General features: G+C 37.5%; 2 protein-coding genes across 7 annotated transcripts; one reads left to right on the forward strand and one right to left on the reverse strand.

Moving 5' to 3' along the window:
• Positions 1-280: 280 nt before the first annotated feature.
• On the forward strand, positions 281-19,207 carry atic (5-aminoimidazole-4-carboxamide ribonucleotide formyltransferase/IMP cyclohydrolase). Of its 3 annotated transcripts, NM_001082796.2 has the most exon segments (15): positions 281-340; positions 1,505-1,631; positions 4,360-4,503; positions 4,886-4,974; positions 7,371-7,522; positions 10,239-10,395; positions 10,465-10,590; positions 12,309-12,416; positions 12,529-12,614; positions 13,477-13,566; positions 14,008-14,133; positions 15,577-15,669; positions 15,750-15,932; positions 17,017-17,172; positions 18,481-18,742. In NM_001082796.2, coding segments are annotated over 15 exon segments (1,773 nt in total). In that variant the 5' UTR covers positions 281-324; the 3' UTR covers positions 18,601-18,742.
• On the reverse strand, positions 19,205-60,328 carry fn1b (fibronectin 1b). 4 transcript variants are annotated; one of them, NM_001013261.2, is given in 45 exon segments: positions 19,205-20,214; positions 21,913-22,002; positions 22,314-22,420; positions 22,506-22,631; positions 24,174-24,335; positions 24,418-24,556; positions 24,644-25,131; positions 26,228-26,317; positions 26,425-26,613; positions 26,725-26,814; positions 27,046-27,228; positions 27,322-27,409; positions 27,516-27,703; positions 27,807-28,106; positions 28,321-28,434; positions 28,547-28,702; positions 28,782-28,955; positions 29,039-29,155; positions 29,232-29,498; positions 30,893-30,982; positions 31,086-31,275; positions 34,904-35,097; positions 35,303-35,389; positions 35,572-35,740; positions 37,159-37,253; positions 37,344-37,607; positions 37,687-37,965; positions 39,847-40,041; positions 40,150-40,239; positions 40,391-40,519; positions 42,252-42,428; positions 42,511-42,679; positions 44,340-44,452; positions 47,482-47,622; positions 49,245-49,373; positions 50,042-50,194; positions 53,602-53,778; positions 53,924-54,106; positions 54,261-54,458; positions 54,939-55,100; positions 55,573-55,710; positions 57,871-58,002; positions 58,082-58,219; positions 59,772-59,897; positions 60,067-60,328. In NM_001013261.2, coding segments are annotated over 45 exon segments (7,227 nt in total). In that variant the 5' UTR covers positions 60,230-60,328; the 3' UTR covers positions 19,205-20,136.
• Positions 60,329-72,089: the final 11,761 nt, after the last annotated feature.

Consider the following 72,089-nt stretch of genomic DNA (forward strand, 5'->3'; position numbering starts at 1 on the left):
TAATGAAAACAAAAATGCTCTTGATCGCATTTTTTATTTTAAATTAGCATTAAACATAATTACAAAAAAAAAAAAAAACACTTCAATGACTGAATTGTAAATCCAGATAAGTCTCTTAATCACTTTTCTATAGCTGGATACTTACGACAAAACTGATTTTAAACAAGTTTCCCTGAAGTGGGAGTGTCGTTTAATTCAAAAACTACAATTCCCATCATGCATCTACGCGGATAAAACTATTGCATCCACGTGTTTTGATTAACTCCGCGCGCTTCACGAGACGCTCCAGCACAAATCTCTGATTTCCTCCGCTTTCTCTGCAGCATGGCATCTGAAATAGGTAATCTTATTGCTTTTTAAACTTTCTGCGTGTTTTGCATATAAATCTAGTATGCTGTGTTTGTTTTGTGGGGTGATGTAGGACGATGATGACATGTTGCTTCGTCACAGACTTTACTAACATTACATAAACTTTATAGATGCATAGAAAAGAGTTTGTGTGCGGTACTTATTTACAAACTGACCTGAAATTACCCTATTACTTTAATAGACAAACGTACCATGGTATAACCATGCATTTGGCTCAAACATAATGCTTTATAGTTACAAAGTTCTACAGTATTACGTTTATTTTGTTTATTTCGTCTTTTGATTATTTTGTCTACATAAACTTTATAGATGTAGAGAAAAGAGTTTGTGTATGATACTTATTCACATGCTGACCTGATATCCCACTATTAATTGTATAGACAAACGTACCATGGTAATACCCTGCATTTGGCTCAAGCATGTTGCATTATAGTCTTAAAATTAGGCTTATTTTTGTAAATAATAAGGTATATCAGTTATCAAATATGTAATTTTTGGTACAAGTTATTAGGGTGTTCTTACAAATAGGTTGGACTATCATTCAAAAACATATTTATGAATTTCGAAATAAGGCCTGTTTGTTTATTTATTTATGCATTTATTTACTTTTCTAAGTTTTTTTTTCTGACTTATTGACTCTCGTACTTATTTTTATTTATACATTTAATTTTCAGAAGAAACCACATGAATGAGTCGGAGTTTATTCCCCTTATATTTTATCATATTTTCTTAAGTGTTATTTTAAAAAGCACAACTTTTACTATATTTTAGATTTTAAGACGCTTTCTATGTATGTAAAGTCACTTTTAGAAATTATATTTCACATGTACATTAAAAAATATGACGTGTTTTTTTTTGGACTTGGACCTTCATATTAACAAAGTAACTTTGCTGTCTAAAACCATCACAGTGTAATTATTAAAACATCATTAACTGACTATTGTATTGTAGCCTGATCCAATCATTGTTTTACTTTGTGCCAAAAAACAAAAATGGATGTGGTTTAGTCATCATCACATGCAATTTGAACTACTCTCCATATTGCTTCATTTGTTGAAATGTCACATGCTTTGTCCTGAGCTTGGACAGTTTCTGGTTGTCTAATTGATTTGACTCATTGATTTTTCTCTTTCAGCATTGCTGAGCGTTTCGGATAAGACTGGACTGGTGGAGTTCGCCAGGCGTCTGGTGTCAGTAGGTCTGTCATTAGTGGCATCAGGAGGAACCGCCAAAACACTCAGAGATGCTGGACTTGCAGTCAGGTCACGCATCTCTTATTACTGCATGCCATTCAAATGTGTTTACAGTGCCATCGTTTGTTAAAAAAAACGAAATACTAAAAAGGCAGTATGTCCAGAAAAAGAAAACTGTGTCTTTTATAGAAATTTACATATTTATAAATTGTGCGAGGTGTCTGAGTGTTCTTAAGTCTAAAAAAGTTTTAAATTTCCAAAAACTAATCTTAAAAAGTCTTACATTTCACTGAAATATTGTGTTGTTTGAAATAATTTAAGACTTGCATGTCTTCGTTTTCCTTTATCTACGTAAAGCTATCCAATTTGGCCAACATTCATCCTATCAACAACAACACTTTTGGTAAATCCTGTTAACAAAAGTTTTATTAAATGACTATTCGGGCTGCTTGATATTGAAATAATCTGACATTGCGATATTTTGTTTTCCTGGTACATATGATATGAATAGTTTCAACTAGGGCTGGTTAGATAAATGGTATTATATTGAATCGCTATAATTTATGTCAATAACAATGATAAGCTCTGGACGTTTTTACTCTATATTGATCTAAGAGCCCGTCACACAGCAGAAATGTGCAACAACGGGAATCTAAAAGTCCGAAAATGTTATGCCATTTAATGGACGCACTGATTTTTATTTTTTTGTGGCTTCAGTCATTGTTGGGGCACCCTTTTTAAATCTGGTAGCATAAACAACTTAAATCGAAATATATATCGTTATCGTTCAATATGGAAAATAAACATCAACATTACATTTTCGCCATATCACCCAGCACTAGTTTCAACATATGGCATGAATGGTGCTATTTGGAAAGAAATCATTTATTTAGATTAATTGGGGTGATTTTGTACGGGTGTAAATCATGTATACATTAAAAAAAAAAGTAACTGCAATACAGCAATGAAAAAAGTAGAATAAACAGTACTTTATGGTCAAACAGTATTAAGATACAGAAACTATTAAATCAGTAAAAGTATTCTTCGTTAAAGTTACAAATGTATTTATTTTGTGCCCAAATGTTTTAAACTCTGTTGAAATGCCTTTAAAACACATGCAAATGATTAAGTTTTACTCTGTTATGGTTATACTTCGCAATGACTCCACAGATTTCATGTATTCTTAATTGTTGATCAACTCTAATCCCAGCTTAACATTTCATATCTTGGGATGTGACTATTGCGGACATTCGCATTGCGATATCGATGCAGAAACAATATATTGTGCAGGACTAGTCTTTTTTTTTATGGTTCAATTATCTTCCTTTAACATTTGTTTAAACCTGATGATGACTATTAAAATATATATTTTTAAAAACCTTCAAAAGTCTGAATTTGTATTCATAATGTCTTGAATTTGACTTGATGAAATCTGCGGAAACACTGTGGTAAATCAGGTTTATTTTTTCACACTTTGGTTCTATTCACATCTTGGGATTTCCTTCCGGTATTTCCACCCACTTTTTACAGCAGTATCCCAAAATGCATTATTGGAAACATAACTGTTATAAGTTATGTAAAAGTTCAGTTTTGAGTATAATGTCACAAACTTTTATAAGTTTATGATAACTATTTGTGTTTAAACATTTCACGGCAGTAAATGTAACCGAAATATGAGTTAATATTGTTAAATAGTATTACTATTTAAGACCATATTAAATACCAATACACAATACCATAAATAGTATTACTTTTTAATAGGGATGTAATGGTATCAAAAATTCACGATACGGCAATACCTCTGTATGAATGGCACAGTACGGTATTTATTGAATCATTTAAAGGCAAAACAAAACTTTTGAAGAGACTCAAAAAAAGTGCTAGAATGTTCAGGTTACCTTAACACTGAACAGATCAATGACATACAAATTATCTATCTGTAAACTTTCAAACAGGAACGTAAATTATTCAATTTTAATAAAAAATATTAAACCATGTAAAAAAAAAACACCACTCGAAAGGACAAGCCATGAGTGAGATAGAGGTCTCTTGGTGGTACAAATCAGTGTCTCCATCAATCTGTGCAGTGTGCTGTGTTCTGTAGTCCCCATGACTAAAAGAATCCCCATCATGTTAGTCGTATTCCCCGACTTGTATTTCAGCACAGTCTGGCAGTGCCTGCATACCCTTTTTTCTGTCACCTTTTCTTCTTGTTTCTTTTCAGAGAGAAACTGAAATGCTTCCACACATCTGATTTAAAACCCGCTTTAGGTTCGACCATTTTTAGCTCTTTTTCTTTGCCGCTACAAGCAGCACCCTCCATTTCTGCATTACTGGATCTGTAGCGACAACAGACCGCAAAGGATGGCGGCCACGCCTGGGCTGATGAAAATTGTAGTTTCCGCTACCTCCCATTCGCTCCATTCGCCTGAGCAAACTTTTCACCAAAAGACCTATGATTTTAGTGTAAATAGATGATTTTAGTGTAAATAGATTTAGATGTAAAGCACTTTGAATTGCCACTGTGTATGAAATGTGCTATATAAATAAACTTGCCTTGCCTTGCTTTTCCTTTATCATAAAAATAGTCACAACCACGGTAATATTGAAAGAAATTGCTTTTTGCGGTATGACGGTATTTACAATATTGTTACATCCCTACTATTTAATATAAGTGTTTTCCATTTCATTATATGTTATGGTACTATTTAATCCTTTGTTGCAAAGCTGAATTTTCAGCATCATTACTCCAGTCTATCACCATTGATTTTAATTAGATATCTGATTTCTGCTACAGGGATGTATCCGAGATCACTGGATTCCCTGAGATGCTCGGAGGCAGAGTTAAAACCCTTCATCCGGCTGTCCACGGTGGTATTTTGGCCAGAAAAACTCCATCTGATAATGCTGATATGGAAAAACTTGGGTTTAGTCTTGTCAGGTAATGCTTTATGCTTTGATTTCTAAATTGAGGTCATGTTATTTCACGAGTGATTGTCTTGTGACGCGATCTAATCAGATTTTGTGGTGCTAACATGCTCTCAATTGGTTTTTTGTTAGAAGTACAGACTCTGCATTGGTAATCTATTCACTGATAATTAAAATAGTGCTGCTGTGCTGTGACCACATCCTCTTTGATCTCACTTTCTCAGCCAATCAGAGTGAAGTTTGGTTTGCTGATAGTCACATGAGCACTGTGAACTATAGTAGTCTTTATGTAGTATTGCAAAGCTTGCAGTATAGATAATTTTATGTAAGTAGTAAGTGTAATTAGTACAGTTGCATCAGTAACAGTTAAGTATTTATTATTTCCGTTCTTCAAGAGTGGCCGTGTGCAACCTTTACCCGTTTGTGAAGACCGTTTCATCCCCTGGTGTGACTGTGGAAGACGCTGTTGAGCAGATTGACATCGGTCTGTATACTGTTAAATCTCCATACGGTTTTGATTAATGGTTCTGTCCTACTTTATATTAGGTGCCCTTAACTACTACGTGCTTGCATAAATATACATTGTATTTTCTGTGTTCAGAAAATGTATTGCAGAACACTTCTGGTGCTCTTGAGATGGTATACTAGTGGGGTTGACTGCGGGTATGGTGGTATGGATAGGTTTAAGGGTGGGTTAAGGTTTAAGGGATGATCAACTGTAATTACCAATGAAGAGTTCAGATGCTTTAGCCTCTATGTGCCATCTTATCTTAAATCTCCATCGTGACTTTAGCATTTTTCCACTCTAAAAGGCCATGAAATAAGCTAATTCTATGCTCTAATAGTGATATTACAAAAACATACACACACGAGCCTGATTAAGAAGTACATTTTAGAAGAGAATTAAGCATTTAGAGGTTTTTGCATCTGAACTCTTAAAATGCAATTAACTAGAGATGTACAGGTATTTAATTAATCGTAAGTACAACATAAAAAACATGGATTTAGACTAAGTACGTTGTAACAAATTATACATTTCAGTGCAAGTATTATATTAGTTTAGGTATTATACATTATAATATAAATGCATTATCGCTGGTTCGAACCTCGGCTCAGTTGGCGTTTCTGTGTGGAGTTTGCATGTTCTCCCTGCCTTCACGTGGGTTTCCTCCGGGTGCTCCGGTTTCCCCCACAGTCCAAAGACATGCGGTACAGGTGAATTGGGTAGGCTAAAACATAATAAAGGGACTAAGCCGACAAGAAAATGAATGAATAAATGCATTAATATTGAATATTATTTAAGACCACCTTTTCTAAAGTGGGACCAATGGTTCAGAAATGACCTGTAATTTAATATTTAACAAGATTAATGTTTAAGAAAAGAGTAATGAATTTCTGTAAACGTTTAAGTAATACCTCGTGTATTACACTTTGTTTTGATGTACATGTTATAGTGTAATTGTGCGTTGAGGTATAAAAATGCAGGAATTTTGCAGTTAAGAATTATTAGGTATAGGTAGGGCCAGACGGAATCTACGTACGTTTTTTGCTATTTCTATTTCTATTTCTGCGGATTTCAGTAGAATTATTTTGGAAGTATTATAACTAAAACCTTAATATGTGAAATAAAAAAATAATGTCTTAACTTTTATTTAATGTTTAAATTGCAAATCCAAATAGATTCACTTTATTTGGTAAACAAAGCAAGTCTCTCTTATAATGTATCTAGTAAAAGACAGAGAATATCACTGCACAAACTGCATTGTACATAAATCAGATGAACATTTTCATATAAGTCAATAACATTACTGAAATTAATAAAAAACACTGAATAAATATAGATTTACACACATTTACTCAACAGAATTAATGATGGGCTAAAAATCTGTAGAAATCTGTGGAATTCTGCGTGTGCAGATTCCGGGTGGGCCTACAGGATTAGAGTTTGGTTTAAGGTTATTCCATTTAATTATTACAATTTTACTGTGACTACTAAATTAATTGCAAGTACACTGTAAAACAAAGCAAATTTCTATTTATGCTCAAAATCAAGACAACAATCCGAGACAAGTCTTGTTATGTACTCAAATGTGCGTTTTTGTGTTTTATCTATAATGCCATCTTTGTAGGTTTTTTTGTATATCATGCTGTTTTTTTACTGCATGTTTCAATCGTAGTTCAACTAATTATTTAATATAATATTCAATAAATGTTAAGCTCGTTTTATTGGGGATTTATTTAGTTAATGATTAAAAAAGTGCAAAAAATCATTAATTGTGTTTCTAAACAGCATCATTTTCATTGGAGAAAGATTTGGTTTTAAATCTAAATAAATTTCCATTTAAAGTCCGCTTGAACTGGAAGCTGTGACTGTTTTTCTTGTGTATTGTGATTCAGTTTCTAGAGAAACCGATTATTAAATGAAGAAAACAGAGGGCGTAGCCTGTTATTTTATTTTTTTGCTGCGAGCTGATTTGATGTAGTAAAGTAGGCATGTCATTCAGAAACATCACGATAAGAGTTTCGGGTTTCGAGTTACAAGCTAACAGATACCTCCTCCTCGACATTTCTGTTTGTTGTCAAAACAGTTGGAGGGGTGTGGTTAAGTTTTTTAGCCACACCCAATACCTCAGACTAACCTATTCTGAAAACAAACAGGAAGTACATTTTCAGATTTTGATTTTAGATTACAAGGGCAAAGTATTTTTTTTTCTCCTTAATGACACGCACAATTGAAATGTTCACCGCAAAACTAGCATTGTGAGCTCACAAAATCATATGGTTAGTTTTAATTTCATCTGTACTTCAAACATGTCTTGACTACCTTTGTGAGGTTCTCCAGTTGACATGTTTCACCATTATTCCCATAATCCTCTTTAGGTGGTGTTACGCTTCTTCGAGCGGCAGCTAAGAATCACGCTAGAGTCACCGTCGTCTGCGATCCATCCGACTACAATGTTGTGGCCAAGGAAATGGAGACCTCTGAAATCCACGACACCACAATGGAAACCCGCAAAACTCTCGCGCTCAAGGTAAACGCGTGGGGATTATTGACCCACTAACCTTTGTGCACATGTGAAACTCTTTGATCCAAAGGCGAGTTTAATAAGTGAGGCAAGCGGCCGCTTGGGGCCAAATTTCTCAAGAAATTTGGAGTTCCCTAATAAATAGCTAGAAGTATAAATTTTATTTTATAAATAAATAAATGAATATGAATAAACCAACATTGTTTCCTCATATTTAGTAAAGTCTGGGGTCTAATAAAATAATTTATCATAATTATTACATCTGTGCAAATTTGTCCCCCACCTCTGAATAATGGAGCAGTTCAGCAGTCAAATTAGATGAAGATTTAGTTTTAAAAACGAAATGATTTATTTGTTGTTTTTAGTTGTTTTCATTTGTATTTTTTTGTAAATGTACGAAAAAGTTATACAAGAAAAAGTCAGCGAAAGAAACTAATAAATACAAAGGGTGTAGATTAGGACTTTCAGGCCATTTGGCTGGAATTGCTTAAGGCCCCAAAATCATCTGATGTGAGCTGAATGCAGTAAATACTTTTATTTTAGGCCTCTTAACATAAAATTCAGGAGACATTCAGAGACTGAGAGAGTTTCTTCAGATGCATAGCCACGCATGAGCATATTCTGCATTACTGAGTTCTGAGTTTTGTGGTAAACCATGTTCAGACTTGCTCAAAGGTTTGCTGTTAGCATTGAGCAATAGGTTCATTCACGTCTGCTTCATGCGTCTGAATGTGATTGCATTCATTGATTCGCATGTTTAACTGTCTTGATAAACTCCTGACTGCGATTTCTGCAAGAATTTCTGCTGTTGCAACGGCATGTCTCAAATATTTGCTGTAGAGAAAGGCGGCTGCAGTCAAAGTTCAGGCTTTGGAGCATTGATTGTTACACAGCTGATGTCCTTCCAGCTGCAACGTAGTACTGGAAAACACTCATACACTCTCATTCACACTTATACACTACGGCCAATTTTAGTTTATTCAATTCACCTATAGCGCAAGAAAACCCAGGCCAACATGAGGAGAACATGCAAACTCCATGCAGAAGTGCCAACTGACCCAACCGGGACTCAAACCAGCGATCTTAGCAAGAAACATTTGAAGATGTTATTAATGCTAACGATTGCGCTTTTAACATTTTATTCAGGATTCATGTCATGAATATAGAGGGCTCTATTTTGACGGTCCATGAGCAAAACGGAAAGCGCAGGGCGCAAATGCTTTTAGGGCGTGACAGAATCTATATTTGCTAACTTAAGGACGGGAAAATATGCTTTGCGCCGTGGCGCATGGTCTAAAAGGGGTGAGTTTATTTTCTTGATGAGTTATAGGTGTGTTTTGAGAATAAACCAATCAGAGTCTCATCTCCCATTCCCTTTAAGAGCCCCCTTTGTTGCGCCATAAGAGCATTTGCTGTTTACAGGACGTAAAGTAAGTCGAAGTGGAAAAACTGAGCATTTCTCTAGCAAACAGTTAACAGTTTTTTTTAAACAAAACAGTTAAACAGAGCATCTACTGCTGAGAATGAGAGATAATCAATCTACTTTCACTTTCGCTCTCTTGGATAAGGAAACCTTTATGCACAGGCATCAATTAGTCTATAAATAATTAATTTAGTTTGTTAAGCGCAAAGATTTGTTTCAAAACTATTTCTTAATTCAGTTCTAATATCCAGCAAACGAATAAATAACCAATAATAGCGAAGTATGTTTAAAAAAAACCGAGTTATATCCTAAAACACATGCAGTGCCCTATATGGTCTAAAACCTGCAGTAGGGCAAATCTAAGCTTGTTTTTAATAAAACAAATATAAATATGCATAAATAATACTGCTAAAAATAATAACATTATACAGATGAAGGCATAAAAGCAATGGTTTTTCATATTTATGTAGGCTAGAAAATAAGGTTTTGTAATATTTTAATCCTTTACATTTATATCCTATATATGTTATTATTATTATTATTATTATTATTATTATTATATCCTATATATATTCTTAATATTTAAATTTTTTCATATGTAAAGATATTTGCTTATTTTGTGTGTAGGCTATTAAGCAGTGTGTAAGCGAGGCGCAACTCTGCGTTGGAGTTTAGACCGGGTTTGTTTTGGTCTAATGAAAAATCCATTATAGTTTCTTAAAATAGCAACGCGCCAGCAGTCCGCCTCAGAACGCCTTTCTTTTTTGACCAGAACGCCTATGGGCGCACATATGAGCGCAAGTGCATTTGCTATTTAAAGAGCGTGGCGCAACGCCTCAAAACGACTTTTGCGCCAAGCTGAAACTAGCAAACAAGTATTGTGCCGCGCGTTGCGCCACACTGCGCCGGATGTATGATGGGGCCCTAAGTGTTTCTCTTCTTTGTATTAGTCACTCGTCTCTCTAGACCAGTGTTTCCCAACCCTGTTCCTGAAGGCACACCAACAGTACACATCTTCAACCTCTTCCTTATCAAACACTCCGGAATCAACTCATCAGAACATTAGAAGAGTCTCCAAAACCTGAAGTTAATGGGTCAGATGAGGATGACATCCAAAATTTGTACTGTTGGTGTGTCTCCAGGAACAGGGTTGGGGAAATACTACTCTAGACATCCACTGTATCGTCATTAGTGAACTCATTAATTGTTTTATTTTTATTTATTTAGAGCTCTAAATTCAGTCCAGTTACTTATAAATAATTTTTTTTAGTGTATGAATTTGTATTTGTAATTCGTCAGGCCTTCACGCACACCGCTCAGTACGACGAGGCCATCTCTGATTACTTCAGACGTGAATACAGTCGAGGAGTTTCCCAGCTTCCTCTGCGTTACGGGATGAACCCACATCAAGCACCAGCTCAGCTCTACACTACACGACCAGCACTTCCGCTCACAGGTAAATATGGCCACACATCAGAGAGCTATTCAACCATGAACGCCATATTAATTTGAATGTTTGTTTTAGTGCTGAATGGATCGCCTGGCTTCATTAATCTGTGCGATGCTCTGAACGCCTGGCAGCTGGTCAGAGAGTTGAAGAAGGCTCTCGGTTTGCCAGCCGCCACTTCATTTAAACACGTCAGTCCTGCAGGTATGAACACAAACATGCTCCAAAGATCATCATAAAGCCGCCTTTCCATTGCACACACATTTGGACACGACTGTCTGAATACGCCCCCTTGTGGCAGCCGCACAGTATTTTCAGTGTTGTCGTGCACCACGGGGGAGAAGCTGATTCTCACGGTGTCCGAAATAAAGGAGGGAAAAAGCAAGAGCCTTTATTCTCTGTGTGTTTACATAGTTTAATGGATGAATGAATGCTAGAAACTCAGACCGCTAAAATATCGGAGGGAATGTGACGACATTAAAAAATATATATTTTTATTACTTTCTTACTTACATTTATGAACAGAAAAGTTTTTTTTTAGTATAGACTTTTTATAATTAAAAAAATAACCAAATAAACTCCTATTTCTCATCTCGCACGCACGGATCTGATTGGACAACACTAGAATACAACATATCCGGTCGGCAGGTCGCATGCCGTCTAGTCGCACGAGTTCAAATATTTCAACGGATCCGCAGCTCAATTCAGATCCGAATTTTCCGCATACGGAGATGATCGGAACTCAACGCAGCTCCCGGACTGCTCTCCATTGAAAATGAATGACTTCTGATCTGTCGCTTGTCGTTTGCCGTGTGAAAAGGAGGCTTTAGTGTTCATCCACATTAAGACTCTTTTTTTTTTTTTTTTTTTTTTGATGTTTTCAATGTTTATCTGTTGATCTTTCTTAAAAACAGCCAGTGTCCGGGTGTCCATCCTAAATTGAAGCAATTCTTTCTCAAAAGTAGGTGAGAATTAAGTGCGTTTCCATCAAGTTGTTAGAGCAGCTTAGTGTAGAATTGGTAACCTAGCAACCAGCAGTAAACAAGGTAAGCATAATAGAAACAGCTGATTAGACATGTGGGTTTAATGTTTAATGTTTAATGTCAGATTATTTTGCAAATACATGTCCAATATGAGGTACAAAGTCCCTTTAAGACAAGTAATTTAACTCGGTGGCCATCTTTGAAACTCGGGCAGTATGCTCAGGCATTCTGTCTGTATGGGAAAACCTCAAATTCTCCAAAACTGTTTGTCAAGCTTTCGATGTCCATGTCATTTTCATACGCTTATCCGGGACCGGGTCGTGGGGGCAGCAGTCTCAGGAGAGATCTCCAGACTTCCCTCTCCCCAGACACTTCCTCCAGCTCCTCCCGGGGGAACCCGAGGTGTTCCCTGGCCAGCTGAGAGACACAGTCCCTCCAGCTTGTACTCATTCTGCCTCATGTTTCATGATACTTTGACGTAAAAATTAAAATTGCAAAAATAGCTTAGATATAGGTAGATGTAGGTACTTTTGCCATGTAGCTTTTAGCTTAGCTTGCTAAATTTCCAATAGGGTAGCTTTTAGTGTAGTTAAGCTACATTTTAAGTAGAGTAGCTAATAGCTTAGCTCACTACAGTTTAAGTAGCTTGCCCAACACTGCCTACAGGTAAGTGTGTTGAAGTAGGTTTGAAACTGAACTGTGCAGAGCTGCGAGCCTAGGAACTGGCTTTGACCTCTGTGGCTTATACAGTGGGTCTGAATTGTCAAAATACATCTCCAAACACTTGCTTTGAAAAACTCAAAATAAAAAGTGTATATTTTTTGACGGACAAACGGTAAATGTGATTGACCAAAGGTGTGATTGCATTAATTTTGGAATGTGCAGGCCTCAATTTATGTCTTGCAGAAAGTAAGACACTTCTGAATTAAATGCTTTCAGGAGCTGCTGTCGGCGTCCCGTTGAGTGAAGACGAGGCCAAAGTGTGTATGGTGAATGACATGCTGCAGGATCTCACTCCTCTCGCCACTGCGTACGCCAGAGCCAGAGGTCAAACATCGCTCCACACTTCATTTTCTGTGATTAGTACTGAGACATCAATCAACAGGCATTACTCTTTAGCATGTTTAGGCTTTAAAAAAAACTGCATAATGTTTTGTAGGATCTGACAGAATGTCCTCTTTTGGAGACTTCATCGCTGTGTCTGATGTCTGTGATGTTCCCACTGCCAAGATCATCTCCAGAGAGGTCAGTTTACATTTAGGTCACATTGAAGAGTTCGTATTCTCATAAAGCAAGTGTCACTAAAATGAACAAATGCTTTAAAATCTGATTATAATGAAGCTTTAATCCAAACACAAAATAACTCTAAGTATCAGTATTAATAAACATTACAATATCAAGAGCAATATGAGACTAATGGGGCTTCAGCGTCATCGCTTGACAGAGGGCGAGTCTGAAGTTAGGGCTGATGTGATCGTCATAGCAGCATCAGCCAATGAAATTAGTCAGCAATAGACCACTGTATGAGCTGGTGTATTTGCATACAGCGATCTGATTGGCTGACGCTTCCGTCGGCGTTTGAAACGTTAAGTCCCAACTTCTGCAGCGAGCAACGTCTCTGAAGCAGTGATCCGACAGATCCACAATGCAGTTCGGCAATGCCTGACGTCACCCATCAAAGTGAAATCAAAAGCTGACGCCTCGTGTGAATGGGGCGTAAGGATTTCTTTGGTCATAATGTAGACCTCAACCCTGTGGTCAGCTCATATTATTTAGATAGTTGAAAAATGTTTGTCATTGGTAATGCCATATGGTATTGTAACATTTTTAGCAAAGTGACACCAAGAACACATTTTAGAATTTTTATTATGTATTGGCACTAAAAATTTTTTTATTTATTTATTTGTATATATATTACTAAAATGTTCATGAAAATTGCCTTGGTTGCTGGGATGGTATTAAATAAATACATTGCATTATGGTATTGCATTTGAAGTTATACATTTACATTGATAATTCTGACATTTACATTTCTTTATAAAAATCTCCTTTTCTGAAGGTCAAAAGTTCAATAATTTTATGCAGCACTTTGCTCCTTTTTCTGTAGGTGTCTGATGGTATTGTTGCTCCTGGTTATGAAGAGGATGCCCTGCGAATTCTGTCCAAAAAGAAGAATGGAAACTATTGTGTCCTTAAGGTAGGCGCATGCTTGTGGATTGATTGAAGAGATGGAGGATTTGATCTTTGTCTGAATGTTTATTTTGATCGCTGAGTTTTCAGTGTCAAATGATTGTTCAGATTTTCTAATTTGCTGATTTGATTTTATAATTGATGTTGCAAACAGCTTTATTTTTGGTGAGTTCACATTTTTAAAATTGTAAAAGATAAAAGATTCTTTTTTTTAAATAAAATGTTCAACAACAGAGTCTGTAATGTCAATTTAATGCAGTCTCTTCAAAATAAGTGTTACTAAATTTTAATGATGAGACTTTGAAACATATAGATTAATATTATTATTATTTTTTCTTTTTTTCCCCTTTAAAGTCTCAGAATTATCCTGAAGTCCATGTCCTTAAACATGACTGTAACCCTTTGTGGTATTTATCCATTTAATTAATTAAGTAATTAATTTTTTTAGATGGATCCTGAATATGAACCTGATGAGGAAGAGGTGAGGGTGCTGTTTGGTTTACATCTCAAACAGAAGAGGAATGGAGCTGTCATTGATAAAGAGCTCTTCAGCAACATTGTGTCAAAGGGAAAGGTAAGAAAAGCAACTACCAATGTTACATTTTCATTATAAAGTTGTCCTATGGTGTCCCCGCAAAAGTGTTTGTAGTTTGAGCTCAAAATACCTTAAAGATCACTTTATACCATGCTATAAATGACACTCTTTAGGTTGAAGATCACAGTTTTTCGTTGTCTCTTTTAATGCAAACGAGCTACTGATCTGATAATATTTTTTCTTCTGGATAAATTCTTTGTTGTTTGATTTCAGTTAGAATAAAAGCAGTTAATTAATTTTTAAACACCATGTTAAAGGCAGAATTATTAGCCCCTTTAAGCTAAATATTTTTCAATAGTCCACAGAACAAACCATCGTTATACAATAACTTGCCTAATTACCCTAATCTGCCTAGTTACCCTAATTAACCTAGTTAAGCCTTTAAATGTCACTTTAAGCTGTATAGAAGTGTCTTGAAAAATATCTAGTCAAATATTATTTACTGTCATCATGGCAAAGATGAAATAAATCAGTTATTAGAGATGAATTATTAAAACTATTATGTTTAGAAATGTGTTGAGAAAATCTGCTTTCCATTAAATTGGGGAAAAATAAACAGGGGGGGTATTAAATCTGACTTCAAATGTAACTGGAAATAAATATATGAACCTATCAGTTTACAATATATTGATGCCCAATTTCTAGGCTTTATTGATGATAACTAAATGAGTTGAGTGGGCAAAATAAAAAAAGTCAGTATTTTTAGTAAGTGTACTATTTTTCTGTTTGTATTCTTGCCATACTAAAAATGTAATTGTAGAGCAACCCAAGATCTGTTGCCATTTAATATTTAACTTTAATGGGTAGAACTGTCTGAGATGTGAACAAAAGCAACTGATGCATCATTTAGATAAAAAAAAAATTATTAAAAATTTTTTAAATGGTTATAAAAATCTTTATAATAAATTATAAAAATAATTAAAAACAATTATCTTAAATGATATTAATGATATGACGTAGTTCCAGAAGCTTTCTACTTCTCTGTTTATCCGTCTGATTTTACTGTCTGTTTCTTATGACCGCCCCCTGTCATTTAAAAGAATCTCCAAGATCTAAATGGCGAATGCGTCAAGTATAAAAGTCTTGTCTGTTTCTTGAGGTGCACAATGTGGCGCCAGGCAAAAGTATAAATCGGCTTTCAGATGTTTTTTTCCTGTAGTTCAATTGTGCATCTAACTTTTAGTCTTTAGTACAGTGCAATTTGAATATTTATTTTACCACTAATTTTGGGATTTTTGCATTTGTCTCTTTGTGTCTTAAATTTATTATTTAATGGTCTTAAAGTCATCAATTTGACATTATGATATCTGCAGAAACCCTGGTTTAGTCTCTGGTATTTGATTGCATTAGACTGTTGAAATACTCTTTTTGTGTTAATGTGAAGGATCTTCTAACACAGTTGATGTGATTTTTGTGTTAAAGCTCTCTGAGAGTGCTCTGCGAGACCTCATCGTCGCCTCCATCGCTGTAAAGTACACCCAGTCTAACTCTGTGTGTTATGCTAAGGATGGGCAGGTAAACAAAAGTTTATACATTTTATATATATAAAGGAAATTCAGTATAAAAATATTTGTTGTCTGGTGTGTGTTTGTTAGGTGATTGGCATCGGAGCTGGGCAGCAGTCTCGTATCCACTGCACCCGGCTGGCAGGAGACAAGGCTGATAACTGGTGGCTCAGGCACCATCCAGGAGTGCTCAGTATGAGGTTCCGCAGCGGAGTGAAGCGTGCAGAGATGGCTAATGCTATTGATCAGTATGTCAGCGGCACAGTTGGAGAGGTAGTCTATTTAAACATTGGTCATTTGTACTAGTCATACAGGGATATATTGAACTATTTAGCTGCTTCAGGATTGTCTGCAACCATGCTTTCATAAGTAGCAACAAAAACTACAATGTCTAGACATGTAGACATTTTGTGAATGTAGTAAATTGTAACAGTTGTGGATCTATCTCTCAGAAACAGACGAGAAATGTGTGGATCATTTTCACCGCAAATGGAAAAAATAAATAAAACAAAAAATAAAAGTAGCAATGAGAATTTGGGTGCAAGATGTGCTTAACCCTTACATCATTTACAAAAAATGTATACCATTTTTGGTTTCCACGCTTATTTGGTCTTGAAGAACAGTTATTTTATAAAACCCAACATTTTCAACTAAATGCTTGGATGCAAATATTAGGTTTTCGAATATTACACTTTTTAAAATTATTATTAAATCCTTGAATAAAATTTATAAGGACCCTTAATTGTGAATTACCATTATTAATGCCATAATTAGCAATTAAATCTTTTTTTGTAACTGTAAATGTCTAAATTTATATAACATGCATTTCTTATTATTAAAAATATATAGGTGTTATTAAGTGTGCTATATGCATACATTTATTAATAAAATATTACTTCACAGATAATTTAATAAAGTATATTTATCAACTAATGTTACTGCATAAAACCCCGGTCCAAAATAATCCAAGCACATTTATTTTTAATCCTCTTTACTGGATAAAATAATATACATTATTAATTATAATAATATATAAGTACTGAGGATCTGAGAGTTTGTGCAAATTATTATAATTTTTTTTTTACTAAAATCACAACTAAAATACATAATGACAGTTAAATATCAAATAGGTTTATTACAAATTAATTTATTAAAATAAAAATAAAATTACAATTTTATTAATGATTTTGATAATTTTTTATTGTGTAAAACTTTGTTAGTCAACTTCTGAGCTTTAGTTATTGATCCCAATTTTTAATTTAAGTTTGCGAGTCCTTTTTTTTTTATTATTATTTAATTTTTTTGCACCACTGTGTCCTTCTGATGATAAGCTAATCTATATTTGTTTGTATGTTAGGGACCAGATAAGGAGGTCTGGAAGGGTCTTTTTGAGGAGGTTCCTGAGCCTCTGTCAGAGGTGGAGAAGAAGAACTGGATCAGTTCTCTGCAGGCTGTGGCCCTCAGCTCTGATGCTTTCTTCCCCTTTAGGGACAATGTTGACCGTGCCAAACAGGTAAAGATGTTTAAAGGGTCACCAAACAGTCATTACTTCCTATTCATGCATCTTTTCCATGGTGCTTTATGCACACTGTTAGCATTCTTTGTAGCATTAAAAAGGTTTGTTGTTCATTCTGTACATGTATTCTTAAAGGGATAGTTCACCTGAACATAAAAAGTACTCTACTTACTCATCCTCAGGTTGTTCCAAAGTTTCTATTGATCACAAAATAAGATATTTTGAAGGATGTTGGTAACTGGTATCCATTGACATCAATAGTTTAGAACAGGGGTTCTCAATCTCTGTCCTGAAGGTCCTTTGTCCTGCAGATTTTAGCTCCAACCCCAATCAGACACACCTGGGCTAGCTAATCAAGCTCTTACTGAGCTTTCTAGAAACATCCTTGCAGGTGTGTTGAGGCAAGATGGAGCTAAAATCTGCAGGACACCGGACCTTCAGGACTGAGTTTGAGAACCACTGGTTTAGAATATAGCTATTTATTCTAGAGGTCCTGGGTTCAAATCCCAGACGAGCCCCCACTTTTTTACGACCCTGGTTAGTTTGTATTATTTTTGATAAACCGAATGTGAAGCTAAATTTAATGATTGCTTTCGCTATGATACTGTGCATCAGGACAGCTTCTGAGATTTAGATTTTGGCATTGGTCCCACAAAATCAATAACTCCCTCCAATATCTCAGGTGTTGAAAAAAAGGTACAGAGGGAGAAATAATTTGGTTTGGTTTATCGGCTAGTTGACAGACATGACTTGACAAGCAGTAGTTAACTACATCAGACTAGGCTAGAAAAAAATATCGCAACTCGCAATTGTATGGTTTTCGAATACCCAGATGGCCAGAAAGTGCATGGTCATGTGCTAGTTTTAGACCAGGGTTCCAACAATATAATACTATCGAAATCAATGGCTACTGCAGGGACTGTCACAGGGTTCTATTCTGAAGGGCTCATCCCTATTCCCTAATCACTTTGAAGGGTTTTTCTGAAGGGATTAAGGAATAGGAAGGAACCTTTGCTAATTTAGAACTGTGTGTGAAACCAAAAGCTTCCCTGCTCCAAGGATCATGGCCTGCAGTGTACATTTATATTTTTCAAATGTTTTCAAATCCGAAGATCTCCTCGAAGGGGCTAGTTTTGAGCACTTTGTTTTAGAGCAACACTTCACTATGGCCATGTGGATGATTTTATTTTGTCACTCAGATGTGTCCTCTGGAGGGCGCTATTTCCTATTAGAATACACATTTTAAGGTGAACTCTCCCTTTAAGATGAAAACACTGACTCTCTTCTGTGTGTGCTTGGTTTTAGAGCGGTGTGGAGTATATCGCTGCTCCGTCTGGCTCTACTGCGGATGACGTGGTTGTCAAGGCCTGCAATGAGCTGGGAATTACCCTGGTACACACCAACATTCGTCTCTTCCATCACTGAAAATCACTACAAAACTTCCAGCTGAATTCAGATATGCTACCACAAGTATACAGCTACTTCAGGCGTCTTTCTCTAGATGTGCATGCCCGCAGTGAGCTAGGAATTACCCTGCTAAACACCAAGATCCGTCCCTTTCATCAGTGAAAAGCATCTTATAGAATACTAATACACAATATATCATACAAATATACAGCTACTGTAGGTGTTTTCTCTGTAGATGTACACTGGAGTTTCAAGTTGCTACCTAGGTTTCATGATTCAACACAGAGTAGTAGTAAATCTCTCTACTTTCCAGTGTTAAGTCTAATGTTTAACTCCGAGTACATGGCACCTAACAGATTTTAAACATAGTTACTGTGGGAATATTATTCATGCATGACTTTTTGATACTGATGCATTCAGAATAATGTAATCCACTCATTTTTCATTTTCATCTTAACATACTTCTTAGCATTATTTCAGCCGTGTGGTCCCTGTTGAAGATGCAACTGGGGTTGGAAAATGGTATCTAATATGAAATGGTTTCCATACACTTCCTGAAACATTCCATTGTGCTGCCTTTAGCGTCTCGTGAGCATTGCAAAATAAAAAAACTCAGCAAATGTAATATTTATTAAGGGTTTATTTCCATTTATTGATGTTTTTGCATGGTGTCATTTAGAACTTTGTTCCAAAACAATTTGATTTGAGCGAGATTTCATAAATACAACGTCATGAGTTTTGCAATATATCAATAATGGATTTAACAGTAGTTGAAAGCGGGTGTCGGCAGTAAAACAAGGACGGTCAAGTGAGACCAATAACATTCTATACAATCCAAACACTTCAGAATGAAGGGGATAAACATTCAAAGAGTTATGCAAATTGAAACACAATCTGAAAACAGTGCTGACTGTCTAAATAACAGAGCCATGTTGGAAAAATGATCACAGACAATTTCAGACGTTTTGGTAACTCCGTGTACCCCAGTGGTGCTCTAACATTCTTCTAAAGCAGTGCTTTTATTCACTTATTTTAAAAGACTCTCTCACATTTGTCCATTCATAAAGGCTGGAATCCTCTGGAAAAACTGCTATGGTAGTTTTTTTTTTTATTTTGGAAGGGTGGAGAGGGGTCTAATTTAGTTAAACTGGAAAGCTTTATATAAAAAAACTGTTTTAGCATGGAATGTGCTTATTCTCATTGTTGCAGTATCAAAAATGGGGGGAAAAACAAGGGAGATTGCTTTAATATTGCAATTATTTGAACCTTTTTCAATTTAAGGTATAACTCACGCTAGCAAACAAAAGTTTAAGACAATCAAACTTCTTAAAATAAAGAACAGCCAATTAAAAACTGTGAGTGAATGCAACTTTAGCATCAACACAGACTGACTGTAAAGCAGCAGCTGGACGGCAGTAGAGATGTGGTAACAAACAGGGCGGCTTTAAGGCAGTATGTGATTAGTAAATTTCCATATTACATCACATCTTTTATTACATGTCCCACATGAAACGACACATGAGGAGGGGCAGAACGTCACTGTCGGATGAAGTTTCACTCTTGGGTTTTGGGATTGACTACAGCATCTGCAAGAAGTTCTGGTCGGAGGCATTCAATGGGGCACTGAATATTCTGGAAGATAAAGCATGATGTTATATGATGAAAGCCTGAAATATAGCTGCATGTGTATAACTGCAATCCAAATGGCACACTATACACTATGTTCTTAGTATATGTATGTAGTGTTGTGTTTTTTTACTAAACGTAAATTTTAATCTTTTCTCAGATGATGTTTGATGGTTATCAAATTAGTGAAATAAATGACCACTGTACCAAATAATACCTGCCATGACTATAACCACATCGGCCATCGGTAGGCGCTATAATCACTCGTAGATTTTTGCTTTTTAACATCTATTTTGTAAAATGCTTCCATAGTATCCTACTATCAACGAGCGTAGAATCACCAAGAGGTGACACTTTAGTGCGATTTGGGAAACAAATTGGCGGCAGCCATTTTGGAATGAAAATTCCAATAGAACAACAGCATATTATAAGTGTAAAATAAACTATTAAAAAATACGGATGATTGTGATAGTAAGTGTTGTATTGTCGTCTTTCAGGTTGTATCTTGGCTTAAATGCACTTTTTAAATAAATAAATAAACAAAGCAGCTGCTTGCCATCGCAACAGCAATAAGATCTAATGGACAGCCGATCGCTTTCACTCCAAAATGAACGGAATCTGGGGCTGTTGCTGTGCGCTGCTGTTGCAATGGAACGTTCTATTGAGTGTCGCCTTTTGGTGATTCTATGCTTTTTGATCCTACTATGGAAGTCTGTTGGTGGCAAATACCTGCGTTATTCAAAATATCATCTTTAGTGTACAACAGAAGAAACCCAAATAGGTTTTGACCAAGTGAAGGGTGAGAAAATGATGGCAGAATTAGCATTTTTAGATAAACTATCCCTTTAAGGACTTGCGAAGCTATTAATAAAGGTTATAGTGTTATAGTTCCCCTTTTAGAAACTATATGCAATAGAGAATGGGACGGTGTCATTACAGCGCAAATCTTTTTGGGTATTTAGGACAAGAGAGGCTGAATCCCATTGAGCTCTATTGATTTATTGTATCACACATACACTAATCAGCAATAAACTGTAAGCAGTTGCGCTACAAATACTGAAGTCAACTCTGAAACAAGAGTTGCAGCCGCTCATTCATACCCTGTCAGTTTGTATAGGTACTTGTTTGACCATTCTTTTTGTCAGTGTTTGTGAGATGTTTTTAAAAGATATTACCCAGCTAACATCTTTTGTGTTTGATAGACGACTAATAGACATCTGAACGTAGGCCGCTTGGTTAAAACAAGGCTAAACTTAGGCTGTGAAAATCTAAGAATCTAAGAATAAGCCTAGACAAATAGACTGTCAAATAGACAGATTATATGGAGTTTACACGTGTAGTCATTCATTTCTGTTTATTTGCTGACTAGTCTAATTTTGGTCTATTCTTAGACGTCTATTAGATTTTCACTGACAGTCCAAATTTAGCCTTCTTTTAGCCAAGATGACTATGTTTAGACGTCTATTAGACATCTTTTTAAAACAGAAACTGCTTGCTGGGTACTATAAAACGGTTGTTTTTTTTCGGTTATTATTTCTATTGGTTTGCATTGTGCACAGCTACATTTGTCCTCAAGTATTGCTGACTGCAACTTAGCATGAAGTAGATTCCTGAGCTCATAGTGAGTGCATAGATGTGTCATGATAACTTTGTATTTGAATGTGTGTGGCCATTTGAAATGCTTGAATGAACACAGATACTCACCACCCTTTGGCCGTTGTTAAGGCGCACAGGCCTAAGCAAGTCAGCATTTATCTCAGCACCTGGCCTTCTGCAGTTCTCACATCGCCAACCCTGAGAAGCAGCACATTTAATTTCAGAGTCATGTTTTAAACACACTCTTTGATTTGTCAATTAAAATATAATCTTTCTGTGTATATCGGGCATATGCAAACTCGGTCCTGGAGGGCCGGTGTTCTGCAAAGTTTAGTTCCATCCCTGATCAGACACACCGGGGCTAGCTGATCAAGCTCTTACTAGGCTTTCTAGAAACATCCTTGCAGGTGTGTTGAGGCAAGTTGGAGTTAAAATCTGCAGGACACCGGCCCTCCAGGACTGAGTTTGGACACCCCTGGTGTATATGGACATAAGTTGCTTGTTTATACCTGTTGTCCTCCATAGCATGTGCAAGTGCAGATGGCCCCCAAGTATTCTTTCTGCCACTGGTTTCCAATCTGGTACATCTTTCCATCATCGTAACATATGGAGTCATCTACACCGAAATGGAAACATTTACATCCAGATCTTGGAAGTGACCAAACCTGACCTTAGAGTGTCTGTTTAGAGGAAGAACTCACGTGGTTCACACTTGAACTCTCCTTTGCCATTGCCCAAGCAAGTGCAACTCATCAAGTGACCGTTTTCTGCCCGACGCTCCCACTTTTCGCCAATGCGGTAGTTATTTCCGCTGTCGTGACACCATTCTGAAAAGATGCAGGAAGCATTATAAAAACTGCCTACAGAGCAAAAAACACTATTGTACCTTTAAAGTACTTGTGAAATCAAACACAACATTTCATACTTTGAAGATTTGAATATCGAAAGCTTGCAGTTTGTAATTTTTCAGGTAAGTAGATCAATGATCAATCACCTCATACTTCAGTTTCTTATAAAATTTTCTGACCAATCAAATGATCTAAACCAGGGGTGCCCAAACTCATTCCTGGGGAGCGGTGTCCTGCAGATTTTAGAGAACTTGAAAAGCTAGCTCAGGTGTGTCTAATTGGGGTTGGAGCTAAACTCACCAGGGGCCTCATGTATCAACGCTGCGTACGCACAAAAACTTTGCGTACGCCAGGTTTCACGCTCAGAATCGCTCACGTTTGGATTTACTAACGATGAACTGAACGTGGGAATGTGCGCAGCTCCACGGCAGCTTTATGGCTGGCGTATGCACATTTTTTGTGCGTGTCTGTTTTATTTCCATTGGCGACTCCTAGAGGCAGTTGTGTTAAAATGCACTCTACAACGTGTCTGAGCCTTGCAGTGGCAGCTGTATGAGACGGGTTCATCTAGCAGGTATATAAGATTTCCATACCGTATAGTTGACCAGCCAAACATTAAAGCGCAATTTGCAGCGGTCGCCTGTTTTCCCATTGTAATGGGAGCGATCTACCGCATGCACATTGCTATAAAGACACTATCTGAAGATGAATTTGCAAGCGTGAATCAGAAACATTTCCATTCAATAAATGTGCCAATAAAATATGATGCACAGACTTATTAATGATTCCTACTTGTCTATCTCGTGATAAATAGTTGGCAAAATCTGATATGTAGCGGGGGAAAAAAACAAGAAAGAGTTCATCAGATGCTGGATTCGCACTTAGATAGTTAAAGTGGATACAACATTTTACACCTATAAATCACACTATTTCTCTTTTAACTCCACAGTGCGATGTTCAGACCCAACTGTGTTAACCGCATCAGCTAAACTCTCCCCACTCTATTTTTTTCTTTTGTTATTAATTCCGGAGGACAAAATTGCAAATAACACCGTTTTTCTCCGGTCTACCTCCGAAAGCAGCACCTTCAATTCACATTCTGTTCAAAGTTTCTCTTATTGCTTGCTTTTGCATTTGCTTTTTCATTGGGCTTTGCCAAAGTAGAGTCATTCATACGGGGGAGGAGGCAGGGAGGGGTTTTATGCTTGTGTATGTTGCGCTTAGTTTCACGTTCATTCAGATGTACAAAGAATATGCGTGGGATTTGGCGTAAGCAGTGTTTCATACATCTGAATTTTTTTCTGCGTACGCACATTTACAGTAAATGTGCGTACGCAAGGTTTTAGTATAATTTCCACGCAAGTCTTCGTACATGAGGCCCCAGGACACTGGGCCTTCAGGACAGAGTTTGGACACCCCTGCTCTAAACACTGGCTTTTTTTTTTTTTTTTTTTTAAAGGGGAGGAGCTCCTTTGAAATGTACATTTCAATGAGCTTCACGGGACCTTTAAAATAACTTACTGGAAGAGTCACATCTGAAATGTCCACTTCCCAATCCAAGACATCTACACCAGAGTTTAAAGCCTGTATCAGACATGCGCTCCCATTCCGCTCCGACATCGTGGTGAGTGGCCGTGAAAGTGTCATAACACGAGTCCTTGCTGGACGTAGCATCTCCTGGAACTGTTGGGTTGAAGGGAACAATGTCGGCATCAGAAATGTATGCATATTAAGCTTTCATCAAAGCTTGAATTTCCTTTTTTACCTGTATTTCCAGCAGTGACGACTTCCTCTAGGATTTTGTGCTTGAGGGCTCCTTTCAAGGCCTCCACAATGACATTATAGGAAGCACCAGAGGTGAGACCAATCAGAGTGGCAGTTGTGGATGTTCCTGGGACACGCATCTGCAAAACAAGCAATTGTGAGTTTTAAAAGCAAGGGTAAGATGATTAAGAAATTCTGGAACCTTTATATACTTCCTAGTTCTTTACCTGGAACATCTTCTCATCTGGATGGGTGATTGGCTGACATGATACCAGGTAGGCAGAACTCTGCTGGAAGGGCTGCCATGAGATGGTAGTCTGGGTCTGAGCTTCCTGCGGCCTTCCTGTCCTGTCCTCTGGAAAACCAAAAGGATGGCCATCGCCAGGCCTCTCACTAACCTGAATAATCTGAGGCACACGACCCCCATCGGGTCCCACCTGGGGGACATAGACTAGGGTCTCCCCAACTTGAGGCACATAAGGCTGTGGTCGAGGTTGGTTAGGCTGAGAGATTGGCTGACGATTTTGAGGCTGGTAACCTATGTTGGGTTGTTTGGGCTGATTATTGTATTCGGTGTACTCCACGTGCTGCCCGTGCGCATCCGTTGAATCATGACCAGTAGGACCCACTGTATTAATTCTGTTGTCAGGCTCTGGCACATCCAGCTTGTCTCGGCCACCATGACTGGGCAGGCTAGGTAGACCGGATATCAGCTCTAGGCAGGAAAAAGCATTAAAAGCAAAGCAGCAGGTTAGGAAGCAGTCCTAGTTGCAAAGCAGTAAGGTACTGAAGATTCAGTCAAATAAAAAAGGGGAGTAGATCCAAGAATTTTCTTAAAATTGCAAAGCTTTGCAATTAAAATAAGTAAATGCATTATTTGGTTTTGCCAAACAAGAGTCTGAATTTTAAACACTGTATAAAGTTTAAGGCAAAGATGACTAGTTAAAATTATACTTTTAATCATTAAAAGTCATACAGTAATCAGGATGGACCAGCCCCTTAAACACTGATCAAATCTTTTGATGAGGGAACACTTTAGTTTAAAAAAGGTAGTGGTAAGATAGCAGTTCTGCCAGCTTGGTGCAAAAATATGCAGCTAACTTCGGTTTACATTAGATTCTTTTTGCATTTAGTTCTAAAAAGCTAAGCAGCTTTAAAAATATGTGGCTTTGCAAGGTGTACAATTGAAATGCAAGCCAGCGCAATATCAAAGCTTTCACAAAATCCAAGATTTCCAAGAATCCAAGCTGCTGTGCTGTTTATACTGCAGTAGCCATCATGCTTGCAAACCCCAAACCCTTGTTCCTTGGCTTGTATCATTCAACAGTATTCCTTGTATCTCGATGTATGCTATAACGTTTTACATAATGCAGACATTTTTATAGAATATGGCTTACAACAAGGAATTCTTTACATTCCTCCACCACGGTGACTAAAGCTCTGCACAAGACTTTTGGCCAGCGGAGAAATTAAAATGGTCGTGCCCAACTGAGTCTGGTTCTCTCAAGGTTTTTTTTCTTCACTCCCATCAGGTGAAGTTTTTTTTCCCTCTCCGCTGTCGCCACTGGCTCGCATGGTTCAGGATTGGTAGAGCTACGCATCGATGAATTTGCTCTTCAGGGTTTGAACTCTCAGTAATGATTAAATCACACTGAACTGAGCTAAACTGAACTTAAACACTAAAAACTGAACTACACTGTTCCAGTTACTATGACCATTTATGTGAAGCTGCTTTGACACAATCTACATTGTAAAAGCGCTATACAAATAAAGCTGAATTGAAATTGAATTGAATATTAGTAAATACTTACGAGTTGTGGCTGTGCCAACTAGTGGTGCGCTTCTCTGGTTATTCAGAAGGGCAATGATCTTAATAATGTATTCTGTGCCTGGTTTTAGACCTGAATTTAAAAATCACAAATATATTCACAAGACAAATTAAGATATTTATTTATTTACTGCTGTCTATTACACATCTGGTTGCAATGTGAAGCAATGTTTGTCTTACCGGCTATAGTGGCATAGTTCTGGCCAACATTATTGCGTGGAAAAAGCTCACGAGGTGAGCCACCTGATTCTTCATAAGTGATGTAATATCCTGTGATGTGTGTTGGAGGGGCTTGCCAAGTGAAGGAGATGGAATTAGGGGTTAGGGAGGTGAATTGGAGGTTGGTTGGAGACTGAACAGCTGGACGGGCTGTAATTGCATAGAGTGAAATAAAGTTTAAGGTCATACCGAGCAATGTCAATCAATTAAATTTGAGAATTCACCTCAAATCAGCACTATTTAGGTAAAGCTACTTTGTACCTGTGTTTACAGTCATTGTGAAAGGAGGACTCCTCATGTTTCCATTTACTGTGTACATGTTGACCACATACATGACACCTGGATGCAAACCTGATGTATGGAATACAGTTATTTCAATTAATGGCAATACCCCAACATCATAAAAAAAACTAAAGTTCGTAATAAATTGAAGAAACTTCATACATTTTAGACACTAAAACAATAATAACCACAGTATACCTTAAATGAAGTGTCTTTGCATCCAATATTTTAAGTTTATAATCCCTGGGTTAGTTTATCCAGTGGTTGACAATTTTTTGGGCATTATGTATAGTTGCTTACCAGTGACAACATAGGTACGTCTGTCAGAAGGAATAGTTTGTCTAAAGGTGGGGTAACCTCCATTTTTGGGCGTGGCTTCAATAAGGAATCCTGTCATTGGCTCATTATTGACAGCACGCCATGCAAGAGTGAATGAGGTGTCTTTTACATCACTGATACGGACTCGGCGAGGAGGGGTAATATCTGTGTAGCCAAAGAGATTCGTTTCATTTAAATACAGGATAATGATTTCAAAAATCATTCAACTATAATCCAGATTACTGAAAACATACTTACTGTCGGCGGTGGTAATTTCTCCAGTAAGAGGGGGACTGCTGTCTGAACCCCTCAGTGCATAGACATGTACATTGTAAGGGGTTGCCACCTGTTAATAAACACAGATGTTTAGCCCTAATATTTTCACTTTGTTACTTTTAATTGTGCCCAAAATGATTATTGGATCAGTTATTTGCAAAATTTAGACATATTACCACGAGCCCAGGCACTAAGACTTGCGTAGAGTCTGGTGAAACGGTCATTTCTTTGGATGTGGCAAGCTGATTCCTTGGGGTGACCACCACACGATAGCCAGAAAGTCTGGAATTGGGTGCTTGCCATGACACAATAAAGGAAGACGGACTGATGTCGAAGAACTGAATATCGGTGGGAGCAGGAACAGCTTGAAAAAGTAAAAGGATTAGAATCAGGACAGATCTCCAACAACACTCAACTCTATTACCTGACTAACTGAAAAAGCTAATTTGAATTGAGAGATGCCATACCAATGCGCTGAGTGTCTTCTTGGATAGTTTGCTGTATGCCCTCAAGGGTTTGAAGTGGGTTGCGTCCTTTCATTGGAATAACTTTAATGATGTACATGGTTCCGGGGTTCAGACCTTGAAGAAGCACACTGTTGTCACGTCCACTTAAGGCAGGTTGGTACTCTCTTTCGCCTTCCTCCGGACTAGAATACAGAACCCTGTAGGAGGTCACTCCTGGAACCCGTGGAACATTCCATTTCACAAGCATGGAGGTAGAGTCCACATCAGTGAAGGTCAGGTCTTTTGGTTTCTGTTCATTAGCTAGAAAGAAGGACAAAGTATTGGAGTATATGTAGAGGGGTTTGGAATAGTAACTAAAGCTTTGCACTGTTCACCGGACGATTGATAATTTGGTCCTTACAAGAAACAGTCCTTGAACCCATTGAGATGCACACTTAACTCCAGTTGTTCAACTTAAACCAGAACTATGATTTTTTTTAGGTTAGGTGCATTAAAATATAACAAAACCACTAACTTGTTGTAGCTTTTTGGACCACTGGTGTGCTTTCTCCTTCTTGGCTGAGAGCAACCACATTGATTGTATACTCCACCGTGGGCACCAAGCCATGGATGGTCATTTCTGTACGCTCTAAGAAAAGGGGAAACAGATTTTTTGTTACGTCTATATGCTGAGCAGTTCTTCCAAACCACCATCATAGCTGTAAGAATAAAAAAATTGTAAAAAGTGAGCAGTCTCTCACCAGGGCCAACTAGTTCAGAGAATGTAGGACCTTGCCCACCCTTGGGTGTCCCTGTTACCCTGTACCCTGTAATGGGACCTCTAGCTGGGGTCCAGCGTACAGTCAAGGTATTGTCTTGAATATCTGTAACATCTAAATCTGATGGCGACGCAATGCCTGAAAGTGAAGAAAAGCCATAAAAAGACATTAATAGTCAGAAAGTCCTGATACAAATGCCTTTAGCATGTGTGCTTACTTCCACCCGCAGTCCTGTGTGTGATGATAACTGGTGTGCTGGATGCTGGGCTGTCCCCTCTTCCTGTCACAGCATACAGCGTAATGGTGTAATCTGTGTCAGGCCGCAGACCCTGGATGGTGGCAGAAGACTGTGTTCCTGGAACAGTGAACTCTCTCGGTGCATCTCTTTCACCTGGGAGTCAGTAAAGTCTATTAACTTCAACTGAACTTGCAATAACTGAATACAAGACGACATCCATTGACCATTTCTCATACCAGTTTCGCCATGTGTGATCTTGTAATAGCGTACGGTAACTGCCGGGGCATCCCAGGAGATGGTAATGCTGGTGGGTGTGGAGGATGTCACAGCCAGGTCAGTGGGAGCATCAGAAACTAAAGGAAGAAACAAGAGTCATATTGTTCTACTACAAAAGATTAGGAAGATGTATTTCAATTCCTGACTTCTCACCAGTTGCTTGTGTTCCAGTAAGTGGTAGACTTTCTATATTGCTGCTGACGGCATAAATATGAACGGTATACTCTGTCTCAGGGGCCAGGTTCACCAGCGTGAAGTAGTTTCTTGTTGGTGGAAGTCTCTCATCTTTAGCACGCCCACCACTTGTTGGTTGATAACGTAGGCGGTAACCGGTAATGACTGCACGTGGGGCCATCCAGTGCACGGTGAATGAATTGGTGGAGACGTCAGAGAAGTCCAGATTTGTTGGGGAGTCCAGTTCTGTGTGGATGAGGGGAATGAATTCAATTGGGGAAACTTACAGATAGTGATAAGGGAAAGAAAAGGGGGTTTTCACACTAGCACCTTTGGTCTGCACCCAGGTTTGTTTGATGTCAGAATACGGTTCGTTTAGTTAGTGTGAATGTGTCTTCTGAGCTCAGGTGCACACCCACTATCAAGTACCCAAGACTGCCTGAAAGAGATGGTCTGGCGTACAGTTCGTGCAAACTGTGGTATGGTTCACTTCTGGTAAGAATGCAATCGTACCAAATAACGGAAGTGAACTACCAAGAGTACATCAAACTATCAATTTCATAATGTTCATTTGTGTGTGTGTCTGTGTATCACGTACTGTACCGTGGTGACAAGCGGGGCTGAGCCAGGGCAATCACATTGATAGCTTGTCTCCTCCAAAACAGATTCTGCAGACATCGGGCTATGTTCTAAACCGGGGGTCACCAACCCTGTTCCTGGAGAGCTACCTTCCTGCAGAATTCAGTCTCAACCCTGATCAAACACACCTGAACCAATTAATAGTACCTAAAGCAGCACTTTATAATTACAAACAGGTGAGTTTGGTCAGGATTGCAACTGAAATGTGCAGTAAGGTAGCTCTCCAGGAACAGGGTTGGTGACCCCTGTTCTAAACAGTTATAATATTTTGCGGCAGATAGATGCGAGTCGGTTTTTGTTTGTCGAAAACCAAAAGATTGAGTAAAAGCAAAACAACCGCGATGTGCGGTATCTTTCCATTTTGGCGCTTTGCTTTTGTGTCTGTCACCTAAAGTAGCAACACTCATACACACAACAGCAGTTCGATGATGCAAGCGTACCGGCATTCAGAAGGAAAAAAGTCAGTGTGAACTCAAACCAACCGAGAAGGTGGCAACACTGCAAAAAATGCTTTTCTTGCTTAGATTTTTGTCTTGTTTTTAGTCTAAATATCTAAAATTTCTTATATTAAGAGGCATTTTCTAGACAAGCAAAACATATTGTCTTGTTTTGAGAAATAATATGCCAATGTAATGTGAGTTTTTCCTTAAAACAAGCTAAATAATCTGCCAATGGGGTCAGCAAAATAATCGTATTTTTTCTTTTGACGTAAGATTATTTTGCTTACCCCATTGGCAGATTATTTTGCTTGTTTTAAGGAAAAACTCACTTAATATTGGCATATTATCTCTCAAAATGAGACAATATGTTTTGCTTGTCTAGAAAATTCGTCTTGATTTAGGAATTTTTATATATTTGGACTAGAAACTAGACACAAAAATCTAAGTAAGAAAAGCCTTTTTTGCAGTGAAGGGGGGGACAATTGAACTTTGGTACGATCCAGGCAATCGATCCAAGTGTGAAAGCACCCTTAAAACTGTTTCTTAAATTCGAATACGTACTTGTTTTCTGGATACCAGTTACAGGTTCACTCTCTCTGTCATCATAGACGCACACCACTTTCACCAGATACTCTGTATTTGGCAGCAAGTCTAAATTGAGGAAAACGAGAAACAGCAGGTGAAGTTTAAGATGTACCATCAATATTCCTTAAATAAAATATAGAAGCTTTAATTGAGTAATTAGTAAACTTACTCTGAAGGACGAAGCTAGTGGTGCCACCTCCTACGTTGACTTCCTGAGTGTCATCGTCATTATTTGTTGGATGGTAGCGGATGACAAATCGACTAATTTCAGAGGGCTGAACAGAAGGTGCGGTCCATGACACATGCATGCTGTCTGCGCCCACCTCAGAAATGTACAGGTTTGTTGGGGCTGGAACAGCTAAACAAGAAGACGTCAAAATTTGTTGAAAAATTTGTCAGCAAAGATTGGATTTAGTTCAAACATACAATTACAATGAATATTTGATGAGAAAAGCTATTTAACCTTTACATTTTTTACTAATACAAAAGTAAAATACAAACAATATGATACCCCTCCTAGTGGAAGTTATCATAGTGCATTCCTCAAGAATGCAAATACAAAGACACCGCTAGAAATTCATCAATGTTCTGATGTAGGAAAGTGGTCTGAGCGAAGGATTGGTTTGGGGGATGAGGGTTCTATCCTTCAAAATGTAATAAGAAACCTATTTGGAATAAATCACCAGTTTGGGTCTGCTGTGTGATCACTGAGGGTACGCTCTCCGCCTCGTCTGTAATGGTGGATACACTGATGTCATAATTGATGCCTGGCTCCAGTCCACGAATGGTATAATAGTTGACGGAGGAGTTCACCACATCCTCCAAGATGGGAAAATTCTGGCCGGACGTAACAACTGTAATATGGTATCCAGTAACTGCTTGGTAATTTAGTGGGGTCCATCTAATTCCGATCGTGGTGTCCGTAAAATCAACAAAGCTGAGATCACCCACCTTGGGCACATCTTTAATTGGGTTTACAAAGTTGCATTCATGGGTAAGGGAGAAAAGACAAGACACACAGAAGCAGTAGCAGTGACTAAATATGACAAGCAGCAATTAAAGTTCTCATGCCATCAATGCTAATAGATAACTGATCATCAGAAAACATGCACAAAGCTCAAACTTTTTTAGAAAATCAAATGCAATTGATATTTTCTAACAATTAACATCATAAATGAAGCAGCCATGCTTGTTGAGAATTACACAATTATTTCCATGATGCGTGAAATGATTAAACAACAGCAAAAACCAAAGTGTGTGATTAGATTGATAGTGTCTAACCAGAGCAGAAGCAGTAATATGTGGTATTGTGGGTACAGCGTAGGCCATAGGTCTCAAACTCAATTCCTGGGGGCCGCAGCTCTCCACAGTTTTGCTCTGACCCTATCAAACACAGCTAATTCAAATAACCGAGGTGTTCAAGAACACCTTCATCAGCTGTGTATGATCAGGGTTGGAGAAAAACTGTGCAGAGCTGCAGCCCTCCAGTACTTTGACACCTATGGCATAGGCTGTGATGAGTGGCACAAACTGTTGGACTGAGTATGTTGGCCACATTAAGTCTTGTAGAAACAGCACAATGCCTGGTGAGAGGTGTTTTGTGTTTCAATTCATTGCTTGTTTGGTCTTTGTGCCCTTTTATTTGACATTAGCCAAGTTATTATCTCTATCACAGGAAGTAATTTCCGGGTTAGGCTTAATACTTGATACTATATATAACCTTTATTGTAGTTTTACTAGCCTGTTGCCATTTACGCCGCGTTTACACTAATGCATTTTAGTTTGAAAGCAAGGCTGCAGACGTTCGAATCTCTGATTTAGGCTTTTTCCTCAACATTAAGTAGAATACACACATTTCAGTCCTGCATCCCCAGTTTGATATGATAAACAGACTCCAGAGGACATGTCGGTGAATCTTCAAAGGGAACAGTGCACTTTATAACCTTATTCACATCCCCCTGGCTGTGTTGTTTCACTATCTTAACAATAAAATGAAAACATGATATAAGCAACTGCTATTTTCATTTTGATATTAACAACTTAACAGACAGCGGAAATGTTGAGGCTTTGCGCTGCATTATATGACAGTCATCTTCACAGTATGCATATTTGTAACAAAACGGAGCGGATAACATCACTGCCTTCTTTCATTTTCATTGACAATATGAAACATACCCTCTCTTTTGCTGAATATCAGTTTTAATAATCAATAATGGGCATTATAAAAGTATACCGTACAGTACGTTTATACATTATAGGAAATAAAAGCAAACAATCAGTCAATATACAGAATGTACATGGTTACATTAATTATTAACTCATTATTAATTAATGTTTGCGCTCAGCCAAAACACGTTACCTGAGAACAAGTATATATTCAATAGACCAAAGTCAAGGAATATGTTGTAAGATATAGACAACAAGATGAATTGAATATCACGTTTAACAAATACAGTGAGATTAGATCCAGCGGTAGATCCTTGTACTCTTCGATGAGCACAGCTCTCGTCTGGCTAGATAGGCTGCAGCGCATGCCAGTGTGTTTGTGTGTGTGGTCACGTGATGTGCGTTTTCAGTGGTTTGGTGTAGAGTTGTTCAGAAACACTGGGTGAAACGCCAGTGTGGACGCGGATCGTTATCATTCTAAAACGCCGATTTAAAACTAAAACACACTGGTGTAAACAGGGCCTTAATTGTCCATTCTTTGTGAAATTCCTGAGTCTACCCATAGGCACTGAACCATAAACAGAATGCAAAAGATTTACCATGACAATTTTGACAACTCTGATACCAGGTGGCTTTATTCTTGATCTGAAGTTACTATAACCATTTATGTGAATCTGCTTTGACACAATCTACATTGTAAAAGCGCTATACAAATAAAGCTGAATTGAATTGAATGTACATGGTAACATTAATTATTAACTAATCTTTGCGCTCAGCCAAAACACGTTACCTGAGAACAAGTAATAGATTCAAAAGACCAAATCAGGAAATATGTCGTTAGATATAGACAACAAGATGAATTAAATATCATGTTTAACAAATATAGTAAGATTAGATCCAGCGGTAGATCCTTGAACACTTCGAGCACAGCTCTCGTCTGGCTAGATAGGCTGCAGCGCATGCCAGTGTGTTTGTGTGTGTGGTCACGTGATGTGCGTTTTCAGTGGTTTGGTGTAGAGTTGTTCAGAAACACTGGGTGAAACGCCAGTGTGGATGCGGATCGTTTTCATTCTAAAACGCTGTTTAAAAACTAAAACACACTGGTGTAAACAGGGCCTTAATTGTCCATTCTTTGTGAAATTCCTGAGTCTACTCATAGGCACTGAACCATAAACAGAATGCAAAAGATTTACCATGACAATTCTGACAACTCTGATACCAGGTGGCTTTATTCTTGATCTGAAGTTACTATAACCATTTATGTGAAGCTGGTTTGACACAATCTACATTGTAAAAGCGCTATACAAATAAAGCTGAATTGAATTGAATTGAAGCACATTTGTTATAGTAGTCTATTAGGTCAAAAAAAAAACAATTGCCAAATTGCTGTCCACGTGAACATTTTTTTTTTTTTTTTACAAAAGGCATCTTTCTTGTATGGATGTCTTGAGAGGTTGAATTAAGTGGTAACACTTTATTTTGATGGTCCATTTGAGTATTAGTAGACTGTCTGCTTAATATATGTTGATACTGCTTCTTCAACACATTTAACTGACTATAAGAAACTTTGCAAGTACTTGCACTGAACCCAACCTAACCCTCTACTTATAATCTAAAGAGAACTAGTTGGCATGTAGATACAATCACTTCAATTCAACAAATGAACCATCAAAATAAAGAGTGACCAATTAAATCTGTGAATCCATGATAATCAGGTGATTCTCTGGATCATTTATGATGGTTTCGATCCTGCAGAGCATGGCTCAAGCTTACCTTTTTATGTCTGTTGTTACTTTACATGTTGACCATTAATGGGATCTTACCTTGCGTGACAGAAGTCGAGATTGGCTCACTCTCCAGGTGGTTTTTTACAGTGTAGACACTGATATTGTAATCAACACCAGGACTCAGGTTCTCCAGAATGCATGAGGTTTCATCCCCTCGTACAGACTCCTCTAGACTAACTCCACGCTGCCCATTGATCGGTGTGCCTGTCACTCTGTAGCCAGTGATATCTGAGGGGAGAAAGGGAATATTGCATAGAAGTATTGCAAGGAAAAATTGCTGAAGAAATTAATAATCCTAATGAAAAGCCGAGATAAAATTTTGTATTATCAAACGGTCACATATACACAGCCTACACATATGGCCAAGGTCCACCACATTGCTTCGAATCAAGGGTGAACGAGGATAAGAAGTGGGTGTACAGTCAATATTTACCTGGACTTTTGGTGCCTCTCCATCTGACATTGAGTTCACCGTTGACTGAGTTAGGCTCCACATTTAGATCAGTTGGTGGGGATAAGGCTAACGTGAAAAAGCAAAGAGGAATGAAGTCTAGTATTATTCTTGAACAGCATTTCATTTCATATCTTGTAATAGAGCTTATCCCTGGATCTACTAGACCTCAGTCTTTGTAGCAAAAAATAAACTACCTTTAGATTCAGGCAAAAGTAGGACTGGTTTAAATTAGTCTCATAGTAGCTTACATGTGACAACTTTGTTTGTGATAGGGCTGCCATGTTTTCGGCCACTGAACAAGGGTTGCAAGCTGTAGATGTACTCCAGTCCTGGAGTCAGTCCAGAAATGTAAATCCGGCCTGAGCCAGAAGTCTCTTCTCTGGGAGTTTCACCACTTTGGCTAGGCTTCACAGACATCTGAGAAAAGGACATATATTCTTTAGACAGGTAGTCAAATTGGAATCATAACCAGATAATGTCTATTATGATATATAATGTTTACAATGTAGTTGCATGCTTTTCACCTCCCTTACATGAAACCCAGAAGCTTTATTTAATGCAATCATGCTAAAATTAACCTGAAACTAGACCCCAGCACTAGGACTTAGGCCCAATCACAATTCTAGCCCTTCCCCTAACCCCTTCCCCTGGTTTTGTGCGTTCCCGTGAAGGGGTAGTGGTGTCCTAATTCTCTTTAGCTTGAAGGCGTAGGGCTAAAGCCTGGTTTATACTTCTGCGTCAAGTGACCGGCGTAACCCACGGCGCATGCAACGCGCGTAGCTGTGCATTTATACTTCTGTGCGCTGTCTCTGTTGGTCTGCATTAACACTTCGGAAACGCTAGTTGGCAGTGAGGTGTTAATGTTCCTCTGTGTCAAGTTTCTTCGCTGTTGTTTTGCTTTTCCTGAACACTTCCGGGATGTACAAGTGGCTCAAACTCGCTCATTTTGAGCCAGGAACCGGCGGACGTGCAACAACTTTAACTATCAGGTAAACACAGATCAAAACTTTCCATCCAGAGCTCCTTCACGGGACTCCACACTTGTAAACAATCGCTCCGTCAGGCTTGCACCATGCACGCGGCTCTCGGTCCCACCCAGACTCGTCAGCGCTACCAAGCCGACCAATCACAGAGCTTACGCTACGCGTCATTGCGAGGTGTAGTTACATTTTTTGTGAGGTGCACGTCAGCGCCGTAGCATACGTCGACGTTTGACGCAGAAGTATAAATCAGCCTTAAGGGCAAGGGGTATACACTCCTTTAAATGAAGATTTTTCAAGACCACACTCGAAACCAAAGGGTAAGAAAATTTGCCAGAATACACCAGCCACAGCTGCACCCGGAAGTAAGATCCACAAACTAGTATTTTTTTGTCATTATTATGAATTTTTACACAAACAAACACAAGTTTTAATATATTCATAACTGCGTTCATTTTTTACCGTCGTGTAAAAAAAAAAAAAAAGCTAAATGTTAAATTTCGACTCCTTCGAAAAAACTACAGCAGTCGTGATCATCTGATCTCATATCAAGCAAGAGATCATGATGACGTATGATGACGTGTGCAGGTGCTGTAGTGCTGTCCCAATTCTTAGGGGTAAATTTTGAAGCCCTTCCCCTTAACCCTTGGTTTTAAGGGCCAAGGGGAAGGGCTAGGGGTACAAAAATAGAATTGGGATTGGGCCTTACACTTGCACCAACAGAATCTATATAATATGGTTGCACCTGCTACAGGCATGGTACAGCAGCAAAGTTCCTTGCGTATTACACCACAGAGAGTATAGTTCCTAGCCATAGATGTGTCAACTAACGAATTGTTCATAAAGCTTTTATACCCTGTAACTGAATTTTGCAACAGGGATCCAGGTGACGATGATAGCAGTGTCAGTGACTTCAGTGTTGAATCGAGGAGCATTACCCGTGGGCTGAGCTGAAAAACAAGCAAATTAGAGTATACTTCTCTAAGGGCACAGAAGAACATTACTGCACTTGTTTCGCCTCAGAAGAAAAGGTTACGCACTTGTTCTGAAAGTATCAGTAATTCCTTCGCTAAGAGTGTTTCCTTGCTCTGAGTGCAGGGTGACTCTATACTCGGTGTCAGGCTGAAGGTTGGGGAGCTTGTATTGAGACTTGTGGCCAGGAATTCTCAGCTGTTTGGGACTGGAGCTGCCGATGCTGATGAAGAGACGATAACCTGTGACCTGAGCTCTGGGGAAAGACCAGATGACCAGAGCGCTGTCATCGGTGATATCAGTGAAGCGCAAGTCAGTAGGGGCATCAGGCTCTGAGGAAGGAGAATGTTGTGATGATATAGACATAATAATAACGAAATGTAAGATCTTTTGGAAAACTCAAACACTCACTTGTAGATTTCTCCCCGATCAGAGGTTCACTCTCCACTCCTCCGCTGACTGCATAAATATGGAAACGGTAGAGTGTGCCAGGCTGAAGGCGCATGAGCTCCGCATAAGCATTGTGTGTCACAGGAAGCTGAAGGGGTCTCTGGGCCTGGCCATCTGTGCTTACGGGTGCAAAAGTCACACGGTATCCTGAGACCTCATTAGGAGGACCAGTCCAGGTGATAGTGATCTTGACATCGGTAACCTCATAAAACTGCAGGTCTGTGGGAGCTTGGATTTCCTCTGTTGATAAGATGGAAAACAAAATAGCAATCTTTTAGCACTCTACTACAAAGGAAAGTAGAAGAATAACTTTTCCAAATAAGAGAGGACATCCTGGAAATGTCATTTTTCCAAATTTGATGAATTCCAGAATCATGAATGTTCGCCAACCCTTTAAAGGAAACTCTCATGATCATTACATTCTGGAAACTTTACTAGGTGTTGTCCTCAGAATGTTCTGGGAACAAAATTTGTAGCAGTGTTTGGTAGGAATGCAATGGTTCTCTGTAAAAAAAATCTAATCATCCTATTGTCCTCCCACAGTTCAGTTCGCCCTGTGATCCGCAGTTCAGAATATGCATTATTAATGTTTAGTTTGTTCATAAAAACAGCTGCAACAAAGCAAAAACGTGCCCCCTTTGTACACTTCTGGTTACCTTTCACATGTATTGCACGTGCGAAGACCTTACAATCAAATCTTCGTATGTAAATCTGTTGTTGACATCATGGTTCCTAACATGTCAATGTGTATTTGGAGTTTCTGAGAGTTCAGCACAACACATGGAGCTAAAGTGCAGCTGAGACCACAGCACATTGCCATCAGTGTTTCAACAGACACTTAATGTAAATTCAGACACACAAAAAAAAAAGAATGCCAAAGATACCCTAGATCAGGGGTCGGTGTCCAGACCCAGAAGTGTCCCATGCGGACCCAGACATGGAGCAGGTCTCTTACTTCAGTCACGCCCCCGCTGGGTTATTCCACACAGATTGCTCCTAATATTTATTTACTCTGTTTTCCCGCTGTCTGCTTAGAAAAGTTTTTTCTCTCGACTAACTGTTCCCGCCGAATTAAGTGAGAAGAGCCGAATGCTCTCTTTTTGCTTAAGTTTCATTCACTATGATGGTGCTGATAAGCGATAATAGAGCTCTCTGTAATCATTATTGATAAAAATGCATTGTTACCTTGGTAATGTGGCCATAATGTAAACGGAAGTAATCAATACTCTAAAAGTGCTTAATTATTAAGATGTGTTGACACTGTTATTATCTGCATATTGGTTGAGACTGAGGGGAAATTTAAGCATTTTTTTTAAAGATAAAATTTCCAAAATTTAATCCCTACTTTTATTTAATTGAGATTTGCTGTAGAATCCTGCTGCATTATCAGGTGTTTGTTACCCAAGAAATATGTACATTTTTCTTTGAATTTTTCTGTAGCCATTTTTTTCCTAAACATAGCAGATACCATACCATATCAAACCAGGACCCTAAAACTGTGATACATATCGAAGTTGATTGAACCATTGCACCACTAGTGTTTGAACTTGTATACCTTGGGTTAAGGGTCTGTTGAAAATCCCTAACCATAGCAAGAGAAATAGTGATGCTTATTTCATCCAACAAAATATTAATTGAATCTGGAACATCTAAATCTTCACCGTATGCTTTTGCGCTGTTTAAAAATAGTAGAGTATGAGCTTTAAGATGGAAAACAAGATCATTCACGGAAGAAACCACTTCACAGTTCCCATAAAGTAGCATGTGTTTGGTTAAAAAGACATCAACTGGACATTTGAGCCCCCAAAGACACACTTAAAACTTGGTTATCCTTATAAGGTTGTTTTGGCCCTGAGTAAGCTCTAAATCTCCCAGCTCAGACATTTGCTAGTGCCAGCTCTCACTGTGACGAGACATCTTTACACATGAGTGAGAAACTTGGGCATTTTTACCAGCTTTGAGAAAAGTTAGTAAAATTCTCTTAATAATAGCTCTTTGAACTTAATGCAGAGATAAAATACTAGGAACGTGTGAGTGGAGAATATTTTGACAAACAGGCTAACTGAAACAGCAGAAAGCTATAAAAGTGAAAAATCTCTTCTCCATAAAAGGAGCTCTTACCGGGCTGTTGCTCTCCAGCTGTGCTTGCCTGCAGGACCAAAGGTTCGCTCTCCAAGTTGTCTTCCACTGAGTAAATACTGATATTGTATGAAAGGCCAGGTCGTAGGTCACCCAGTGTCACCGATGTCTGAGTCTCAGGGAGGATGAGCTCAGTGCTGCTGCCCTCGACTGAGGGTGTGTACACCACACGATAGCCTGAAAAAGAGTTCATTCCACATTCCAATACACCATCTGCAGACATGCTCAAAAGACAACTTTATAAGACATTCTTAAATCCCAAATGTTGGTTTGCATATCTTATACCAGTAATGGGTGCTTTGGGTTTGGACCATCTGATCACAATGGAGGTCTCCTGGACATTTGAGACCTCATGATTGGTTGGAGCATCAGGTGCTGTGAATAGATATGAGATTCATTTGAAGGCACATTCTGACGGCTGGTTAAAATGTGAATCTTTAAAAAGTGTAGTACATTTCCTTTTGAACAATCAAAAAGGTTTTGCTGTTGTAAGCAGGAACTAAGACACTTCATACAGTGATCTTACCAGTGGTTTGAGTTGTAGTCAGGATGAGTTTTGTATCTCCTTCTGGATTGACTTCATAAACATCAACGTTGTACCTACGGCCAGGCAGAAGATCCTGAATGTTCACTGATGTAGTTGTTCTTGGGAGGTCTGCACAATGGGGACAAATTGAGAAATTATACAATATATTGAATGCCATAAGTTTCGTAAGAAAAGGATGTAACCTTTTTATTTAACATACCAGAGCAAATCAAACTAAATTGAATTGATTCTAATCTGACAAAAATGACATCACAAATGGATTCTTTAGCCAAAATTATCATTGGACGAGCTAGTCATAATAGGCTTTCTAAAGCAAAGAATGTCTCACAGTCATCTTGTTGATTAATAATATTAATATTTTGTTGCAGTTATAAAGCACTTTTCAGGGGACTCAAAGCACTTTACAGATTTTTTTTTTTTTGGAGATATCCACAACTATCATCAGTGTGCAGCATCCACCTGGAAGACACAACAGCAGCCAGTCAGTGCATTCTGAACTTACTGATGGAGTGGAGTCATGAAGTCAGTTAGATAATATGTGGATAGTTAAGAGGCCATGATGGACAGAGGCCACTGGGCAAATTTGGCCAAGATACCAGGGACACACTCCTATTTATTTCAGAGGACATCTTAGAAATTTTAATGACCAAAGAGAGTCAGGACCTAGTACACTGACAATCTAGTCTCTCGGCTCTATACTGGGGCAATAGGATCCACACAGAGTAAGCACCCCCTACTAGCCTCACAAGCACCTCTTCTGGCTGTAATCTAGTTTTCCCATGTAGTATCCCATCGAGGTACTATCCGGACACAACCCTACTTGGCTGTAATGGGTGACCATGTGAGAGCTGCAGACAGCTACTGCCATCTTCATTCATAGATATATACATTAGATGTCGCCTGGCCTACTGTTGTCTATTGGACGGAATGCGTCAATAACGCCGCCATCTTGCTACAGGGTAGCGCTTCTTTGAAATGAATGCGAGGCCAAGGTACAGTGGAGGACTGTGGCCATCCAAAGCCAGAGATATACACATATACACATATATCTATGATCGGGAGTTTTCCTGGATGTTAGTATGTAATTTTCTTTTCTAATTACGAAAATGATAATTTTACATCACTTTTCTACATTGATGGATCAGTGATCGCATGGGCATTCCTGACAAAAAGCTTGTGTTTGTGTGTACAGAAATGTACTATTCACCCTCCCTGTTAAATTTAATCTAATCCGTGTCCTGAAACACTCATCCTCTCCTGCTTTCACTTCCCATACTGACAAAGGGAGCGACTCGTTTGTGAATGAATACCCCGAACGACTCTTTCACTAACGTTAGCCGACAAGTTTCTGGCAGCGCAGCATCTCGTTGACAAATTTCTTTTGCATTGTTTGCTGATTTTATTAAACAAAACTAGCATAAGCCGAGTGTTTAGTGCGAGTTGGAGCTGCTTTGCCTTATGGTGAATGCAGTAAGTGACTGTTATCATCAATAACGTGACCTGATTAGCACAAAAGTTCAGAACAAACAAAAACAGAAAAAAATTCATATTACCAATGAAATGTTCTGCCTTTGTGCTTTGTTTTCTTTGTTTGCTCGTTACTACAGCCGTAGACAACCCTAAAGTCCCGCATCTTCACGTAATAACACTGTCTTGACTAGTGCGGTTGAATGACACTTCTCCTGGGAGCACTGTACCAATGTGACGTCGCTATTGACGCATGCTCAGGGTTCCTATGCGATATCTAGTGTATATATCTATGATCTTCATTGTGGTTGTAGAGTATTGATATTTCTCCTATTCATTTTGTTATCAATGGAATATATTCAACTGTACTCACCAATCACACGTTTCTGAGCTCCTTCTTCTGAGAGTTCATATTCAACTCTAAATCCAGACACTGTGTCAGATGCAGATACCCAGGAGATGACAAAGCTGTTGGAGGTAATTTCAGTAACAGACTCTGAGGTGTCCACTACTTGTCGAGGCTGGGTGGTCTCACCCTCTGCTTTGGCCACTGGAGAACAAGAAGTTGTTTTTCTTTTTGGAAATTACTGAAGAAAAGGGAGTAAAGATAATACATATGTAAAGCTACATACGAGAGCCATATGTGGTGGTGAAGTCAAACCGAGTAACCTCTCTTGGTCCGTAGCGCAGAATGCTGATCAACTGGCCTTCATACGTCAAACCTGCTTTGAGGCCTGAAATGGTGTAGGAGTTGATGTGGCCAGGAATGGTGACCTCCTTCCATGGTGTGCGTGTATTTTTCTGTCAAATGGAAGAAGTTACATACTTAAAAAAAAAAAAAATAGGGCTCAAGTGTTCACATTAGTAGTTAGGTTACCTTGGTTTGTTTAATCTAGACCAGGGGTGCCCAAACTTGGTCCTGGAGGGTCGGTGTCCTGCAGAGTTTAGCTCCAACTTGCCTCAACATAGCTTTTTGAAAGCTTCTAGTATACCTAGATAGAGCTTGATCCAGGTGTGTTTACTGTGCTTGAAGCTAAAATCTGCAAGACACCGGCCCTCCAGGACTGAGTTTGGGCACCCCTGATCTAGACCAAATAAAGAAACTGATACAGTTAGTTCTGATTCTTTTAGCATTCACATGGTTATTTTAGAGACCGGCTGTCTATAAAACAGTTCAACAAAGACTGAGGAAACTTAGATCGCTTCGGGTTTTTACCTCTATGATGACACTGTTTTATAAACTATTTATTGAACCTGTCTGATTTTTTTGCATTGTAGCTTGGCACAGTAAAGAGTTTGTCAAGTAAGAACAGGTTGGTTAGCCTTGTGAAGGTGGCAGGCAAGATTATCGGTTTTAACCAAACTGGTCCAATGGTAATTCAAAGAGATTTAAAACATTTTTTAAAGAGAGCCCAGGGTGTCCTATGCACCCCGGATGACCCGTTGTACTCGGTGTTTCAGCTGCTGCCATCTGGACATCGCTTTAGAGTTCCTATTTGCAGGACAAGTACAATTAGATTCTTTTGGTGGCCATCAAGTCATTAAATGAGTCCAGCAGGGAGGGAGATGCACCTAAAAATGATGCATGTTGTGTGGTAATATTATGTTCATGTGTACATGGAACTTCGCCTGTGTTACGGCACCTTGCTGGAATTTTAGTTTCCCTAAACAGAATAATAAAGTTGAGTCTGAGTCTGAGAGACGAGACACTGCATGTAAATTAACTTAAAATGTAACTTAAAACTTTGCAAATATATTATTATATATATTATTATTATAAAGTATAGTAATATAGTATATAATATTATATAATATAATATTATTTCTACTTGCAAAGCTTCTTATAGTCAGTTAAAGTGTGTGTCTCAACAGATAATAAACAGACAGTCTACTAATACTCAAATGGACCATTAAAATAAAGTGTTACCAAAGTTAGATACGCAAATGAGCTAACATCTAATTAAATCAGGGTAACAAGTTTGGATAACTATTTTTCAAAAAATACCAATATTTAAAAAAATATAAATACTATGAAAATGTGAAAATACCGATTATTGCTATGTTTTAATGCAAAATAGTATGTAAATAACCCTAAAAAAAATACCAAAAACTTTCAATAACTGCAGTTTAAATTTCTTACACACTACGCCTATATAAAAATAAATCAATATTAATAATAATAATTGCACAATTTAGCAACTTTCCACTGAAGTCTGTTTCATGGTGTCAGAGTAAAGAGCAAATGTGTGTTTTTAAGTTCAAGGACTGTGGCTTGTTTGTGTGTGATGAAATCTCATCCTGTGCTTTTAGCAGAAGCGATCATCTCTTTTCGAGGGAGGAACACAAACATGCTCTGAATGGACAAAATGTCTCTCGTTCCAGGAATCTGGATAAAAATCGATGCTTCTGTACTCTTACTGACATAAAATATCTCCTGAAAACACAAAACAAAAAGACTTACGACTCTCCACTTCAGGATGTATTGCGTAATGTGGGCAGACGGAGGAGCGTTCCATTGAATTGGATGGGAATTGGGCTGATTTCCAGCTTCAGTGATGATCACCCGAACAGGAGCTTTGAGAAGGAGGATCAGAATGAATACAGATTGTTAACTGACTGATTGGCTAACTTCATATTTACTCTACAACTTTATTAAATATGACATTTGACACCAAAAAGGTGACTTAGTCACTGTGAAGCAAAGGAAAAGAATGAAGGTCTGTTTCACATTATTTTGGATAAGACATTCAAATCTGATGTCTGGCCAGATGTCTGATAATGTAGTAAAATTACCCCGTTTCTCAAGCTAGCGGTGTTAAACTGTATGCAGGATGATTGCATGGGTGCGGTGTTAGAAATCACACTCCACCATAACATTCTGCACCCACTTTCCCCTTTATTATCCCCAGGCCTTCAGAGGTTTTGGTTAACATCTGCATGCAATTCAAAACGCTGAGGTCATTTTGAACAATCCCTGCGTCCCACTCACCTCTGGCAGAAAATGCACCAACCAAACGCTGTCAAACCAAAATTATACAAAGCAAGAAGATGATAACCCAAATACAAATTCACAGTGACCCTTCAGAAGCATGACCTTCCAATTTACAGTGCTAAAGACAATCATCTGCATATGGCCTGAGCACAGTAGTGTGGCTGTTCCTCTAGCGGCTCTGTGAAGGTCATAAAAATACCGCTCACACTTTCCACAAAAAAGGCCAACAGCTAACAAATGGCAACCTGTATTACAGTACTAATAGCTACTCCTACATGCCATTTGGTTGCAAAGATTTGCAACTGAATGGCATTAAAAGCTGTAAACGCTGTTTGACAAACGCATTTGGTATTTTGCAAGTTTGCATAGTCTACAGTAAAACTTTCCAAAGGCTCTACAATTGTTCAAAGGCAGTATTTTTATATACAGTTGAAGTCAGAAATATTAGCCCCCTTAGATATTTTTTCGTTTTTTTTAAATATTTTCCAAAGGATGTTTAAAAGAGCAAAGAAATGTTCACAGTATGTCTGATAATATTTTTTCTTCTGGAAAAAAGTCGTATTTGTTTTATTTCGGCTAGAAAAAAAAGCAGTTTTAATTTTTTAAACACCATTTTAGGGACAAAATTATTAGCCTCTTTAATCTATGTTTTTTCTCGATAATCTGCAGAACAAACAATCATTATACAATACCTTGCCTAATTACCCTAACCTGCATAGGTAACCTAATAAACCCAGTTAAGCTTTTAAATGTCACTTTAAGCTGTAAAGAAGTGTCTTGAAAAGGATCTAGTAAAATATTTTTTACTGTCATCATGGCAAAGATAAAATAAATCAGTTATTAAAAATAAGTTATTAAAACTATTATGTTTAGAAATGTGCTGAAAAAATCTTCTCTTCGTTAAACAGAAATTGGGGAAAAATAAACAAGCGGTCTAATAATTCAGGGGGGCTAATAATTCTGACTTCAACTGTATATATTACTAAATATTTCTCAAGACACTTCTTTACAGCTTAAAGTGACATTAAAAGGCTTAACTAGGGTAACTAGGCAGGTTAGGGTAATTAGGCAAGTTATTGTATAACGATGGTTTGTTCTGTAGACTATTGAAAAAAAATTGAGCTTAAAGGGGCTAATAATTTTGTCCTTAAAAATGATGTTTAAAAAAATTAAAACTGCTTTTATTGTAGCCAAAATAAAACAAATAAGACTTTTTCTGGAAGAAAAAATATTATCAGGCATACTGTGAAAATTTCCTTGCTCTGTTCAACATCATTTGGCAAATATTTAAAAAAGAAAAAAAATCTAAGGGGGTCTAATCTGTCCCAGATCACCAGTTAACTACATATAAATGGGGAGTTAATCACATATTAAAGCAATGTTATTGTAAAAATGTGATAATTTAAGCATATTAAAATGTTAAAATAACTAAGCAAATAAAAGCATGTAAGAACATACTGTGTGTGATAATGAAAGAATACTCACGCTCACATGTTTAATGTTAGGCCAATTAATAATCTGTTCAAAGAAAATTTAAAAGCAAAAGCAGCTACTGCTGCTGTTTACAAAAGGATGTGTGTGTGTGTGTGTGTGTATATATATATATATATATATATATATATATATATATATATATATTTAAATCTTGAGCTCTTGAAAGCAGCAGGACTATGGGTGCACGATCATCACTTTTTGTCCAGTCTATTTCAAAGAGATCCAATCGCACCAGTTGCGTTTCCTCTAGGCACTGTTGCTTCGCGCAAGTAAATGGAAGTCCACATCAAATCACCTATGTGTGCAAGTGATCATCCTCTCATTTAGTATTCACCTGCTTTCTTTTGCTTGCATGATCAATTATTTATGTCAGTAGTGACTCTAAGATCACATTTGCACAAATATTGGGCCATCTCTATAGTCGAACCCTGCTTTTAAGAAAATTACAATTAAAAAAAAAATTCAACCAGCCAAAGTGGCTAGTGGGAGTGTCTGTCTAACCAGCCACAGCTGACATCTACCCACTTATATGCAACATAACATGTATTTTAAATTATTAATACTTACGTATATATTTTTTTTCAACCATTGGAATTACAAATTTGTACATATGTTCAAATATATAAGATACAATTCTGTGTTTGTGTTAATGTATGGCCATATATTGTAAATGACATTTTAGCTAATATATTTCAACACATATGTATGTATTTTTATTGTCAGATGTAATTGCCATGTATCAGATTTCTGTGTGGGCCAAGTATTGTGACAAAAACAGCAGCCTAGTCATTATGCTATACATCTTCTACTAAAAACAAAAATGGCATTAACACACGTCCTATTTGCATAACCTCAAATGGTTGATGTTCCCCCTGTAGAGAGGGTAGATGGAGGCTAATCTACATTTGCTAGAATTCAAAGCGTTTGTCAATTGGTAAACATTGAGACTGCTCTTTTAGAGGGACCATTTGAGACTTTTTAAAAGGAAAACAAGCATGCCTAATCAGGTGAAGTTAGAGAAGGCTAACTGGAGGAGTAGAAGTGTTGGCATCAACAGATGGCCCTTGTTTTACTTTTTAATGTAATTTTATTTTATTTTTTTTGTGAGATTTCTTACCAGTAGACTGCAGAGGCTCACAGGCCATTTCTCCAATGCCATTACCATAGCAGGAACATCTGTATGGGGTGCCTTGGATGACTTTATTCCATGTTTGGCCGATCTGGTAGAACACCTTGGTCTCAGGCTCCTGGCACTGGTCTAAAGAGAAAGCATAAATGGCGTGAGTAGACGAAATAAAAATAATCTTTCTTTCATTAGAACTCTGACGTGTTTACAAAAAGCTATTGTCTAAATCAAGCCGCTTTCATTTGAATTGAAGGAAATATGGACCATTCATACCGTTACATGCGTGGAATTTATAAAGGGAAGTTCTAACCTTTTGAGAGAAAGGTTAGAAAAAGAAAACCGAACAAAAGACTGAACATGGCAACAACATTAGGCCGAGTCCAGACTGCATGATTTTAGCACCGATTTTGAGAAATCGCAGACAAAAGCCTGAAATCACAGGAAAATCGGTGCTCGTTCATGTAACAATCACACAGTGTGAACTAGGGTGGGGCAATGTTGACCAATTTAGCATCATACGATGTCTAATGTGAAACATCGCGATGGACAATGGCATCATTGTCATAGGCAGGGGTGAATTAATTATTTTTGAATAATTAATTAATTCATAACAAATTAAGTATTTGTAGCCCACCATTTAAACTACCTGACCCACAAGTTCTTTGTAAAAAAAAAAGTTCACAACCAACAGCAACCAACCAACTGTACCTGAGGTTTTCACTAGAATTACTAAATACAAGCGTGAAAGCGAAAGACTGAAGCAATGTACTGATGCTGTGATACGTTACCTGATAGACTCAAAAGACCGAAGAGTCGATAAATAGAGACAAGATGAATGAAATATCATGTTTTAAAACTATAGTGAGATGCGGTCCAGCAGTACATCCTTGATAAACTGTCCGACGTGCACTACTCTCTGGGGTTTTTTGCTCAAAGCACCCGCTGACTGCTGGAGCTCTGACGTGCGCGTATGCTGCACTAAGATGTCTTAGTGTAAACGGGGTCTAAGTGTGTATTTTGCTCGAGCAGGTTGCTGCTGCTGGGGGCGGGGCTGAGGATCGTGATGTCTATCGGCCAACCCTGGTATTCAAAGATGTCATCTGAGAGAATCACCAATGAGTCGCTGACACCCGTCAGATATTTGGCATGCTAAATCATGCTATGTGAAATGTGTTCTGATTGAAAATAACATTGGGGATCACCTACAGCCAATGAGAGAGCAGCATCCACTAGTATGGGTATTTGCAGGCCAGCGGGAGGTTGAGGGTGAAGTTAAAAGCGCTTATTTTCTGTCTATATGGACCCAAGAAATGAAGAAAAAAATTGTGAAAATTAGGAGCACCCATGTCTGTTTTGACATGTCATCTGAGCAATACCACAACCAGGTCGAGAGAAATTGCGAATTCCCTTCCCCAGGTGAGCAAAATCAGTACATTTTCTACCCCACTAAAGGCTTCTTTCTTATCGTGTAGTTAATAGCAAAAGATATAATACATGATCTCATGTTGTTTTCATGTCCCTTCTCACATGTGTTTGGTTGTGAGACGTAGTTTGCGGACAGAGACAAAGTTGTCGGCTATTCTTCCTATTGTAAAGTCATGCAGTGTGAAACCCCGTTGCCGATCCATCTTGCAGTGTAAACACAGCACAGACAAAAAGCTGCCCCAATTAGTCAAGCAGTCTGAAAACGTCTGTGACACGACTACTTTGACAATCCTGCAGTGTGAACTCGGTACTAGAGAGCAATTGCTTACCAATGGCATCACATTTCCAGCGACCACGGCCTTGGCCAAAGCACGTGCAGTTCATCATGTAGCCCTGGTCATGGCGCTTATCAAACGTCTCGTTCACATCATACGTCTGTCCATTCACAACACACTGGTCTGAAATGGGCAAAAATTGTTTGAGCAACTTTACGATGTCAAAAAAGAATAGAAGCATTAGGAGATTCATTCATTCATTTTACTTCGGCTTAGTGCCTTATTTATCAGGGGTCGCCACAGTGGAATGAACCACCAACTATTCCAGCACATATTTTACGCAGCGGATGCCCCTCCAGCCGCAACCCAATACTGGGAAACATTAAGAGAGATGTTGTTATTGTATTATTTTTTAGAAGAGGCAGTAAAATTTCATTCAGTATAACAATAGTTTAAATATCAAAGGAGATCTATTAAATATTACTTACAATCATGGTTTGATATCATATTTAACAAGTTAAAGGGATAGTTCACCCGCCAAAAATACATTACAGTTTACTCCAAGTGGTTCCAAACCTTCATGAGATTCATACCAAAAGAAGATATTTAGAAAAATGGTAGTTACTGGTAGCAATTTGCATTCTTTAGTAGGAAATAAATACTATCAAAACCAATGGATACATTCTTCGAAATATCTTCTTTTGTGTTCAATAAAAGAAAGAAACTCCAACAGGTTTGGAGCAAGTGGATGGTGAGTAAATTGCTTTCACTTTAAGACTCTTTTTGTAAATTATATTTAACACAAACACCAAAAACTCTTTATAGAAAGTGTATTTTATAACATGGATGACCTTTGAGCTGTGTGTGAGAAATGCAGTTCCACTCTCCACGTCCATTTCCCTGGCACGTACAGCGCATCATGTGACCGAGAGTATCATGGCGCTTGTCCCACTCGTCACCGACTCGGTACATGACATCATTAACAGTGCAGACTTCCTCGTGAGCTGTATAAAGATGAAGGAATATCATTTATGATTATAAATATTTAAAACAAGGATGCCAATCTTCAATGCATGTTCTGCTCGTTTCGTTCTCTCTGGAACTAAGCCAAAAACAATGTCAGGTCTGGACGAGAGCCAGGCCTAAAACCCTGACAAGGGCGGACCCTATAGATCCAGTCACAAATCAGCAGCACATTACATGAGCTTAAAAACTCCAGCTTCCTTAATGGCTCTTAAATACAGCTTGAGAGCTCATTTGCAGGTCACGGACCAAGCACATAAATGACCACTTAAGGCCAAAACAGCTATTAATGTCTATAAAACCAGACTTCAGCCGAATGCATTAAAGAGAAACAGTAAATTCAAAAGATAATAACCCACCATTACAGCACCACTGGCAGATTAGGCACATGAATACCATACAAATGTGTTTTGAATGAGATGAAGTGATTGTATATAGGTTAGGGCTGTAATCTTTTAGTTTTTACAGTATAATAACAGTATAATGTCCATTATTAATTGTTTTCTCCATTAACTGTTAAAGGTTCAAGATACCCTCGAGTACTTTTTAAAAAAAATTAACAGATGTGTGTGTGCCGAGTCAGCTAAATTCATCTTCTGGGTTTAAAATCATTATTGGGGCGGGATTAAAATCGGTGACGTAGTGCGAATCTGGTAATGAAGCGATGACACGTCGGTTTCTTATTATTATTCATGGACTGAGTTTTCTTATCCTATGAGAAGACCCTGCTTTTTAATTATTCATGACTGCACTAATGCGATGACAGACTGATATGGACTGACCACAGACCCGCCATGCTGCGAGACAGGGCACGACACGCAGTTTTAAGCCATTCATGAAGGCTTGTATGTGTTTGCTTTCGTGATCCACAGAGTTTGTTGCATGGCTTTCTCCGCGATGCTGTCAGAGCCACCGATGCAGTCAAACTGTTTGTGTGCAGCAGGCATTTTTGTCAGGAGAGCTGTAGGAGAATTGGAGAATGGTGGACTTTAGCCACTTTCACACAGTGACACCATAAATATTCGGAAAATTTCCGGAACGACTTCACTGGTAAATAAAAAAAAAGCGTTGTTCACACAGGCAAAGACGTTCCGGAATTTTTTGGGAAAAGATTATTCACACATCCATTCCAAAATACGGGTAAATTCTGACATCTTTAACCAGAAATGAGCTTTAAACGGCTGCGATTGTATTTGTAATAGGCATCCGGTTTGATAGTTTCACTTTTATTTAAAGCTTTAGCAATCATGCAGCTTATCCTAGAGACATCCAAAGGCAGATACGAACCGCAACTAAATGTTTACACATTTGACTACATTAAAAATTCTGTGGATGGATCAGTATTGCGAACAACTTCCATTAAAACATATGGAGAAACCCTTTTGTATGTCGAGATGTATATAATGTGTGAGTGTGCTGGCGCTTACCGGAGCACTCCTGCACTTCACGTGCCCACTCGTCAAGCAGAGCTTGGAGGTAAACAAAGCAATAATGTCTGGATGCAGCCTTTATGATGCAAGCTGAGATTGCATCACTCAGCAATGCAATCTCAGGCCCCGTTTACACTAATGCGTTTTAGTTTGAAAACGCATGTTTTGCTACGGTTACGCCAACCGTCCACACTACGCCGGAGTTCTCGAGCGCCGAAAACAGAGCATTTTGAAAACGCTGAAGAGGCCGTTTTCATTCTGAAACGCTGCTGCTCTGTCTCAGTGTGGATGAGCAAAAACGGAGACATCTGAAAACGGAGGCGGGGCTGCAGACATTCGCCTCTCTGATTGGGGCTTTTCCTCAATATTAAGTAGCCTAACACACACAGTTCAGTCGTGCATCCTCTCCTTGTAAGTTTAGACTTCGCAAGTTTGATCAAGGCTGTGGTCTCTTCTTCTCAGTTTGATATGGAAAACAGACTATACCGAGGACACGGGTAAATCTTTAAAGGGAACAGTTTACTGTATAACTTCACACACATCACCCTGGCTACGTTGTTTCACTTTCTCAACAATAAAGTGTAAACATGATTGAAGGAACTGCCTATTTTCATTTTAATATTAGCAACTTAGACAGCAGAAATGTTGAGGCGTCGTGCTGCATGAGCGTCATCTTCACTGTGTGGATATTTATAACAAAACGGAGCCGATAACAACTGTCTCCTTTCAATTTCAGTGAAAATACGAAACACAGCCTCTCTTTTGCTGAATATGAGTTTTAATAATCGATAATGGCCATTATAAAAGTATAACATACAATAAGTTTATACATTATAGGAAATAAAGGCAAGCGGTCAGTCAATATACAGAATAGGCTATACGTGGTAACATTAATCATTAACTTATCTTTGCGCTTAGCCAAAACACGTTACCCGAGAACAAGTAATAGATTCCAATGACCAAAGTCAGGGAATATGTTGTTAGATAAAGACAACAAGATAAATGAAATATCCTGTTTAATAAATATAGTGAGATTAGATCCAGCGGGAGATGCTTGATGAGAAGTCCGACTAGCACAGCTCTCATCTGGGTAAATGGGCTGCAGCGCTTGCCCGAGAGTGTCTGTGTGGTCACGTGATGTGCGTTTTCAGCGTTTTGGTGTGGACGGATAGCTGTTCAGAAACGCTGGGTAAAACGCGAGTGTGGACGCGGATCGTTTTCATTCTAAAACGCCGTTTTAAAACTAAAACGCACTAGTGTAAACGGGGCCTCAGACACAATGCACTCAATGCAGTGAGTGACGTCACTGTTACAGGTAGGGGATGGGGTTAGATGAGCTCATTAAAAAGCATTGGATGTAGCTCAGATTGCACTGCACCAGGTCTGCATCCAGACCCCTCTCAAACAAACGGCGGTTTATCAATAGATAATTTTTTACACAGTTGGCATTAGGAGGGAACATAGAAACGTAATCTGATCAACGACTAGCAGCTACAGTAAATGTGTCTGGAAAAGTAGCCAAGGGCTTTTATTTTCATAAACAGCGCGGATGTGAATGTATCTGAATGTTCTCATTGGCTGGGGTAGACGTCTCACATCAGCATGTTCTAGGCAAGAACGCGCTCTTTCTTGCAATCTTCCTTCTATATTCACACAGTGCAGCATTCCGACAAATAACTGGTAATCTTACAATTTCTCTTTCCGGAAAATTGACGGAACTATTTAGATGTCTTTTAGATTTTCTCTGACAGCTCAAATTTAGCCTTGTTTTAGCCAAGATGACTATGTTTAGATGTCTATTAGATATCTTTTAAAGAGCAACAATGCTTGCTGGGTAATCTTAACATTTTAAAACCACATGAGTACTGAATAAATAGTGAGGTAATTTTCATATTTGGGCTAACTTGCTGCTCTAGAGGAACTGCCTAGCAGAAAAGCTGATCTATAATCATGCTTACCAGCCATGGGACAGAAACCGTATTTCTGCTCTCTGTCATAGTCAGCAGTGGTACCGCACCACTTCATACCATCACGACGCCCCTCAGCTGTGCAATCGGTGTAGTTGCGTCCATTATACTTGAAGGGGAATTGGCAGAGAGCACCGTTCGAGTTTCCTCCACGGGTCGTCACAAGCACTGAAAATCAAATCAGTCAAAAAAACAAATGGTGAACACTTGATCCACTAATTTACACCCTATCGAAAAGACCAAGAAATTGATTTATTTTGGTATACCGTTACGATTATTTTCTTGGTCAAAAGAGGCTCTGAGATGCACTTACGATTCTTCTGGGTACAGAATGAGTACAAGCCATCGCTGTCATAATCAGAGGTGGTACTGCACCATAGCTGCCCATCAGATCGACCCTCGGAGATGCAGGAGTAGTGGGTGTTTCCACTAAAAACAAAGGGGAACACACATGGCTGCCCACCAGAGTTACCACCATATACCTGGGACTGTCCGTCTGTGAAAATGTAAAGAGATTAATGACACCACAGTGTTTTAATCATCGAAAATGGAGGGGTTTCATGACCTGCCACCTGCTTAAACGGTAGAGCATAACAATTATTAAATGAAGGTCATGGGTTTGACTCCCAAGGAATAAGTAATAATGTCACCTTGCTCCTCGCAGCTGATTCCTCCTCCAACACAAGTGCACAGCATCTCCTTGGTGCCCTGAGTTCTGATCCAGCTCATGTTATTGTAATAGGACACCCCAGAATCGGTCTTGCAGTTGCCCTCTTCGATAAGTTCATTCAGGACGTTGACTTGGTTCATCACTGGTGTAACTCTGTGAGTCACTGTAGATCCAGTACCTAGTCACAAAGACAACGGACATACATTGTCTGAAGATATGGCAAATAACCCACGTGAGCATGGGGAGAACGTGTAAACTCCACACAGAATTGTCGGCTGGCTTGGTAAGGACTAGAACCAGTAACATTCTTGCTGTGAGGCAATAGTTTGGGCCACTGTGCCACCCATCTAAGAAAAAATGAGGAGTAGGGGTGGAAGGGGGGATTCTTTAAAACGAAGATGACTGTTATATGAAACTTGGAGTATTTATAGTGGCTTAGGAATCGTCTGATTGGAGAATCATAAATTGCAAGCCGCAAGTGATCATAAATGGGATGCTCTCGAAATTAGTTTATTAATAAACTTCCCAAATATAATTTTTTTGTATTGAATTGAGCCAAATAACCAAATAAAAACAGAAGAATTTAAATGAAGTAATGCAATGCCGTTCTAAGTTTTTTCCATCCATTGCTATCTGACAGCTGATTTAATACACTTACCTATGGCAGGAATTACATGGGAAGCAGCATGTCTGTCACACTTCCACTCCCCACGACCATTCCCTGTGCAAAGACACTGCAGAGTGTGTCCACTGGAGTCAATTTTGCTCCAGGTTTCACCAATACGGTATGAGGTTCTGGTGTCTTGGTCATTGCAGCGGTCTGGAGAAGACAAATGAAACGCGTCAAGCATGTAGTCAAGACTTTTTATTAAAGCACTTCACATTCATTCACCCCACCCCAAATTCACTGGTCACACTTGTTTGGGAAACGCTTCCAAACATCACACTTCAGTAGGGTGTCTTTATTTATGACCATAATGAGGTGTTTGCCAACACTTTGAAGGCAGAACAGTTAAAGGAAGCCGAGATCCTGATGGTGTTTGTTAACACACTTGACTTCCTCTCACTCAAGACGTTAACTTCAATAGCCCTGGAAAGTGCATGCTGTAATTTTCCATGTGCATACTCCCATCCAGCCATAGGAAGCTTGCAGCTTTGTTTTAATAAGGGTGTGCTGTGCAAATAGCTACAAAGTCATGAAAGAGGAATGGGAAAATGCAGTGCTTGGGGAAAAAAATCTTCCTTAGCAACAAAGAAGTCACAAATAATGTTGTAAAAAGACATGCACTTACTTCTGGAGGTGCAGGTGATGCGTCCGTTTCCCTCTCCCAAACATGTGCAGTCCACGATCATCCAACCTTGATATGGTTTCTGCCATGTCTGACCAACCACATATGAAGATCCCAGTGAGTCATCATAGCAACGCTCCGCTGTGAAGATACAGCCACTTTAGCATCTTGTTCTTTCCACTTGGGTGTGGTGTGCCAAATTTCCAAAAACAGAGTCACATGCGTGCAGCTTCATGGTTAGTGGGCATAACCAATCTCAACAAATAAACCAACCAACCAACCAAGCAACAAATAGGACTAATTTACCAGGTCAAACCTTAAATACTGTTGAACCTTAATAACTTATTTGCCCCCCAGTGAAATTTGAATGGGGTATATGCCGAAGCATGCTAATAGGAGTTTTAATTTGCCAGTAACCTGGGTTAAGCGCTTCCGGCGAATTGAATGCCAATGCAAAATCCGGTGCGTTTAAGGTCTGTTTTCTTTAAAAATCAGCGATCTCCACTAGCTGAGTGATATCTGATTTGAGGTGGGTCTCAGATTGTACAAGAAGCACTGCATTAAATTACATTTCCTTTATATGAGCATTTATTTTACCCCAGTATATTCAATGGAACTTCTGCGTTAACCTGCCGATTCTGACGGGCGCGTGCGAGTGAACAGCTTTTTGTCTCGCTTTACGCTTGAGCAACTAAATAAATGCTAAAGTTTATTTAACTGAATGTATTTTAATGACATTACAACATCGATGCGGTATATGGAACTGTTTAAAATGGAAAAAAGTTCACAATAACAGGTCACCGGAAGTGTATCAGCAAGGGAACAGCCCTAGCTCGGCATATACCCTATTCTTTTAAAAATATCGAAGTCATGCTTAACAGATCGAGGAAATTTCCACAGAGTTTCGTATAATATTTCTCCTTCTGGAGAAAGTCTTATTTGTTTTATTTTGGCTAGAATAAAAGCACCTTTTAATTTTCTTAAAACCATTTTAAGGTCAATATCATTAACCCCCTTGAGCAGTATTTTTTCAATTCTCTACAGCAGTGTTTCCCAACCCTGTTCCTGAAGGCACACCAACAGTACTCATTTTGTAGGGATGGCTGACATGAAACTGACATTTCGACACAGTATCGAGATCCCGAAGTGCAAGTGTTTCGAAACACTGCACTGAAGCATGATCCCAAACACCCAAGTCATGTGACTAAGGTGATTGGAAAACACACAGGTTACGTGACTAAAGTGATTCAAAGCCTCGGACATTTCAGAAGTGTTTCGAGACCTGGCGAAGCTGTTTGAGTGGCAGGGTCAGAAAAATACCCTCTATCTCATGTAGCCCAGTGGACCACTCATGTGCTGAAAGTTACTGTGCTGCAAATAGCCCAGGTTCAAATACCGACTTCTACAAATATTCTGAAATTATAACTTAATGTATTTTTATAATGTTACTGTTTTATGACCAAAACAAGACATAGTTATTCACAAAGTGTTCATTCGGATGTCAGACCAATGTTCAAAGTAAACATGTTACAAGAACAGAGCATTTAAAAACATCTGCATCTCCCTGGATTCGAACCCATCATCTCTGTATGCTAGTCTGGAGCTCTCTCCCCTCCACTAATTCACTTGAAACTTCAGCTCTACAAAGTGGGGTTTAATACCTCAATTTTTCGCAATTTTCTTTGCTGAAGCTGTACCAGAGCAACACATAAATAATGACCACTAGGTTTTACTGTAGAGTGGGGTTTCAAAATGTTTCGAAGCTTTGACACATTTGCTTCGACTGTTTCAGTGTTTCATGAAGCCTCGCTTTGCCCACCTCTAACATTTTCAACCTCATCCCAATCAAACACACCTGGATCAACTCATCAGAACATAAAAAGACTCTTAATCCTGAAGTTAATGGTTCAAATAAGAGAGACATCCAAAATACCTGTATGTACTGTTGGTGTACCTACAGAACAAAGCAATGTTATCCACTAATGTCTAATTATTAATGTCTAATTACTAATGTCTAATTGTCTAATTATCCTAACATATCTTAACACAATAACCCAGTTAAGCCTTTTAATTACACTTCAGGCCAATTTTAGTATCGAATTATCATCTTGCAAAATAGGTAGAACAATATTATACACTGTCATCAAGGCAAAGACAAAAGAAACTAGTTATTAAAACAAACAAAAAAAAAAAAAATGAAAAAAAATAAATCTCACCATTTAACTAGACACAAATTATTTTTAAGAGAATTCAACATTCACATTAGGCTAAAGGCAAATGTACAGATAAACATTGACTCACCGACAGGTTTACAAGTCCACTCTCCCTTTCCATTGCCAAGGCAAACACATTCAAGCATGTAGTCTCCAGTGTCGTGTGGTCGTGTCCAGGTGTCCCCAATTCTGTATGAATTCCCCCCTTCATGGCAGCGATCTGTACACAGGCAAAAATAGATCAGTTTAGTAATGGGAAAAACCTTCATGTGCTATTAATTTTTTGGTCTTTTACTTACTTGCAATGGTGCAGCTAATTTTGCCCTTGCCTGACCCAATACATGTACAGTCCCATATCATGTTATCCTTTGGTCGCTCGTAGGTCTCTCCGACTCGGTAGGAACGTGCGTTGAATTTGTCATAGCATGACTCCTCAGCTGTAAAAAAAAAAAGAACATTATATTTATAAATGAATTGCCTAAATTTTATAATGCATTTGGATCTTTTTGACCCAGATGAAACATAAAAATATAATAAACAAAATCTTTGAGGTGATACAACTTTTTAAATACTTTAAGACCCTCAAAATACCTTTTTATTTGTAAATTTTACATTTATTATTATTATTATTTTTATTATTAATGTTCTTATTATATTTTTTAAGAGATATAACCAGTTATACATTTTGTGTACTGGTAATTTTTAAGCTATTTGTTTATTTTGTTTGACTACTGTAGTTGTATTGCCTTCATTTGGCAAAAAATAGATAAAAAAGTTAATTTTATGAATGAACATTTAAACTATAAATTAACTGTTTTAACTTTAGAATGCATTTGGATCTTTTTGACACAGATAAGTTGCATAAAATTTTCATTTTAAAAAATTGTCAGGGAATAAAACTTTTTAAATGCTTTAAGACCATCGAAAGACATTATTATTATTATAATTATAAAAAATATATATAATCAAAGTTATACAATTTGTGTACTGGCCATTTTCAATTTATTCATTTATTATGGTTGGATTTTTTTTCTTTATATATAGTAGTACTTTTTTATATCAAAATCTTTCATCAAAGTTGTCCTAAAACTATTAAAGAACATTCATTTTTCACCCACCCTTGCCTTTTTTGATATACTTCAAATGTTGACTATTGTAGTTGCATTGCCTTCATTTGGCTTGTTTTTTTAGCAATCAAAAAGTCATCATTTAACTATGAATTCTCATAATTCTTACATTGTTCTTATACATTACATAAATGATAAAATATTTGAGCCAAAATTGCAGCTTAAAATTCTGGTGTGGTTTATTTTTTCTACATGCAATAATTTTATAAAAAAGCTGTTCAGATACAATATAAATGGTTTTAGTTAACGAGTATTAATTATAATTTTTTATAAGATAAGAATGTTGAAATGCGAAAATAATATGCAAAGCTTAAATATGTTTTTTTTATTTTTTGTTCTGAAAAATATACAAATGAAACAAAGGAGAATTTAAAAAATGAAATAAATGAACGTTTATTTTATACAATATGAACATTCAAAGGATTGTGAATATGCTATACTAGAGTACAAAATTTGACGTATAATGTAGCTTTATAATTTAACAAAGTACTATAATAGCAAGTTCATTAATAAACTGCAAAAAAATAAAAATAAATTACATTTATGAAAGAATTTAGCACAGCATAAAAGATTATTAACCAGGTAAAGCTATGTACATCCTTCAATTACACCAAATGTAACTTGTTTAAAGCCAAATGGTTTACATGGATATTGACATAAGACATTTTGTCATGTACAAAAAATTATATATGTTATAACCAAAGGCTTTATATTGCTGACAGAATTTGACCAGATAACTTTTTAATGACTATATAGGTACTTAATACGCATAGCAGGAAAGCATTTATTAAACGTTGTCATAATGAATACAATCTCAAAATAATAATAAACGAGCACGAATTATAAACGCATAAGCGCTCACCTGCAGGTTTGGATCTACACTTGACCCCTGAAGCTCCCTCACAAGTGCACTTGAGAGTGCTGTCCATGTAGGGCCGCTCCCACTCATCGTTCATCCTGTAAACACGACCGTTGTCATTACAGCCACCTGAAGGGACGTAAAAAAACGACATTAAATACTAAAACAATAATTATATGACACTATATCTCACTTAAACCGCGAACTGTCCTCTTGTGCTCACATAAAGACATTCAATTTCAGATGTGCTATGAAATGTTTGTATTTTTTCTGCATATAAAAAAGTCGATGAACTTACTTTCGTGGATGGCTAAACTCCTGGCCTCTTCGTAAACTGTGTCCAGGTGGATTTGCTGCTGCTGGGCTTGTCTTTTACTTTTCCCTGCGGATTGTGGCATGCAGTGGACAGATCCGCCGATGCACAGCAGCAGCAGGAGTCTCTTTACTGACTCACGGGTCATTTTCACCCGCGTTATGGAGAGCAGCTTCTGGCTTTGACTGTATTTCGGCTGCTTCCCCTGACTGTACAGTACTGCAGCTCCGCCGTCCAGCTGATGTGGGACGAGTGCTCTTTTAAAGGGGGGTTTTTATCCAGGAGAGAGAGAGAGAGAGAGAGAGAGAGAGAGAGAGAGAGAGAGAGAGAGAGAGAGAGAGAGAGAGTGTGTGTGTGTGTGTGTTTGGGGGCTTGATGAGGTTCTCTCACCCTCTCCCGTCTCTGCGTCACTGTCGGGAAATCTGGCAAAACTCAAGCATCTCCTGCGCAGTCATGAACCCGCAGGTAACTGTCATCTACACTGTTAAAAATTGTCCTGTTAAAAAACAGTAAAATACTGGCAGCTGCAGTTGCCAGCAATGTACTGTTATTTTACAGTATGTTGCTGTAAAAATACATGGACTACATTGATTTACACAATACTCAAGTGAACCCATTTTGCTCACTGAAAGCAACTGCCTCAACTTGGTCAACTGCTGAATGAGTTTATGAAGTAATGTGCTATATATGCTTAGAAGCATACTTATAATGATGACTTATTTTAGTTAATTAGAAAAGTTCTTTTTAATTCTAATGTCTTATTTTTCACAACAGCACACATACATGTAAATCTGGAATCACCAGAGAGATTCTGACTGCATCAGCAACTAAACAGCCGCTGTCTTTAAATAAAGAAACATGCAGAATAACATCAGCAGTTCACTGTTCATCTTTAACTCATACACTGGCTCTACTCTCCTCCACAACGGTGACACACAGAAGAAATTAGCTTCAGGTTTTACAGTAAAATACTGTTTTTTCCTTGATTTAACGGTAATCTACTGGCAGCTGTGGTTGCCAGCAATCTACTGTTTTTTTACAGTCTATTTCCGTAGTGTAAATTAACAGTATATTACTGTTAAAATACATTTTTACACTGTGTTTTTACCTCTCACACCTTTAACCCTTTAAACCCCAGAGCATATACTTCAGTTTTTATTGAAGTGTCCACACTACTGAGTGTTCAAGAAACATGGAGCAAAGCTGAAGTAAATTCATTAATTAACTGACTAATTAAATGATAATTGAGGATTAACAATGAACAAATGAAGAAATACTGAAGGGAAAAAACAAGAACAGAACATACAAAACTTTAGTCACAGCTTTATAATGAAATAACCTGAAGAACAACAAATGATTAAATCATTTAAATGATCAGCGGATGATTAAACAACTCTACAAACATCATCACCAGCTACACTTATTACTTAATACATGTATTTTTGTATAACATCTACTAAAGTTCTTCTTGAGAAAAAGTTAAAGTTTTACGTCACCATCATGGAGAACAGAGTTTGCTTTAGTTGGGCTTTTAGCCCTGATGGTTTTATCATTTATATATTTTGGCTGCTGCAATTGTTAAGAACTTTGTTTAAAAAGCTCTTTTGATGTGGCAAGCCAGCCAAAAACCTAAATAAGATCTGGTGATGTTCATGTTGCTATTAAATGGCAGAGTCTGTTCTCATTTAGTATAATAAAATTTACTGCTCCTATTCAATGTTAAATCTATTGTTTTACATTATATGTCTATATATGGCAATGATTTCTGGAAGTTTTTAAGAATATCTTGGACAATAACACTGCTCTATGGAGTAAATAGCACTCAAAGAGACATCAATAATCAGCATATGAACCTCAATAATGGTGACAACTAACAAAATTAACAGTTTAACTCACAAACAGGCAACTGGAAGTCTAAACATAAACAACAGCAGAATCAAACACAAATAAAGAAAACTGTGAGACCATTATACAACATTTATTTATACCGCAATGCATGCTGGGATATTGGTACAGTGCCACTCCCAGCATGCATTGCAGCATGAAACATTTGAGATGTTACCATTGTTGAGATACAAGGTCAGATTCATGAGGTCTGAGTGTGTATTTGTCGTAACTGAACAGTTTTTGTAAGTAATTTCTTAACTGTTAAGTAATTACGGAGGTATGTTTTCGGTTTACACTTCTCATTAATTAAATTAATACCTGCAACTAAGCATAAAATCTATTGCATGAGGCCCTTCTTCCAGATTTATACCAAAACATTTAGCAGAGCTAATTTCAGACAAATAGATTTCTCTATTTATTGACTTCCCAACTTTATTGCTATAGGACAAACGTTTTGTAAACTCTGTATTACAGCAGTTGGAAAATCTTCTTAATTAGTTCAAGGGTGAAGAGCCCAACTAAATCAGCCCCTCACTCCATTACGGTGACACAAAAAACACCTTAATTTCTGTTGGATCTCAATGAGAATAGTATGGAAGTCAAATCAGTCAATAATAAGTGTGTGTCTGCTGTTGTTTGTGGAGTTGTTTAATGATCCTCTGCTGAGACTGAAGCTGTTTTATTTTATTTTATTTAATGTTGTAACTCAAGTCACTGTTTGTGTTTCTTGTTTATTTTCTTCAGTAATTGTGATTATTAACAGCAGGTGTTCATCAGTGTCTGAATTCACTCATTAGTGTTCATTAACTCTGTCAGGTGAACTATATTGGTGAACTAGTGTATGAAATAGTGAACAAGGACACAAAGCGTGATTTCAAACACAGACTTCAAAACATCGAATCTGAACTCTGTTAGCTCACAGTTTTCTGCAGTTGGTTACTTTCTCGAAAACAAAAATGTTACCCAGAAAGCACTGTTTTTAACAGAATATTACTGTTTTAGTGAAAAAACATTATTTTACCATAGAATCTGACCGTTTTTTAACAGCAATTTTTTACAGTGTAGAGTTCACATTTATTCAGAGCTGAAAAAGTTTTGTTTGTGTATATATATATATATATATATATATATATATATATATATATATATATATATATATATATATATATATATATATATATATATATATATATATATAGTGCTCAGCATAAATGAGTACACCCCATGTAGAAAATGAATATTTGTACCCATTTCTCAGTGAAAGTGCATTTAAACAAAACAAATTTATTAAACCGATATATTTATTAAAATAATATTTTAGTCACAGAACATCTTTATAAATGGAAAGAAAATGTATTTATGTTCAAAATTACAAACTACAATATTTCAACAAAATTCTATTCTATCTATTTTTTGTTTCTCTTGATTTTTGCTATTATTAATTATTTAATATTTTTTCTTAACATATAAATTTGAGCTAACAATCTTTGAACCGTTATTGTAAATTATTTTGCTAGATGAGCTCCAGATTTGGCTTCATTACTCACTAATTTAATGTTTATGCACAAATATAATATTGTAAAGCGTCCTGTAGAAAATATTAATTTAAATGAGAAATTTGTGATGGGTGTATATAAACACAGACACACACACACACAAAGAATTAAAAAAATATTTTAATACAATTTATAAAATAATATTTAATTTAGACAATGGTAACTTTTTAAAAAAATCTGTGAAAAGTGTCAAAATTCACAAAAATATTCCATTTGCAAAACTAAAATTAAATACTTATGGTATATACACACACACACACACACACACACACACACACACACACACACACACACAAACACTTATGAAATATAAATATTTATGGAATTTAGATAACATTATTTTTAAAGGTAAAAAATACAAAATTTGATTTTAATAATATTACCTAAAGTAAATTGTTATTTAGTTGTTGCTGTGTTTCTTTGTTTGCATTTTGTTTGTTTGTTTGTGCAAAAAAAAAAAAAAAAACTAACAAAAAAAAACCCTTAGATAAATTTTTAGTTAGTTACCGGGGACCTTTAACTACCCAGTGCAAAGCTTATAAAAAGGACATTATTTAATATACAGTAGAATATTCAACAATAAATAATTCATTTTAATGACTAATTTTAAAATATTTTTGCAATTGTTTTTATTTTTAGTAAATTAATTATCAATTCATCTCAATCCATTATTCAATTTGTGAAACTTAATATAATTAATATATTTCAATAATAATTACACGCACACACACGCACACACACACACACACACACACACACACACACACACACACACACACACACACACACACACACACACACACACACACACACACACACACACAACAGTTCTGTTTGAATCTTGAATCTGATTGGCTGATAGCTAAGTGCTGTTATATTCTGCAAATAACAGCACTCCTCCAGCCTCTTTACCTTCACCATTGTATATTACCCACATACAGCGACAAGCAGAGAATACACTACAGTTTGACAAATATTGCATCTGTTGAACAACATGATGTACTTTTGGGGTTTTTTTTTAACCGAGAATGTTGTTGTTTAGATTGCAACTATGCAGTTTGTTTATAAGGATAGTGCTTATTTTAAATATTCATAATTTCTGACATCACGTCGGCGGCCATTAGCATCCACAAGATGGCGACAAAGACAACATAATAAGCCTTTAGGGGAGAAAAAACCCTAGCATAATTTTAAACTACAGCTTATCAAATCATTATAAAACTCAATGGTTTCTGCTGTTCTGAAGCAGAAACTATATATATATATATATATATATATATATATATATATATATATATATATATATATATATATATATATATATATATATATAACAATTGCTACTAATATTTATTTATTTTATTTTGCAATACGTTTTTTTCAACTTAAATGGCAGTAACCTAACTAATGTTCTGTGGGCATTTCTGTTTCATGTTGTCTTTGGTGCACTCCTGAAAATACTCTACTGTGCTTTCTCTGGGACCTAATGTTTTTAAATTTGCTTAAACTTAAGATTTATCCTCCACGCTGAATAAAATGGAAAGTGAGCAGAGAGATTCTGGGCACACAGCGTACCCATCATGACTTGTGCTTTTTTATGGGTGGAAAGTATGCAATGTTGCCGGTGCACGTTTGTGTCGAGTCTATGATGATCCTGGAAGTCACGACGAAGAAAGGGAAATAGCTGCTGGCTACGATAAAACGTTGACTTACTGGAACTGATGTCCACTAGCAAGTGTCCATGTCTAGGCATGTGACTCAATTGCACACATTGGCAATGGTCTACTGCTACAAGTTTGTTCAGTTTTGTCATCCAACTCACATCTGTGAAAGACATCAGAAGAGTTTTTAGTTATAATCAATCCTTATAATCGGAGAAAATCATAAAAGCTTAAGTGTTGTCATCATTAAAGCATAAAGAGACGAGTGCTGAGACATTACATGGCTAGAATTTTTCACTAAATCTGAAAAATAATTACCCTGCAGACTCATGGGCTGCATTCAAAATCACAAACTCTCTTTGGTAGGAGACATATTTAATGGCTTTATGACTTCATGGCCATATCGACCAAATAAATGAAGTATTTCACAGAGCAGAGATTCTAAAACAATATTAATAAAGATGATTTTGAAAAATAATCCTTTAATTAGTTAAACAAAGAAAGTCACCTGTGAAAAAGTATTTTACTTCAGCCACCTCTAGTCTTAAACAAGAAATCAAAATTGCTACTTGATTAAATTACAAATGCGTTTCATAATATGACACTATACCTTTATAGGTTTAACCCTTGTGTGCTGTTGGGGATGTTTTCATCCAGTCTGAGTTGATTTTGAGGCTTAATTTAGCCATAATTTTCTTTGTGCTTCAGCAACTGGAAGTTTTTTTTGGTGACATCATATTTAAACATATAGTGTAAAATCAAAATTATTAGCCCCCTTTTGATTTTATTTTTTTTTAAATATTTCCCAAATATGTTTAACAGAGCAAGGAAATTTTCACAGTATGTCTGATAATATTTTTTCTTCTGGAGAAAGTCTTTTTTGTTTTATTTTGGCTAGAATAAAGGCAGTTTTAATTTTTTTTAAAAAACATTTTTGGGACAAAAATATTAGCCCCTTTAAGCTATTTTTTTTCAATAGTATACAGAACAAATCATCGTTATACAATAACTTGCCTAATTACCCTAACCTGCCTAGTTAACCTAATTAACCTAGTTAAGCCTTTAAATGTCACTTTAAGCTGTATAGAAGTGTCTTGAAAAATATCTAGTCAAATATTATTTACTGTCATCATGGCAAAGATAAAATAAATCCGTGAGTTATTAAAACTATTATGTTTAGAAATGTGTTGAAGAAATCTTCCCTCCATTAAACAGAAATGGGTGAAAAAAATAAACAGGGGCGCTAATAATTCAGGGGGGGTAATAATTCTGACTTCAACTGTATTTTGGGAAAATGCTTTGAAAAACTCAACAATACACTCTGGGCAAATTGACTACCATTTTGTTATGTTGGGGGCTGTTTTTGCCCCACTGACTTTCATTATAATGACATATTTTAATTGCAAATAAGCATGTAATCTTGATTTTTGCTAGTTTTCCTTGTTGGGAAGAGGTCAAATTTTTACTGTTGAACATGTTGGTGGCTAAACCAGCTTCTAACACAACGATAGTGTAGTAAATTTAAACAATACACAAGAGTTGACAAAATCAGCATTTTTGTTATGGATAGAAACCATACTTGATTAAAGTTAACTTCAACACCATTACAAATACATATGTATTTACACAGAAATTAACTGAATTATAAAAAAATTTAATTAATACCTTCTGAGTAAATAATTTCTTTAACACATACAGGGGCCAAAATGAGAATGATGGTTGGTGTATGTTATTTTTGAGAAGTCGTTGGGGGTGGTGGGGAGGGGGGGGGGGGGTTCACTTGATGTACTCAAATACACAAAAGTACGAGTAAATTAATTAATAAATTTGATATTTGAATGAACTGCCAACTTATCCAGCATATGTTTTACGCACCACATGCTCTTCCAGCTGCAACCCATCACTGGGAAACATCCATACACACTCATTCACATACATACACTACGGCATATTTAGCTTACCCAATTCACATGTAAAGTACATGACTTTGGACTGTGGGGGAACCCGAAGCACCAGGAGGAAACCCATGCAAACACAGGGAGAACATGCAAACTCCACACAGAAATGCCAACTGGCCTAGCCTCGAGGCTCGAACCAGCGACCTTCTTTCTGGACCACAGTGTTACCCCTGTATAAACAGTTTTCCTCAAATAAAATAAATAAGTAGCATTCAACATTCCTTTTCGAAAAAAAAAAAAAAATTATTTTATTAAAAAGGGGCATCCGCTGAGGTAAACATATGCCAGAGTAGTTGGTGGTTCATTCCACAGTGGCAACACCTGATAAATCAGGAAATTTTCTTAAACTACGTTTATGGGTGTTTCCCAGTGATAGGTTGCAGCTGGAAGGGCATCCACTATGTAAAACATATGCTGGATAAGTTGGTGGTTCATTCCGCTCTGGGGACCTCTGATGAATAAAGAGACTAAGCTGAAGGAAAATGAATGATTAATCCAACAATCTTATTCAACTATTTATTTATTGATAGATGTTTTGCTGTGTAATTAGCACACACACACCAGAGCCTCTCTGTACGAAAGTAAATCTCACAGCTCATATTCAGTTACAGTAAAGCAGTGTGTTGTAAGAGACCCTGTGAATCAGAAGTAAACAAGTGCTCAAACAAACACCGCAGGCACACAGGCCATTTGACAAGTCTAAAACTCTCATGATTCACAAGTGAACTGACATAACAAACAGTGAGTCAATACAGACAGATGAGCTCACAACGACACACCGGTTCGGCCTCTACATGCCTGCGCCTCCAGCTGTTTCCCTGTACATTCACTGCTAATACTGCAGACTCATCACATCTGTAATGTACAATTGAAGTCAAAATTATTGGCTCCCCTGTGAATTTTTTTGAAATATTTCCCAAATGATGTTTAACAGAGCAAAGCATTTTTAATAGTATTTCCTATAATATTTTTTTCATCTGGAGAAAGTCTTATTTGTTATATTTCGGCTAGTATAAAAGCCGTTTTTAATTTTTAAAACCATTTTAAGGTCAATGCTATTAGCCCTCTAAAACAATTTATTGTTTAATTGTATGCAAAACAAACCTTTATTATTGTAAGCTGAGAAAATATGATATATATTTCCTTCTATGCTAATGAAGGACTACTGAGACATTCCAAGCATGGGATGGGTCCTCCTGGTAAGGCAGAGTTCCTCACAGCTCCGATACACATCTCTGCCATTTGCTTACAGTAACCATGTGCTCTTCACCATACACAATTCATCTGCTTGTGTTCTTCTTTCAGATAACTTTGTCATGTTTGGTGTCATTTGACAGTTTATGACTTCAGTGTTGTAGTGATGAAATCAACAGAGACATTGATTAATTGTGTTTCAATCTACAATATATTTACTATTGTTGGGTCATGGCCTGAGGAGAGTATGTTAATGTACTTCTCCCCCACTTCATCTCTTCAACTTTGTTCTCATGTTCAGCTGGTTTTGGGAGTTGGTTTTCACTCATGTTTGACAATGCTTTGCTCAGGGTATAATAGGGAAAGGTAACTGTTGATCGGGGAGAATGGCTTTTACTCTGCATCTCCCGCACACCAGTGCGTAGCCTCATATGCTAACAAAGGCAGTTTTACTGTCTTTGTCGCTCAGCAGTGCATATGTTACAGCTAATTTCTTTATACAGTATCTTAGTTTGTTTCATTCTAATGTCTGTATATTTGATCATGTAACTTAATAAACAACTTTGCCTGCTTTAAGACGTAGAGATTCTTTCTCTTTATCAATGATGATAACAACTTTAATGGAGTCAGATTAATTACAATGGAGTCAGATAAATAATGGATTTAAACATGCCATCCTTCAACTGCTTCCTGTTTCCGACTATTGGTTCAGAATAGCAGCTTAAGCTTCAAGCCTTACAATTATACAATGATTTGCCTTACATAGTTAAGCCTTTAAATTCTCACATTGAACTGAATAATAGCATCTTGAAAAATATCTAGTCAAATAATATGAACTGTCATGGCAATTTAATGTGTGTGTGTGTGTGTGTGTGTGTGTGTGTGTGGGGGGGGGGGGGGGGGGGGGGGTTAGGGGAGTATACAGGGGGCTAATAATTCAGGAGGGCTAATAATTCTGACTCCAACAGTACTGTATATGCTAAAGAATCAACAGCAGGTCCAATATTTAAACAAGCTGTGATTGAGAAAGCCTTGCTCTAGAAAAGTTGCATAACACAGTTTAGAGTAAGTCTAATATAAAGCCAGTGTGTACTGTAGATCTACTCCTTAGCACTTTGCTGAACTTTTCCCCTCAAAACTGATGCAAAACAGGAGTTCGCTGACAGGGCCGGCCCACATTCTGCACAGGTTTACAAGCTCTCGATTTCAACAAGTGCAAAAAGATAGCTTGTTCACTTATGTGCTGATGTTGCAATAGATGCCTCTGTTTTCATGTTGAACTCTTGAGTTTGCTTCTGCATCGACTTAAATGTATAGTACACTTAATGGATGTGTTGTAACTCAATGTTGAGTCAAATGTGGACAAATTACATTTAAATTACACTTGTTAATCAAATGGTTGGGTTTGTTTGTCCATATTTCACCCAACCTTGGGTTAAAAAAACTGAATTTAGCCTAATAGTTTTGGATTTGATACAGAAATATAAGATCTAAGGGGGAAATGCTAAAAGGATAGATATATTAATACTGATAATGTAAAGATAGGTGACTACATAAGGAATTAATAAAAAAAATCAATAGCATAAAAATAATTATTTAACTTTTACATCATGATTTTGTTTTTATCAGTTTAACTGTTGCATAATTAAAATTAATAATATTTTTAAAATAATTAAATATATTAATAATATTCCATATTGATAATTAATTATGTTATTTTCTTTTATTCATTAATTCATTAATTTTCTTTTTGGCTTAGTTCCTTTATTAAACTGGGGTCATCACAGCGGAATGAACCGCAAACTTATCCAGCATATGTTTTACGCAGCGCACGCCCTTCCAACTGCAACCCAATACTTGGAAACACCCATACGCTTGCACATTCACACTCATACACTACAGTTTAGTTTAGTTTATTCAATTCTTTGGACTGTGGGGTAAACTCGAGCACCAGGAGGAAACCCACACAAACACAAGGAGAAAATGCAAACTCCATACAGAAATGCCAACTGACCCAGCCGAGACTCAAACCAGTGACCTTCTTACTTTGAGGCGATCTCGCTATCACTGCGCCACCGTGATGCCTGTTATTGTCTTTATTGTTATATATTACAATATTATTATAATCATTTATATTTCGTAAATATTATTACTTAGCATCAAAATTACTAATTAATAGCAGTACTAAATATTAGGAATATTCATTAATTTTCCTTAGGCTTACTCTCTTGTTTATCAGGGGTCGCCACAGCAGAATGAACTGCCAACTATTCCAGCATATGTTTTATTCAGATGATACCCTTTCAAACCCAACCCAGTACTGGGAAACATTCATACATTCTCACATTCACACACATAATCATACACTATGGCCAGTTTAGTTTATTCAAATCCCCTGTAGTGCATATCTTTGGACTGTGGGGGAAATCGGAGCACCTGGATGAAACCCACACAAACACGAGGAGAACATGCAAACTTCACACAGAAATGCCAACTGGCCCAGGACTCAAACCCACAACCTTCTTGCCAACAGTGCTATCCACTGAGCCACGGTGCTGCCTTATTAGGAATGTTATGAATGTATATATATAGAAGTCAAACCCGCCTAACTCTATCCGATTATGAACTTTGAAGCCATGAAGATATGACGAGACTTAGTTAAAGCCTTGTTAAACAGTGTATAATGATTGGTTTCAGATATTTATTAATCTATTTATCATCCTCTGTTGACTGTTCTTTTATATTGTGAATATAAGTAAGAATATAATTATTTAAAAGAATAGTTCATCCAAAAATATATATAAAAAATGTACTAGCTACTCACTTTTCTTTACTTACATTTTCTTTGGTAAAACTTTAGTTTAAGTAACAAATCCACAACATTTACTACTAGATTGTTACCTGCTTATTGTTACAATATTATTCCCACTTATAAAGTATAATCTTATTTTACATCCCTAATCCTACCCAATACCCAAATCCAACTAGTATCTTACTAACTAACGGCTTATTAGTAGTTTATTGAAATTTAGTTAATAGTGAGAGTTGTGCATTAAAATAAAGTGTGATTTTTTTCTTTCTGTCAAAAAAATGTCAACTAACCATTGACATTTATAGTAGGAAAAAACAATACAATGAAACCCAACAAAACTCAAAGAGATTTGTGACAAGTAAAGGGTGAGGAGTGGATGACAGGATCTTTATTTTTGGGTGTACTTTCCCTGTAAGTGCTCAGGTATCCAACCTAGGCTCATTCAGATGACGTACCCCGGTATATATTTATGTAGAGCACCAAATATGTCACAGGAGCTACTTTTTTTTTTTTGCAGTTTGAGACGCTGTTTCAGATCTCAAATTCCACTTGTGCCATTCACGCCTGCTGTTCTCATGTAAATCCACCAGAGACCGCTGTCGACTGACTGACTGATGAACCAATCGATCCCCCACTCTCCCCTTCCCTAAACCCAACCAATAGTGTTTTAAAAAGCACTGATTGACCCACCCACCCCTTCCCTAAACCCAACCACAGTGTTTTGAAAAGCAATCCCGAAAAATAAAGCCCTCGCGACAGCCTGATTTGTACCACATTTTCAGATTTTGCTACATTTCCACCCTGTTATTTACTTGTTTATTTTACTTTTTAGTTTTGTTTTTGTCTTACCTGCTTTCTGGATTCATTCTTCATCAGACTCAAACCCTGTTGTCGTGATCCGCTCTGCGTTTCAAGTCCATCGACATACAGGGCGAGCTAC

The sequence above is a fragment of the Danio rerio genome, chromosome 1, assembly GCF_052040795.2.
Source record: "Danio rerio strain M-AB ecotype USA chromosome 1, GRCz13ab, whole genome shotgun sequence".
Lineage (NCBI taxonomy): Eukaryota > Metazoa > Chordata > Actinopteri > Cypriniformes > Danionidae > Danio > Danio rerio.

What these genes read in the sequence shown, in the direction of transcription:
- atic (XM_087235058.1), top strand. Translation starts at nt 12,299, where the DNA reads ATGCTTTCAGGAGCTGCTGTCGGCGTCCCGTTGAGTGAAGACGAGGCC. An exon ending in CCAAGATCATCTCCAGAGAG is followed by an intron (nt 12,615 to 13,476) that starts GTCAGTTTACAT and finishes CTTTTTCTGTAG; the next exon opens with GTGTCTGATGGTATTGTTGC. An exon ending in GAAACTATTGTGTCCTTAAG is followed by an intron (nt 13,567 to 14,007) that starts GTAGGCGCATGC and finishes TAATTTTTTTAG; the next exon opens with ATGGATCCTGAATATGAACC.
- fn1b (XM_087235230.1), bottom strand. Translation starts at nt 60,229, where the DNA reads ATGACCCGTGAGTCAGTAAAGAGACTCCTGCTGCTGCTGTGCATCGGC. An exon ending in GTGGACTTGTAAACCTGTCG is followed by an intron (nt 55,711 to 57,870) that starts GTGAGTCAATGT and finishes GTATCTTCACAG; the next exon opens with CGGAGCGTTGCTATGATGAC. An exon ending in CAGATGAGAAGATGTTCCAG is followed by an intron (nt 24,557 to 24,643) that starts GTAAAGAACTAG and finishes CTTGTTTTGCAG; the next exon opens with ATGCGTGTCCCAGGAACATC.